We start from the raw sequence: 65209 nt of genomic DNA on the forward strand, positions 1-65209 counted from the left end.
CGAGGAGCAGGTGTGGAGATGTTAGAGGGTAGCAGAGCCCTGCAGAGGGACCTGGCCAGGCTGGATGGGTGGGCAGAGGCCAATGGGATGAGACTGAACAAGGCCAAGAGCAGGGTTCTGCACTTGGGCCACAACAACCCCAAGCAGCACTACACAAGCTGGGGCCAGAGTGGCTGAGAGCAGCCAGGCAGAGAGGGCCCTGGGGGTGCTGGCAGAGAGGAGCTGGAGATGAGGCAGCAGTGCCCAGGTGGGCAGCAGAGCCACTGGCATCCTGGGCTGGCTCAGGAGCAGTGTGGCCAGCAGGACAAGGAAGGTTCTTGTGCCCCTGTGCTCAGCACTGCTCAGGACACCCCTGCAGTGCTGTGTCCAGTTCTGGGCTCCTGCATTGCAGAGAGATGTTGAGGTGCTGGAAGGTGTTTGGAGAAGGGCAGCAAGGCTGGGGAGGGGCCTGGAGCAGAGCCCTGTGAGGAGAGGCTGAGGGAGCTGGGGGTGTGCAGCCTGCAGCAGAGGAGGCTCAGGGCATTGTGTGGTTTCAATAAATAGTAAGGCAGATGCTTGTTAGTTCAGGCCTTTGCAGCAGTAACACCTCTCATCACTTCTATCAATGTTTTAATACCTCTGGGTTTTTCTTTCTTTTAAATCACATGGTACAACCTTCATCATCATAATAATGCTTAATAACCTTCTGAGAAAGATATGAAGCTTAATTAAAGGCTGATTATCAGTAACTCAGAGCATCTGCAGAGCTTTTTAGCTATAACTTTTCTGTTGTTAAGCTTTTCTGCAGATCAAGCCTGGGCTGCACAAGAAGTGCTATGAATCATCTGTATCAAAAGAAATATGGCTCATTCAAGGTAGAGCCACCCAAGACCACAAATGAGGCATTATTTTGGTAAAGAGAGGTTTATGAAGGAGACACAAGGAGAAGGATCTCCTGGTTCTTTTAACCTAGCCCCTCTTCCAGGCCCCTATACAATCTCCTTTAAAATGCACATAACCTTTGCTTGAGCATCTTGACTGAGAAGGAAGGACTAGCCAGCAATTCGTAGACAATATGAAGCAGATGAGCCTCAGCCATTTTTTACACCTAAACTCAAACCAGACTTCATCAAGGTCCTCTAATGTTATTTTACTGCTGGTTGCAAGCTGGGACTGGAAGTGGAAATGCCAAAGCTGCCCAAAGACAGGCAGTGTTTGCGATGGGATGAGAAGCAGATGTCGAAGAAAGCTCTGAAGAGGAGAGCTTCCCACGGAAGTATCAGACCTTCCTGTGCACAATTCAGGTCCAGCACTTCAACAAACAGGTGTCTGCAGCCTCCATTCCAAAACAAGCTCTATTTATCATCTCTCTTGTGTCACATCCAGCAGCTCCATACTCATTTGAGTGATCCAGGAGCATCTCAAATAGATTGGGAACAATACATAGAATCATAGAATCAGCCAGGCTGGAGGAGACCTCCCAGCTCAGCCAGTCCAACCTAGCACCCAACCCTGGCCAATCAACCAGACCATGGCACTAAGTGCCTCAGCCAGCCTCCACCACCTCCCTGGGCAGCCCATTCCAGACTCCACCACCTCCCTGGGCAGGAGGAGTTCATCTCACCTGGGTGTGTTTAAAGTCTTGATGATCACACTAATGCACTTGAAGACACAGAGATCACCTGCAGTAATAACTGTGAGTTCCCTGAGAGTAAAATAAGCCCTTCCAGAGGGTCATTCATCTCTGTTATTCTGATTTGTGGTCCATTTATCTCAGGAATTAGCTGCCTTCACTGATGCATACAAAAGGAATCCAGACCAATCTCTTTAGTTACAGACTTCCAACTTGTAGACACCTAAATTCCAGCCCCCCCCCCAAAAAAAAGCACTGAGGGATAATTTAACATTTCAGCCAGAAAGCTGGCTGCAAGCATCTGCTGGCACAATATATGTACAGTAAGAGTTTTGTTCATTAAAAACTACTCTTTTTTTCAAGAAGAAAAAAAATGAAGACTGAGTGAGTTCCATTTTATACTTCATGGGTCTACCAGGAGCTAGCAGAAAGTAATAGTTTGACTAAAGAGGTTTTTTTTTAAAGGGCAATCAAACCAAATGGATATTAAATGAGGATACTAGAAAGATGTTCATAAAATATTCTTTCTTTCTACATGTGCACTGTGTTTATTGTTGCCATATACCTGAATATTAACATTTTTGCCTCTAACTCTTACGGAATCTCAGACTGCTTTATCGTGATTAATTAATTATAGCTCAAAACCATTCTCTTGGATAGAAAACTACCTGATGGGTCCCCTAAGGCACAGAGTCCCTTATGGTTAGAGAACAAGTGGGTGGAAAAAATTAAACCTTTTTGCTGCCTGCTTTTTTGTTGGGTTCCCCCCCCCCCAAGAAGACACTTAGAATCTTAGAATCACAGAATCATAAAATCATAGAAGAGACCTCCAAGCTCAGCCAGTCCAATCTAGCACCCAGCCCTCAACAATCAACCAGACCATGGCACTAAGTGCCTCAGCCAGGCTTGGCTTCAACACCTCCAGCCACGATGACTCCACGACCTCCCTGGGCAGCCTTCTCTTCTCCAGGCTGCAGAGCCCCAACTCTCTCAGCCTGTCCTCATAGCAGAGCTGCTGCAGCCCTCTGAGCATCTTGGTGGCCTCCTCTGGAGTGGTTCCAGCAGTTCCATGTTCTTCTTGTGTTGGTGGCTCCAGAACTGCACACAGTACTCTAGCTGGGGTCTCAGGAGAGCAGAGCAAAGGGGAGAATCACCTCCCTTGCCCTGCTGGCAATGCTTCTCTTGCTGCATCCCAGCACACAGTTGGCTGCCTGGGCTACACTCACACTGCCAGCTTGTGTTGAGCTTTTCATCAACATGCTGGATGTTGGAAAACGTTTCTTCACCAAAAGAGTTGTCAAGGCCTGGAGGAGGCTCTGCGTGGAAAGGGTAGTGTCACCATTCATGGAGGTACCCAAAACACACACAAACGTAGTGCAGAGGACCATGGCTCAGCAGTGACCTGGCAGTGCTGGTTTAGCAGCTGGACTTGATGATCTTAAAGTTCTGTTCCAGCCAGAATGGTTCTACACAATTTCACAGTAAATTTGACCTGTTTGCATTTCTGAGGCTCATTTCTCTAACACCTATTAATGGAGGAACTAACCACACTTAAATCTGCGTTAGGCACCTGGACCAAGGCAGCCATCCAGCTTCTGTGTGTGGAGTCAGTGCAACAGAGGTAGGAACCTCCAGACAGGCATTCATTCAGTTCCAAACCACGTTGCTAGTTGATTAACTAGGACTAGGTGTCTACTCTATAGACAGCCAACATGAAGTGAGCTTAATCTCTTCATAAACAGCCAACTACTGCTATAATCTAGGTCTTACCCAAATTAAATCAGCCTCTTTCAGTCAACCAGACCACTTGTCCCAAGCCCAAATAAACATCTCCAGTAACAACCAAAACCAAATGTGAGAATTACCAACATAAACACTCCTTTTGATGAAAAAGTAAATCCCTGGTTTGGAAGGCTCTTTGGCTCAGATCAAACACCCAGCTAACCTCTGACCCAGCACTGGGAAGTTTCCACTCCAATGAGAGCTTTAGGAGCACGTGCCAACAACCTACACTCTATCCCCAGTTGGCAGGAGGTTGGCAGGGGTACAAGAAAACCATGTTAACAAAGATGCTTTTTTTCTCTATATACAGTAAACCTTATGTGTATCAACACAGTTGTTTAAACAGCTTTTGGAAGCTGGCTCACAATCTTCATGAATGCATAAAAAGTTCCAGATGTTAAAAAGTCCCAGGATGTGCATTTTAACCAACTTTGTTCTGCCTGCCTAGCCTGACATGCAAAGAGGGCATATTGATTAGAATTACTGGCACAGTTAGTGCCTCAGCTTTCCTGCTCCCCACTGAGTGGTATTTGCCATGTCTTTCACTAGTCTTTTTCTCGTTCCTAGCACAATGCCCTTGGGATCCTGGATGCTTTGGAAACTCTTTTTCATTAGTAGCAGGAGAGTTATAGAGTCGTAGAATCAGTCGGTTTAGTTGGAAGAGGTCTTTAAGAGCGTTAAGTTGAACTGTTAACCCAGCACTGCCAGACCACCACACCTATGTCTGCCAAATCCCATCAGGGACAGTGACTCAGCTGTTTCCCTGCTTAGCCTGTTCCAAGACTTCACAACACTTTCAGAGAAGATTTTTTTATCTAATATTCAGCCTAACACCTGCCCTGCTGCAAACTGGGGTTGTTTCCTCTCCTCCTTTTATTTGTTATCGGTGACAAGACATCAGCCTCCACCTTTCATAGAATCAGAGAATCAGTAGGTTGGAAGAGAGCTCCAAGCTCAGCCAGCCCAATCTAGCACCCAGGCCTAGCCAATCAACCAGACCATGGCACTAAGTGCCCCAGCCAGGCTTGGCTTCAACTCCTCCAGGCACAGATACTCCACCACCTCCCTGGGCAGCCCATTCCAATGCCAATCACTCTCTCTGACAACAACTTCCTCCTAACAGCCAGCCTAGACCTCCCCTGGCACAGCTTGACACTCTGTGTCCCCTTCTTCTGTTGCTGGGTGCCTGGCAGCAGAGCCCAACCCCACCTGGCTACAGCCTCCCTGCAGGCAGCTGCAGGCAGCAATGAGCTCTGCCCTGAGCCTCCTCTGCTGCAGGCTGCACACCCCCAGCTCCCTCAGCCTCTCCTCACAGGGCTCTGCTCCAGGCCCCTCCCCAGCCTTGCTGCCCTGCTCTGGACACCTTCCAGCACCTCAACAGCTCTCTGCAATGGAGGAGCCCAGAACTGGACACAGCACTCCAGGGGTGTCCTGAGCAGTGCTGAGCACAGGGGCACAAGAACCTCCCTTGTCCTGCTGCCCACACTGCTCCTGAGCCAGCCCAGGATGCCAGTGGCTCTGCTGCCCACCTGGGCACACTGCTGCCTCATCTTCAGCTATTCTTTACCAGTACCCGCAGGTCCCTTTCTGCCTGGCTGCTCTCCAGGTGCTCTGTCCCCTTTCTACAATAGCCTTCCAAATAGCTGTTGGGAGTGAGAAAGTCTCCCTTGGGTTCCTCTTTTCCAGGCTAAACAATCTCAGTTCCCTCATCTGCACCTCATAGGACTTGTGCTCTAGCCCTTTCACCACCTTCATTACCCTTCTTTGGGCACACTCCAGCACCTCAAATGTTGAAAAAGCGAGAAAGAAAAATGGGTGAAAAAAGCAGTATGGGACTTCACATGTGCAGCCTTTAGAGGAGAGGTTGAGGGGAGGAAGAGAAGAGGATGAGAAAGAAAGTGTGTTTTCCCTCCTCTGTAGTCCCAGGCACTGGCCAGGTAATGCACAGGTCTGCATCCAGCTGCAGTTTGGCACCGGCATGGCCATTGCCAAGCGCCTCGTGCCAGTGCAAAGCTGCTGTTTACTTTAACTCGTACCCGTTATTAAATGTAAGGCTCAGAATCCCCTGTAGCCATTTGCTTTTATTAACAGTGAGCATGTGTGCACCACCAGAAAATCCAAGGCCTGGGAGAGATGGACTGCAGTGTGTTACAGCTTCCCAAGCCTGGTATCCTGGATGACTTGCATGGGAATTATCACAAAGGTTTAGTGGAGCTTTAGACAAAAGAGGTTCCCTGATTGTTCCTGACCTTGCTTGCACTGATGTCATGCTGATTTCAGTACAGCTGCTTCTGAATATGAATGAATGAAGTTCAGGTACCAGGGTTCCCTGCAATGTTCTCATTATTTCGCTTTCTGAAATGCTAAAGCACTTAGATCTGGGTCCATAAAGGTCTCTGTACTTAGCTTCAGATCTGAGAACTCTTCCCAGATCATTTATTACACACACCCAAAACAGGCATCACAAAAAGCAGCAGGTACTTCCTTGACAGGGTAATCAAATGATGACATTTCAGCTACCTGACAAGTCAGCAGGCCCCATCAGGACTGATAAAGAGCTCTCCAGGGACTATGTACATGCGTTACCCTATGACTTTTCAGTGCACATTGCATACATGATGACATGAGCAGCAGTCTTCCATTCCAGTGCACAAACCATCTGCAAAGCTTTTTTCCCTCTTGTTCGCCTGATCTCACAGAATGTTGCATTTCTCCCTGAAGAACAGCCTATGCCTGATGGTGGGAATGGAGGATAAGTCTCTATTCCCTTTGTTTTCCTCCTTTGCGTGGAATTTTGGGGTACAGAATAGCAATTTACCTGGAAGATGCCTTCTGGGCCCAGGAATCAATATCTTCTTCAGGGCCATGATATTTCAGATGAACTCACACTGGCAGAGTTAGGAACAGTCTGTGCCAGTCTAACTTTCAGGGGTCTGACATCATGAATCAGGCACAAAGACAGTTGGCACCTCCTTCTCTCAGGTGGCCAGCACCAGAACAAGAGGACACAGCCTCAAGCTACACCAGGGGAAATTTAGGCTCCAGGTGAGGAGAAAGTTCTTCACTGAGAGAGTCATTGGACACTGGAATGGGCTGCCCGGGGAGGTGGTGGAGTCACCGTCCCTGGAGCTGTTCAAGGCAGGATTGGACGTGGCACTTGGTGCCATGGTCTAGCCTTGAGCTCTGTGGTGAAGGGTTGGACTTGATGATCTATGAGGTCTCTTCCAACCATGGTGATACTGTGATACTGTGATACTGTGATATTGTGATACTGTGATACTGTGATACTGTGATATCTTTTAGAGGTAAACGGAGGTGGGCGGTGAGTGGGTAGTAGGAGCTACATAAACTTGGCTACAACTTTGAGTGCACAGCATTTTTAGGGTTAAGGGAGGGACAAAATAACCTACATTTGGCCTCTCAACCCAAGCTTCTGAGATGTTAAATTAAAATTAAATGTGTCAGCTGGTACTCTCTTTGTACTCCACTGACAGTGTTGACTACTTCCCATAGGAGGACATCTAATACTTGGAAAACCCCCAGGCACCCACATGTGAAAACACCTAAGTGCCCTAACCTCTAACCACATCCCAGCCTCTCTTCACCTCTGAATGATGCTTTCTGTGTCTGTGTACTTGATTTCCTCTTACACTGCTTTGTAGACAGTGATTATATATAAGTACAGGATTTAGGTGTTATGCAGGTGGTGGCAGTGTGGGTGCTAGGTTGGACCAGATGATCTAGGAGGTCACTTCCAACCTGGTTGATTCTATGCTCCTATAACTTTAGCTAAGGGTGGCAGGGAAAGGGCAGAAGAAGGACAGCTGATGGAGAACACTGTGGCAATAAAACTAATGCTTGAAGACTCGAGGTATGGAGAAGCTTGAGTAGCTCAAAGCTTTTGTCTTTCTGATATTTAGATTAGCAATCTAACCTAATGCATCTCAAACACCAAAGCAATTTGTTTGGATTGGAGATGTTAACCTGGAAGCATAGGAAGAGTGAATTCACCTCACCTAACTTTAGCCATCAGATAGTTAGACATCTGTCTACACTGTTTAATCAGTTCCTCTTACAGCAAGTGAAGGAAGGTGCAAAGCTCTAGAAGTGGCCTAATCCACCCCAGTACAAGTGAGACAAAGTGCTCTCTGGAGAACTCTGTCTGCTTCCATTGACTATTGAGAGATGATCAACAGCTTAGACAACTGGCTTAGATCAAGTACCTACCGTCTAGACATTTAACATTACATGAGACTAATCTACCCCCCAGATATTCAGCTTCTCTTTGGAAACCTCAGGAGTGCTGTTGCAGTAACAAACACTGCTTTTTCATATTATGCTTCCCAGGAGCAAGTTTTGATTAGCTGGAGAATCGTTCTTCAGCAACGACTCATTGTCATTCCTCTTTCCCCCTGTTTAAACACACACCCATGTATATGTGCATATGTGGAGAGAGAGAGATGAGCATGAACTAATAGTAGCTGCATATGTAGAGCAGCACATGTGTATTTTATGCCATTTGGCTTTGTTTGCTTTCTTATGAACAGTAGGACAAGGGAAGTTCTTCTGTCCCTTGACTCAGCACTGCTCAGGCCACACCTTGAGTGCTGTGTCCAGTTCTGGGCTCCTGCATTGCACAGGGATGTTGAGATGCTGGAAGGTGTTGAGAGAAGGGCAGCAAGGCTGGGGAGGGGCCTGGAGCACAGCCCTGTGAGGAGAGGCTGAGGGAGCTGGGGGTGTGCAGCCTGCAGCAGAGGAGGCTCAGGGCAGAGCTCATTGCTGTCTGCAGCTGCCTGCAGGGAGGCTGTAGCCAGGTGAGGTTGGGCTCTGCTGCCAGGCAGCCAGCACCAGAAGGGGACAGAGTGTCAAGTTGTGCCAGGGGAGGTCTAGGCTTGATGTTAGGAGGAAATTGTTGTCAGAGAGAATGATTGGCATTGGAATGGGCTGCCCAGGGAGGTGGTGGAGTCTGTGTGGCTGGAGGTGTTGAAGCCAAGCCTGGCTGGGGCACTTAGTGCCATGGTCTGGTTGATTGGCCAGGGCTGGGTGCTAGGTTGGGCTGGCTGAGCTTGGAGCTCTCTTCCAACCTGCTTGATTCTGTGATTTTAGAAAACTGGTAAATTCTACAAAGTCTTCAAGTTCCTACATCTGAATTCTAGGCAAGGCACTAACTATTGACTGTGGGAAACCTCTGGAACTGAAGGACCTTTCTCAGTTATCATTCATTTCATACACTTAGGGGTTATTCTAAAACCAGTCTCCTGGGTGCCACAGTCATCTTGTCCTGGTCTACTGAACTTACACCAACCTTTCAACCTCCCTCCTCTTTTCCTCCATATTGGTTCAGCTTTTTTCACCTTGACACTTAAGACTGATCTCTTTTCTGTTGGATCTTATAAATGTCCTCCTCTGCAGCTCGTGATTCTGACACGCAGAGGCAGCAACCGTCAGCTGCACAGCTGAAGTAGTCACCTTTTTTTTCACCACTTCAAAAGAGAACTGGAAAAAGAAACCCAACAACCAACCACACAAACACCAGCCAAAAAAAAAAGGCAGACAAAACACACAGAGCCTATTTGCACCCTAAGAATATCAGATGGACTTTTTGGCAGGAAAATAAGCGAGCAGATAAACAGCTTGCTTGGGTACTAAACAGATCAGCCCTTTGTGTCATCTAAAAGGAGAAAACTACTTTGCAACAGCAAAATGATTTTTTTCTACCTCCTATCTCACCTGCTGCATTTCTCTCCCATCCCATTGACAATTCCAGCATGCCTTTTTTCTTTGCTTTTTTATGAACAGCAATTCCAGACCCCATTATTGTTCCAAGCTCTGGCATTCACATAGGAAATTAAAACCTGCCCTAACCTTCCCTCCTGCTTGTGAAGTCCTGCAAGAGGTGGATAAGACCAGAGAATCTTTAGACTTAGGGTGCAATTTTTTCTACATTTACATAAATGCCTCCCCCCCCCCTCCAGGGGCAAGCAGGAAGAGACAATATTCCCAACCCAATCCCAAGTGTGTTTCATTTGGAGCAGTTATCTCATAATTACAGAGCTGCTGCCAATTAGCAAAAGGAGAGGAACCTGTAGCATAATTCTGTGCTGTCAGACGTGGAGGAAGGGATGGGGCTGAGGGGCTGCAACTGTGCATTTCACTGGAGGTAGATACAGAGTCCTGCACTCACAGAGCGAGTGGCCAGTGACTCCTCTGCCTGCAGAGGTGAGTGGCCATAGAATCAGTCAGGGTTGGAAGGGACCACAAGGAGCAGACAGTGCCAACCCCCCTGCCATGCCCAGGGACACCCTACCCTAGAGCAGGCTGCACACAGCCTCAGCCAGCCTGGCCTCAAACACTTCCAGCCATGGGGCCTCAACCACCTCCCTGGGCAACCCATTCCAGCCTCTCACCACTCTCCTGCTCAACAACTTCCTCCTCACCTCCAGCCTCACTCTCCCCACCCCCAGCTTTGCTCCATTCCCCCCAGTCCTGGCTCTCCCTGACAGCCTCAAAAGTCCCTCCCCAGCTTTTTTGTAGCCCCCTTCAGATTTTGGAAGTCCACAAGAAGGTCCCCTGGGAGCCTCCTCTGCTCCAGCCTGCACAGCCCCAACTCTTTCAGTCTGTGCTCACAGCAGAGCTGCTGCAGCCTCTGAGCATCCTTGGGGCCCTACAAAGAAGGTCATTTACACATGACAGCAATGAAATGGCATCCTGGCACGAGATCCCATGGCACTGGTTCTGCTCCATCCCAAGTAACAAGGGTGACTCCTCTGTGATGAAAAGCTTGTAGACCAAGCTGTGCTGCTTTAAGATGGCAGCAGTGGGAATCAATTACTTTCCAGTGGACAGCACTGAAGAAATCAAGGCCAGGGCTTGCTCCTACTGACATCAATCAGGATTCTGCTGCTGACTGAAGTGAAAGCTGAATCAGGCTTCATAGCTCCTTGTCCGAGCACTGTACCAGCCAACCCTGTGTTTTTATACTGTCTGTGTTTAGGTGGTTTGTTCCTTTAACAACATCCTCTCTCCTCCACTTATGGTACACATAAACAGAGGGCATTGATCTGGTGCCTGAAAAAAGGAACGAGGGGAGGGGGGGAGGGGGAACTAAATATTTGCTACATTAACAGCTCAAAACTAGGATTCACCTCTGGCCCTGCGTTTGTTAAGGATAAATTGGATGCAGTAACTTTTACTGCACTCACTATAAACCAGACCACACAGTGGCTCCTCTCAGAAATGGTTCATCAGGGCTGCAGAGCCATTTGCATGGCTCCTAGGAGCTGTAGCACCTCCATGTGTGCAGAGGTTGTCTTCTGAAGAGGCTCCCACAGGTTCCCTGCTGCTACAGGCACCAAGAGGTTGGCACCAGAGACTTTGTCTGCTGCTGGCCTGACAGCAGAGGGTGTGATATCGTCTGCCTGTGCAGCAGAGCCACCCAAATGAAGGCTAATCTGCCCCAGATGGATACTGATATGACTACATTGTGCCAGCCAGGCCTGGTGCCAAGTAAGTGGGGTCTGATAGCTCCAAGCTGTCTGCTGCAGAGGATGGACTTGTAACTCCTTATGGCAGAAATACCATTTGAGTTTCCTACCCTTCAGTGCATTTTGGGGGATTTTCTGATGTCCAGAAAGGTCCATCAGGACAGGCACAACCTGGCATGATTTGGGTTCTTTTTACCTTTCTTGTGAAGTTTCTCCACTGATTTTTCCACGTCTCCAAGGAAAAAGGACAGTTGGCTGAATGCCATCCTGCTGCTGTTGTTGTTGTTAGAGCACAGTACAAAAGCAAAGAAAAAATAAATGGAGAGGTTTAAAACAAACAGAAAGAAGGAAGAGCAATGAAAATGATATAATTCAAATATAGATTAATAAAATGAGCAAACAAGGAGAAGATTAGGGAATGATTAGCATGACCTGATGAATGGAAAGCTGCATATGAGCTGGTAATGGGCAGTGCTGTGTCCAGTTCTGGGCTCCTCAATTCAAGAGAGATGTTGAGGTGCTGGAAGGTGTCCAGAGCAGGGCAGCAAGGCTGGGGAGGAGCCTGGAGCACAGCCCTGTGAGGAGAGGCTGAGGGAGCTGGGGGTGTGCAGCCTGCAGCAGAGGAGGCTCAGGGCAGAGCTCATTGCTGCCTGCAGCTGCCTGCAGGGAGGCTGTAGCCAGGTGGGGTTGGGCTCTGCTGCCAGGCAAGCAGCAATAGAAGAAGGGGACACAGCCTCAAGCTGTGCCAGGGCAGGTCTAGGCTGGATGTGAGGAGGAAGTTGTTGTCAGAGAGAGTGACTGGCATTGGAATGGGCTGCCCAGGGAGGTGGTGGAGTGGCTGTGCCTGGAGGTGTTGAAGCCAAGCCTGGCTGGGGCACTTAGTGCCATGGTCTGGTTGACTGTTGAGGGCTGGGTGCTAGGTTGGAACTCTCTTCCAGCCTGGTTGCTACTCTGACTCCACCAAAGCAGGCTCTGTAAATGCTACATGTGGCTTCCAATCGTGGGTCATGACTCGTCTGCAGAAAACTCCTGTTTCAGCTTGCTGGTTAATCAGGGAGATTTGGGGGAAGAATGGAATCCTGTCCTTGTTTCTAGCACAGTGCCAACGCTTCTGCTACAGTTTACACCTTCAGGAACTCTGGGGGAAAAGAACACCTCACAAGTGTTCAGCTGGTGAGTGCATCAGGAAGGCCTCTCCCTGTCTCGCTGCCACCATTCACACCCTGAGTTATGGAGCCTCATAACCTTTCACACGGCCTGAGAGGGGCCTGGCCAGTTCCTCTGTTTTCCTCATAACAAGAAAGAGTAGAAGAAACCTTGCAGTTTATGGACACAATAATCTCATTACAGCTTCAGCATGGCTTCCAGAAGTTTTAATAAACCAGCTGGTTAGTCACAACAGCATCCCTCCCCCTTCACTTTGGGGAAAGATCCTGCGGTCAGGAAACATAAAACTCTCAACACGTTGACCACAGCGAGGATTACAGCCTCATGCAGTGACACTTCTCCAACTGCAGCTCTTGTGTGCTGCACAAACCTCCAACAACCTCATAAAGGAGTTTGCAGCAGACCCAACGCCAGGCTTGCCAAGGAGAACATCAAGAGTAATTCTGTTAATGAGGTCTGGCTGGAGCTGAAACACCTCTCCTAAGTGTGTTATTTTTAATCAAGTCATTTCCAGTAGGAACCTTTATGGAAGTGTGCACTGATTCATTCCTTAAAATTTACACCTGAAGGTTCCAGTCTTGGGCCACTGATGTCACTGAAAGCTTTAGAATGGGTGCATAGGTGGTGAGTCAGCCCTGAGGAGAGGGACTTGGGGGTGCTGCTGGAGGAGAAGCTCAGCAGGAGCCAGCAGTGTGCACTTGCAGCCCAGAAAGCCAAGCAGAGCCTGGGCTGCAGCAGCAGAAGTGTGGCCAGCAGGGCCAGGGAGAGGATTCTCCTCCTCTGCTCTGCTCTGCTGAGACCCCACCTGGAGTCCTGCATCCAGCTCTGGAGCCCCTGGGACAAGAGGGCTGTGGAGATGCTGGAGTGTGTCCAGAGCAGGGCCAGGAGGATGCTCAGAGGCTGCAGCAGCTCTGCTGTGAGCACAGACTGAAAGAGTTGGGGCTGTGCAGGCTGGAGCAGAGGAGGCTCCCAGGGGACCTTCTTGTGGCCTTCCAGCATCTGAAGGGGGCTACAAAAAAGCTGGGGAGGGACTTTTGAGGCTGTGAGGGAGTGGCAGGAGTGGGGGGAATGGAGCAAAGCTGGAGGTGGGGAGAGTGAGAGTGGAGGTGAGGAGGAAGTTGTTGAGCAGGAGAGTGGTGAGAGGCTGGAATGGGTTGCCCAGGGAGGTGGTTGAGGCCCCATGGCTGGAGGTGTTTGAGGCCAGGCTGGCTGAGGCTGTGTGCAGCCTGGTCTAGGGTAGGGTGTCCCTGGGCATGGCAGGGGGGTTGGCACTGGCTGCTCCTTGTGGTCCCTTCCAACCCTGCCTGATTCTATGATTCTATGATTCTAACTAGTTTGGAGAGGAAAAGAAAGACTAAATTGATTTGACTACTTTTTATGCTCACAGATGGTCTTTGAGGTTACAATTCACATTCCAAATCAGTTCTTTGAGGCACCTTTGTCTCAAGCCTATGAGCTGTTCATCGAGTTTGTTTGCTGTGAGAAAATCAAGCTGGGTAATTAGTTTTGATTGGATGCATAGTTTTTGAGATGTTAAGCTCTTTTCCTTGGTTAGATTAATTTAGTTCTTGGTAGCCCATGCTGTAAACCTCTCTGCCACAAGCACCTTCTAACAGCCATTGGGAAATTCCTGCTTTGTACAGAATTCCCTGCAGTAAACTTACAGTCTATACTCCATGTAAAACCAGAAAACTGCCTGAACTGGGAGCATGAACACAACAGCAACAAATAAAAATTATAGTGTTTTATTTGAGCAAGTAGTCAATATTTTGTAGACTAATCCAGTACTGTTCATTATTGGGTTCATTAATTGCATCCACTAATTTTGTAGTCCTTGTTCCCAGTAGTGAGCACTTATTCATGCATGCTCAGCTAAAGTCAAGTCAATGAGATTGCTGTGACTGAGCACAGCAGCAGAAGGGCTGTCCCAGCCAGCACTGCAGTTTAGAAAACCCAGGCAGCACTTTGCTTGCAACCCCTGTGCTCACCCCTTCCACCCCTGGCTCCAGAAACACAGACTGACTCCAGAAACACCGGCTCCCAGCTGAGCTCTTGCAGCCCTACTGCTGTCACTCTCGTTTCTGAGAGCCCTCTGATCACCCACTGGCTCCATCACAGCCACACTCAGCCACACTCACCTTCAGCTTCAATCATGCCCTCTGCCCTCCACTAACATGTACTCACTCAGACACTTTCACCTTTGGTTACATAGCCAGCTCCTGGCACTCACATTCCGTTATTCTCAGAGCGCTGCACCCACACTTAATTACAGTCACACCCTCACACTCCCCATTCAGTTACACCACCAGTGATGCCCACCTCCCCCCCACACTCAATTGTAATCACATGTGATTAAACCTGCACCTACGACATAATCCTTCCCTGGCACTCGCATCCACTTACGCTCCATGCCCTCGCTGGGCTGCGCCTGCTCGCCACCTCCCTGCGCGCAGGCAAGCACCAGAGCCCTCCTTTCATCCTGACAGCAGAGTGGCTTTCTTTTCAGACACCCACTTCCTACCAAGGAGTAGGAAGATTTGCTGTTCCCATAGAATGTTGCCTTCCCAGCAAATCACCTTGAATCCTTGTTGTATACCTCCTGAGGAATGCCTGCTCTCTTTGGCTTTATTCTTAGTAGCCAGTGGGAAGGAAAACCGTGTCTGCCAAAGTGCTGGGCACCTGAGCAAAAGGCAGGCCTTTCCCTAGAGAGGAGACAGTGCTGGAGTTTCTTTTGGAGGGGTATGAAGGGCCCCTACTCAATCTTCTACTGCACCTGTGAAGATGCTTTGAAAGCAAAACACTGATCATAGAATCAGCCAGGTTGGAAGAGACCTCCAAGCTCATCCAGTCCAACCTTCCTAGTCGAATTATTCTGCAGTTGTGTAAGTCTATGACTCTATGTGCCAGTGAAATCCTTCTTCTCCTACAATCAGACAAAGGTCATTTTGTGACCATATGCCTATGGTCTTCATGATGACAGGACCCACATCACAGCTATGTAAAACCCACACAAATATGGGATGGGGAAATGTGGACTGCTGTGGGACTGTTGTCACCAGATCACAGGCTCACAGGATGTCAGAGGTTGGAAGGGACCCAAAGAAACCATTGACTTCAATCCCCCTGCCAGAGCAGGACCACACAATCTAGCTCAGGTCACACAGGAACACATCCAGACAGGCCTGCAAAGGCTCCAGAGAAGGAGACTCCACAACCTCTCTGGGCAGCCTGTGCCTGCACAGTAAAGAAGTTCCCCTTTGTGTTGAAGTAGAACCTCTGTGCTGCAGCTTCCATCCATTGCTCCCAGGGAGCAGTGAGCAGAGCCTGTCCCCCCCTCCTGACCCCCAGCCCTCAAATAGTTATAAACATTGATCAAATCCCCTCTCAGTCTTCTCTTCTCCAGACTAAGCAGCCCCAGGTCCCTCAGCCTCTCCTCATCAAGCAGTGCTCCAGAACCTTATCTTTGTAGCCCTTTGCTGGACCCTCTCCAGCAGAGCCCTGTCCCTTTTAAACTGGGGAGCCCTAAACTGACTGCAATACTCAAGATGAGGTCTCACCAGGGCAGAGTGGAGGGGGAGCAGAACCTCCCTGGATCTGCTGGACACACTCTTCTATACACCCCAGGATCCCATTGGTCCTCTTGGCCACAAGGGCACATTGCTGTGCCAATGCATCAAACAAAGTGCAATACAATACATCCAGATACATCCAGTTCCAGTAACACTAACTATAGTTGTGAATATTAATGAATGGTCAAAAGGAAAGAGGGTAAAAAAGATGCCATTCAGACACACTAAAGGCATAAACAGAGCAAGCATCATCTGCATCAAACCATGTGCACCCACATGTACAGACAGCTCTTTCTTTCCAGCATTTAAAACCCACAGCCAGGCTGAACCAGACTTAAGAGGAAGCTCTGATAATCTGAAGTGATTCCTAAGGCAGGTTTTGATTTGAAAAGCTGAGGTGAAGCTCTCAGGAAGCCACATTTCCTGACAGGGGCTTGGACTGGGGGGCTATTAATCAAAATAGAAAATCCCAATGAAATTCACACCAGTTCTGGAAGCAATGGCAGGGGAGAGAGGGGAATGGAAGGGGAGAGAAAGAAGAAAAAAAAAGGAAAAGAAAAGAATAAAAATAAATCCCAAACCAATCAAACCCAAAAAGAATCCTGCAAGATGAGACAGGGCCATGGATAAGTGCCTGCTGCCACAATAGGATACACATGGCCTGTTCAAAGATGCCTTTGCAGGGAGCCAGACCACAAATAAAACAAGACATGTGGGGTGGGGTTGAAGTGGCTACTTTTCTTATTAAATAAACAATTGATGCAAATCAAGCAACTCTAAATCATTTAGGAGGTCTTTGCTGATTCTAACCAGAACTAATATGTGCAGATAGCTTTCACTCAGGCTTGCAGTGATCATTCCCTGCATGGCTAGCAACTATCAGAAATCCCACTTGGGTGTATCTTGAGGAGGCAGGAGGAAGAATGAGAGAGAAAACAGGAAAGGACACAAATAGGAGGAGGAGCAATCACTTTTCATCATCCCAGCATCTTAAGTAGTGTCTGAGTCTGAACAGATACAGATGATAAATGGAAAAGACTAGTCCCAGTGCTATGGGGGTGGCACCCCCTATTCTGTTCCTACCACCATGTGTTGTGCCAGTGTTGCATGCAGGGAGGACTAAAGTATTCTAGACTCGTAGAATCAGTCAGGATTGGAAGAGACCACAAGGATCATCTAATTCCAAACACACACACCCCCCCCCCCATGAGCAGGGACACCTCACACTAGATCAAGCTGTCCACAGTTTCGTCCAGCCTTGCCTTAAACACCTCTAGGGATGGGGCTTTGATCACCTTTCTGGGTAATCCATCCCAGGCTCTCAGCACCCTCATGGGGAAGAACTTGTTCCTAACCTCCACTCTGAATCTCCCCATTTCCAGCTTCGTTCCATTCCCCCCAGTCCTATCGCTACCTAACAGCCTAAAAAGTCCTTCCCCAGCTTTCTTGTAGGCCCCTTTCAGATACTGAAAGGCCACAATGAGGTCACCTCAGAGCCTTCTTCTCTCCGGAAGGACTGCTACTGCCATAACTTTTGGCAAAGCCAAGAGAATAGGGTTAGAGAAGTAAGAAGAGCAAAATACATCCTGTCCTTTGATCATGGGAAGACTAAAAGGCTGACCTTTGCTGCAAAGAGAGCTGGAAGCCATTCCACCTCAGTGTCATGGAGGGGAGCAAAACCTCCCTAGCAGGTGCCCATGTTGTGCGTGTTAGTGCATGTTGTCATAACCAACAAAGATCAAAAGGGCAACTGAGAAAAAATATTTCTCCCCAAAAATCTTGCAAAACTCAGCTTCAAACCCGAGCATCTTACAAATTCAGCTTGAAGAGGGTGAGATTCGAGCTAGGCTACTGTGAATACTCCAGGATCACTAACACGGTTACTGTGGCTGGAGGTGACTTATTTCCCTCCACTATGCTTGGATGACTTCTGCAAATCAGAGCTTTTGCTCAGGATTTTTCAAGGCTGCTGATGGCTGCTTGCTCCTCACTATTTTTCTGGACCTCATATTTTAGCTGTGCCAGAGAAGAAAACCTTCTTTTAAAAGACCTGGTAAATGTCATCACTTTTCTGAGCCCTCCAGTGTCTGAAGGGGGCTGCAGGAGGGCTGGGGAGGGACTACTGACAAGGTCTGGTAATGACAGGATGAGGAGGAATGGGTTTGAACTGGCAGAGAGGAGATTGAAACTGGATGTTAGGGAGAAGTTGTTTGCAGTGAGGGTGGTGAGACACTGGCACAGGTTGCCCAGGGAGGTGTTCAAGGCCAGGCTGGATGAGGCCTTGAGCGACCTGTTCTAGTGGGAGGTGTCCCTACCTATGCTGGGGGGTTGGAACTGCCTGAGCTTTGAGGTCTCCTTCAATCTAAACCATTCTATGATTCTATGCTGAGCAGGACAGCCTTCTGCATCCTAACAAATGGGAGCACTTCAGAAAATGCAGTTTGATTCTGGCATACCTGAGATGACTCCTGTGATGTCATATGTAAGGGGGCTAAAAAGCAAAGATCCAGGTTTGGAGGAGTAAAAGACATGATCTCTATTAGAACCTTGGCAACCAAGATGGTTTATTTTCTAATGATGTCACTGTCCAGGAGGGGCATTCTTCACAGAATCACAGGATTAATCAGGTTGCAGAAGACCTTCAAGATCATTGAGTCCAATCTATCACCTATCACTTTCCTAATCACCTAAACCATGGCACTAAATGCCTCATCCAGACTCTTTTTAAAGACCTCCAGGGATGGCAACTCCACCACGTCCCCGGGGAGCCCATTCCAATGCCAATCACTCTTTCTGTGAAGAACTTCTTCCTAACATCCAGCCTAAACCCACCTTGGTGCAGCTTGAGGCTGTGTCCTCTTGTTCTCCTTTTCAGCTGGTGATCAGACAGTGCCTGGAGATGAAGGTGGTGTCAAAATGTGACAGTAGTTATCTGGAGGTTTGATCCCGATGAACTAGTCCCAGCCCTGAAGTTCTTTCAGGATCTGGGCAGAGTTTCTGTGTCCCAGTGCTTAGCTTTCTCTTGTGAATGTTTTTGTGGATCTACATCCAAAGTGGTCCAGATCTTATGATTGTAGTCGGCTCATTACTTATGGAGTAAAGGAAGGGAGATAAAGCAGACGGCACAATCTGTGAGGTTATTGAAACCAAAATTACAATCGAGATAGAGCAGAGAGAAACTTTGCAATAAAAAAGAAGACACCGTTTGAGATTTTGGAGTCACACCTCTCAAGTGGCTTGTGGGGAAATGGTAATAAGAGCTACAATAAACACGGGAGCAACTAAAATGTGGGATCCCAATGCCTGTGCCCACAGTGAGAATAAAAAATGCAAAGCCTGGGCCACCTCGCCTTTAATTTCCTAACTGCTGTTTTGTAAGGCTGTGTCATGCTTCTCAGTTCAAACACGCTTTGGCTCTTTATTATTCATGGGCCTTTTTCTCAGTCAGTGGTGTTGAATAATAAAACAGCCCAGGATCAAATGGGCCAATTCTCCACGCCTGACACCAACTGCTACTGTTCGCTGGGCTCTGCCAAGCGTTGCCTCTGATAATGAGTGGGATTTGGTTAAACAGTAAATTAATGAATAATGAAATATCCAGGTTGATCAGTTAGAGAGCACGCTTGCCTTGCCCCCGGCCAAACGCTCGGGGCAGAAATTACTCTCAAACGGCACTTGCCTGCGTGCTGGGCTGGATAACTATTTTACAGCCTATTGCTTGACAGGATGTTAGGAAGGGGGCAAGGGGAAAGGCGGGGGGGGGGAGGTCGGGAAAGTAAAGCAGGCAGGGCAATCTCCTTATCACCCCGCACCGAGGGAAGAAGGGGCCCTGCAGACCCCATGATGAAGGAGGAGAGGACTGCAGAGCTCTAAGGAGATGGGTATAAAGTTGCAGGAAGAACGAGCTCTTCCGAAGAGATCTTCATCTTTGTTGTCCGAACTTGAGCAGAGTGTTACCTGGACCCTAGCTGTCATTGAGGTTAACCCAAATTTTCTTCTCCCTTCCTCGCATCAGCTGTCAATTCTCGATTTGCATCAACCTTAGCCGAGCGTGTTTCTGAGCGGGGACCATCCCTCCCGGCAGGGCTTATAGCCCAGAGTGCAGCAAGAGCCTCCCGGAGCCGTGTGTCAGGTGGCAAATAAAAGAGTCTGTGAGAGGCTGCCTGCACGGGCTGGGGCAACCACACACACAGAGATGGAGAACGCAGCACAGCAAAGAGAAAAAACAATCCTGTAGCCTTCATTTTCTGCAGCGGGAGAGATAAGTAGCTGCAAAATATTTCCCGCAGGTCAGTAACACAAGTACATAGACGTACACAAACACGAACGCACTTCCACAGCTGGAGGAGGGGGGAAAAACCCTTCTCACACTCATTCCCCAGAACTGCACAGCGCCCCAGCCCAGGGCGTGTTTTTTGGATGGGGGGTGGGGGTATTGGCGAGAAAACCGCTATAATTACCACCTCTTATCCAGAAAGGGAAGCCCTCTGCAACCAGCTCGCCCACTTCGGGTCGTTTAGCCTTTCCGAACTTTCCAAACAAACCCCAACTTCCCAAGACAGAGCAAAGTGGGGGGGGGGGGGAATAAAACAAAATTAAAAAGGGAGGGGAAGGAAATCCCTCAGATTCCAAAATGCGAGTTTACAGGTCTGAGCTGAATTACTTTAGCTCCTCTCATGTCACCTCTAAGTTAAAGTTTAAAGAAACCTTTGAAGCGTAAGAGAGAAGCAGGTCCCTGCTGCTCCTCGGCCATCGTTCCCCTTCTCCTCCGGCAGCTGCCATGTGCGTGAAAAAGCTGCAGGCTCCGACGGCTATGGCAAAGCCCCAGAAAAGGAAGACGGGAAAGGTTTTAACCAGAGTGTCCTTCACTTTCACAGTCTTCTTCAGCCGTCTGCTTTGCGCTGTGCGTTGTGAGTCTGAGGAGGAGCAGCGGATGACCAGCGGCTCCATGGGGCAGGTTAAAGGCGATATTTATTGTGCTCCTCAGACAAAGCCATCTCCCACATTCGCCACCAAATGTTCACATCAGAATCCAGAACTTTTCGTTTTAACATCTTACCTCATTCTTTCCTGCTCGCGCTGTGCCTACTTGAGATCGAGTCTTGAACCCCAGCCCATCTCTGTGAAAACTCTTTACTCAAAAATGCTTCCTAGCCCCATTTTCACTTCTCCCACCCCCCCTGTTTCCCATTGCTAACTGGTACTGTACTGTGACTTTCTGCACGGAGCTGGAAACAGGCTCTGTTTATGGAGCTGGAAACAGGCTCGCCAAAACAGGCACTACCCCGCACTGAAATAAAACAGTGTGAGTGAGATCGGGATTTACGCTCGTCCCGATCGTTGCTCGCAGCGTTTGAGAAAGACTCCTCATGCAGTTTTGGGGGGTTTATTTCTCGCTTTGCAGGCAACAGCCATTAACTGCCTGGGAATTTTGTAGGAGCGAAGACTGCGCACCAAGGGCGAGACTAACCATCGTTAGTGCTGGCTTCGCAATACGAGAGACCCTTCCCTGGAACTTTGATGGATTTCCATTCACAAGGCGGGGAAATGTCCACTACACATTCCACTCACCCTGTCGTTTTACGTGAGCGAAACTACAGGTATCATTGCAACTGCACCCAACGCTCTTTGCAAACCTCAACACGCGCTTATTTTTTTCCACCTGGAAATAGAACCAAACGTTTCTGGGTTGAAGGAAATGTTCCCGTGGATTTAAGCAAAGCATCCTTCTCGCGTGTTGTTAGAAGGCGAAGGCTACTCCGCCCACGTCACTGTTTTTTTAAGAGCACTAATAATCGCTGGCACGGCACCTCCCCACGCTGGGGAACTGGCTAGGGCACGCTGCAGCGGGAGGAACTAAGCCTAGCCCTTATCTTGGCTTTTAAAAGACACCTTGTCACACCTTGTCAAGTGTTAAACTTCTTTTACTTTCTTTTTTTGGGGGGAGGTGGGTGGAGAAGTGTTTGAAATGGGAGGCTGCTTTTTCGTCTTGTTTTTTTTCTTCGTTTGGTTTGGGGTGGTGGTGTTGTTGGAGGGATTTATTCATTGGCCCCATCCAGGGCATATCCAAAGGTTAAAAGTATTGTCTTTGGATACTCAGGTGAGAAATACGCAGGCAAATCAACACACATTCCTTTCATTTCAGCAGCGCTTCGAGGAATCGCCAAAGCAATTGCGGTGATTTTGTAGTTGCTTGAGACCCTGTTGTTTGGAGTTTGGGGGTTTTCTTCTTGATTTGGGGTTACTTGGGGTGTTCTGGTTGTTTGGGGGTTTTTTTGTTTGGTTGTTTGAGGGGGTTACTGGTTGGAGGGTTTGGGGTTTGGTTTGTTTTTTGTTTGGGTTTTTTGGGGGGGGGGTTGGGTTTGGGTTTTTTGTTTGATTGGTTGGGTTTTTTATTCACATGAGCAGAAGATGTAGAGACACTCTTAACTCGTAAATCCCCATATTTTTGATCCACCACCATCTCCCCACGCCCCACCCTCGCCACCGCCTCCTAAGAAAGTATTCCCAGGAAGAGGGAAGCCTGGCTGGAAGGCAGCCCAGGAGAACCCTTCCTCCGCTGCCTCAGGGTACCGGATCAGGCCTTCGGCTTGAAGCTTCGGGGTCTGCGGGATGTGGGGACAGAGAACTGGGGTGGGGGCGGAGCGAGATGCGCCAGGAAGGACCGGCCCTTTGCACCGGCTGGAGTCTACTGCAAGGGCGGAATTGCGAAGGCAAAAAATGAGAACCTTTTCGCTTGGTTGTTCTATTTGGTTTTAATTAAATTCTCTCAACTCCTAGAAGTCGGCAGCGGTGTGCGAATAGGAGAATAGGAGCGACCCTGCACGACGCAGGGGAGCCACGCACAGTAGTGACACTGCTTGTAACGCAACGTCCTGGCACAGCTGTGCACGCACACAGACACACAGTCAGCTACGGGGACAAAACCTGTGTGGACGCCTGTTTGCTACAGACAGACAGAAAACAAAGGAATTCAGCGAATGTATCGGTACTGGGGATTATTTAAGACATTTGACTAGTTCCATCATAGGGACACCAGACGTTATTTATGAGCTCTCTTATAAATGTAGGCTATACCATGCAGGTGGGGAGGGAAAAGGAAGGGGAGGAAGCAAAAGGTAGAAAGAAAAACATGGAGTTCACCCCAAAGGGATGAAGACAAAAATGCCGTTTATGACTATATAAATCAAGGTGAAGTTTTGTAATGGAAACTTTGAACTACCTAGAGTTTAAAAATGAGACTGGGGCAAGGTGGAGGGAAGGTCCCTGCAGGTCATTAGTGGGAAAGCAGATAGTAACATCAGAGACCGATGGAGAGGGGAAGTCTTGATGATCTGGCTGGGTTACTGCTGCTGTTCATTTATTTTTAACCTTGTCTGGTGGAGAAGCCAGAAAAGGAGAAAGACCAGGAGATTAGACGAGAGAGAGATGCAAGAAGAGAGACAAGAACGAGAGAAAGAGAGAAAGAATGAGAGGAAGAGAGAAAGGGAGAAAGAGAGGAAGAAAGAAAGAAAAAGAGAGGAAGAAAGAAAGAGAAAGAAAGGAAGAAAGAAAGAGAAAGAAACAGAGAGAGGAAGGGATAAATGAAGAAAGGAAGAAAAAGGAAAAGAAAAGAAAAGAAAAGAAAAGAAAAGAAAAGAAAAGAAAAGAAAAGAAAAGAAAAGAAAAGAAAAGAAAAGAAAAGAAAAGAAAAGAAAAGAAAAGAAAAGAAAAGAAAAGAGAAAAGGAAAGAAAAGAAAAGAAAAGAAAAGAAAAGAAAAGAAAAGAAAAGAAAAGAAAAGAAAAGAAAAGAAAAGAAAAGAAAAGAAAAGAAAAGAAAAGAAAAGAAAAGATGAAAAGAAAAGATAAAAGAGAAAAGAAAAGGAAAGAAAAGGAAAGAAAAAAGGAAAGAAAAGAAAAGAAAAGAAAAGAAAAGAAAAGAAAAGAAAAGAAAAGAAAAGAAAAGAAAGAAAGAAGAAAAGAAAAGAAAAGAAAAGAAAAGAAAAGAAAAGAAAAGAAAAGAAAAGAAAAGAAAAGAAAAGAAAAGAAAAGAAAAGAAAAGAAAAGAAAAGAAAAGAAAAGAAAAGAAAAGAAAAGAAAAGAAAAGAAAAGGGGGGGAAGAAGAAAAAGGGGGGGAGAAAGAGGGAAAGAGAAAAGGCAATAAAGAGAGAGAGGAAAGAGAAGAAAGCTGATCTTGGCTTGTTGAAGATCTTTGGGAAAATGCAATGAAGCAGAGATCAGCAGATCAGCAGGAATATTTCTTCCTTCCTGACCCCGTTTCCAGAGCCCACCCCAAGGAGCACTGGCCACAAGCCGGGGGAAGAGGGAGGAGACCTTGGCCCTGGGGGAGCACACCGGCACACCGGCAGCCTTCCGGAGCAGCCAGCTGTGCACTTTGCTATAAATATATACATATAGATGTGCTTTGAATTTGCAACCTTGGCACTGTCGCCGGGAGCCTGGGAAACTCGGAGTGAGCTCTTCCTCGTCTTGCCGGGCCGCATTTAAAGGCAGCCCTTCTGCTTCCACATGCGGGTGCTTTTGCTGAGTTATGGAAGAGCTTCTCCTGGTGCCTTTTTTTTTTCCCTAATCCGTTTTTTACATAGCTGTTGCGCGGTGGTTGAACAACAGAGAAACTCCTTAATTGCCCCCTCGTCCCCCAAACAACCCTCTCAGACTCCGCCGGGAACTGCGAGAGCTGTTTCGCAAGGCTTCATGCAAAACATGTGCTCCACTAAAAATAATACCGGTGCGAGTAAAACAAAAGAAAACAAAACCAACGAAAAAAGCATGGCGAGCAGCCTGCCGTTTGGAAATGAGCTCCAGGGTCGCTGGTCTTCCCATCACTCCCTGCCCGCGGGCATCCTTCACCCCATACTTGGGTCAAAAGGGCTGGAAGGGGGGGGGGGATGGCGTCGTTGACGGATCCCCACTCCTCTCTCTGTAAAGCCCCGGTAAAAATAAGGAGAAGGGGTGTGGGTGGGATTCCCTGTTCTCTTTTTCTCGTAGCTCTGCTGCTCCCTCCACCTCGTTTTCCCTCTACTCGGACCCTGAGCACTGCTGTTCCAGTCCCCGTCGTCCCCTCCCCCTCTCTGCCACCCACCCTTTCTCTCCATCTCTGGCCCCCCGAACTTGCTCCGGGCGTTTTTGCCATCACACCACGGAAAGAAAGTAGGTCACGGCTGAGTCCAAGCCTGGCTGAAGCCGAAGCAGCCGAGCCTCGCAAGCTTCTCCATAAAACAGACTTCGGGGGCTTCGTTTGCAAGTTTTGGGATTGTTTTGGATTTTTTAACTGTTGGTTTGGGTTTGGGTTTTTTTTTCTTCTGATGCTGATAATGATTTATTCTGGACACCTTGGGTGATCAGCTGAGTCAGCTTCTGTAGTCCAAGCTGGAAGGAGAGGCAAAAGGGAGGCTATTTGGGAGATGGAGATGGGGATGGATTTATTTATTTGCTATTCCCCCACCTCTCTCCTAGAGACATAGTAAGGTGGAGGGGGGAGAATTAAACAACAAAAAACCAAAACAAACCAAAAAGTAAATTCCATCCACCGTTTACAACCCAACAGATAAAGCCCAATGCAGACAAGTCTTTAGAGCGGGTGCTTCTCTGAAAAAGTTCACGGCAGTAAAAGCGACGCTTTGAACCGGTTCCCCCCACCAGGGCTCCCTGCTACAGCACACGCGTGTGTTTGTTTTCAGGGTGACTGTGCAGGCGGTTGCACTGACAGCCTCTCGTTTACAGGCAAAACGCGGTGGCTTTCTACATTCACAGTGGCAAAATAACAGTAATAATAATGACAGCAGCAATAATCCTGAGGCCCTTTTCTGTCCTCTGTCGCTTGTCCTTCTTCTAACCGCAGGGTAAACTCCCGAATAGCTCCGGGTTAACCACAGAGGATCTCGATCCCCCTGAGCGTCGGTTCCAAACTGAAATAAAGTCTATTTGGGAGCGGATGGGGAAGGGGAGGGGGAAAATTATTTAGATTGAACAGTTCCCTTTGTTAATTACTGGTTCTACAACTGGAGGCATAGAGGAAGAAGAGAATCGCGTTGTGAATATGGACATCACTCTCCATCTGAATAGAAGAGTGTATATGTGTATATATATATATATATATATATACGTACACGTATATATATACACACACTCGCATCCATCTATACGTAAGTGAAATGGATAGTAAAAAGTTTCCTGCTCTTGAAGGCTTACATAACCTTTCCCTTTAGTAATAATAGTACTTGGAAAAGAAAAAGATTTCATTCTAATTCAGCTGCTCAGAGCAAAATGAAACAAAAGCTCACATTAACATGACATGAGGTTTATAATAGGTCTGCTTAGAACGAAAAGGTAAGAGTGGTAAAAAAATGGATGCTTTTGAGTCAGACAAGAAATAAAATACCAACATTTCTGAGAAGCGAATATTTATTGTGGTTTTTTTTCCTTTTTTTTTTTCTTTTTTCTTTTTTCTTTTTTTTTTTTTTTTTTTTTCCTTAAATGTGGAGACATATCCTGAATTTTCCCAAAGCCTAGCTTGGGAAAACAAAGACTTCTTGGCGTTACAAGTAAATCCATCTGCAGAACCAAAGCAGCACCAACAATTCAAAAAAGAGAACAAAAGCCCAAAAACCAAACAAAAAAAAAAAAGGGGGGGGGGGGGGGGAAAGAGGAAAACACAACAAAACACAACCATCTATTTTTTTTTTCCTTTTTTTTATTCTTATTCTTATTTATGTAAATCAGATCATCACTGGACAAGAAACCAATTTCTACCCATTACCATAACAGCTTGTCTATAAAGAACAGAAAAGATTCAGGTACTATCTAGTCAAGCGGGAATTTTTTTGTCAGTTTTGTGGGGTTTTTCTCTTTTTTTTTTTTCCGTTTTTTTTTATTTGTTTGGGGTTTGTGTCTGTGTGTGGTTTGTTTGGGTGTTTTTTTTTTCCTTTTTTTTTTTTTTTTGCTTGTAAATTCCCCCACCCATTCACAGAGGTATAGAGTCACAGATAAATAACCCAAAAACTACTTGCTCGCCGTATTTACACATTCCCGTTAAATTAAGCATAAATAAATATGTACAAACTCAATACTCGAATGCCTCTCCGCGTTGCTTTCTTCTCAGGAAGAGTTGATAAACTGATCTTTCTCACTGCATGGACAGATTGGTTTTCAAGAAGAGGAGGTGAAAGGTATCGTTTGGGGCATAAAAGGAGATTTTTCTTTTTCTTTTCTTTTTCTTTTTTTTTTTTTTTTCCTCTTTTCCTGTAACCTTTCCAGTTTCTCATTTGCTATTTCAGAGCTTTCCATTTATTCGGGTTTGGGGCTTTTGTTTTCCTTTATTTCTTTCTGGCACACGACGTTTTCGTCTCTCTCGGCACGTTCAGACGTTTGCCAGGTACTTGAGGGTATTTTCTTTTCCTTTTTTTTCCCCCCTTTTGTATAGGAAAATATACTATTTGTAAAAAGCCTACGGTCTCTCTCCCACAGGAAAGCCGGAGGGGAGGGGGAGTTTGGCCGGATCGATCTGGCAATGCTTACAGCAGCTGAAACGAGCACCAAATTTTCTGAGGAACGTATTAACACAGAGCCGCGCAGGTCTGCGTGATAAACCGCTAAGAAAGAGATGAGCAGGGGAAGGGAATAAGCCCTCTGGGCACATCTAAAGGTCTTAAAACCATCCTCCACCCCTCACTCCCAGCCCCAAATGCAAATTTGGGGATTTTTGGATGAGGTCGGTCTGGGATGCAAAGGGACTTGAAACAGCTTCTCACAGAGAATTTCTATTAGGTGGGACAAGACACGACCCGATTTTAAAGAAATCGCTGGGTTGTAAATGGATTCCCATAAAATTGGCTTCTTGTTTCCTTCACACCTTGTGTGAATAGCAACCAGGAACAACAACTACAACAGCAACAGCAAAAAAACAAAGGCAAAAAGGGGGAAAAAAAAAGCCAGGTAGCATATGAAAACAAACATCTTTCCAATGGAAAATAGAGAATTGCTATTAAAAAAGAGAGAGAGAGAGACTAAGAATGGGAGAAAATGCACAGCAACCCACCTGTTTGATTTGAAAACAAACTTTTTTCACGGTCTCTCATCAAAATTTTCCCTTGAGTTAGAAAGGAAAGCTGCCGTGTTAATCCTCCTGTTTATTGATTTATGATCCCGAGGAAACCAAATCTTTTAATAACTCAATTATCAGATAAACGTCTGAGGTGCCCTGCCAGCACAAGTAGTCAGGCTGGGAAAGTGTAGGAAAGCAGGAAAATGCCTTCCAGAGGGAGGCTGAGTTTAATTTTTGTGGGGGGTTGAGCCCAGTCCTCAACTCTGATAGGAGCCACCAAGCAATGGGTATTTCCCTCTGGAACCAGCACTGAGCTAAGGGGAAGAACAGAGACAAATCTGTTCCTGAGCCATGTTTTCTCCCTGCTTGCATTTAAATCGGGAGCTGTGTGGATTTTGTTTCCCTTCTTTGGGGAGCAGATGGGGACATCCCACTGAAATCAGGGGGAGTTTTACATTTGGCTCTCTCTCCTGGGCGAAGCACAGCCTGGCATGTGCGCTCTGTCTCTTCTGGGTAGAAGGCACAAGGGGCAGATCCAAAGTTGCCAGGAGTCACCTGAAACTCTTCCCTCAACCTTCTCAAGGTTTAGGTCCTGATCCAGGTGACCAAACCTATGCCTAGGGGAGATTTCAGCAGCAGGATCAGGCCCTCACACGTGCATAAACATAAGCACATGTGTGTGCAGGTCTTTCCCCAGGAAGTTGAAAGTGATTCCCTCTCCTCATTAGCTAGTAGTGGTGGTGGGATACTGCCTTCTACAGTTAGAAAAAGCACCCCCAGGATCCCCCACAAAACACAAGGAAGGACCAGCACCAATATCTCCCCAAAGCCTTCACCTGGAAGGTGCAGGGTGCAGAGAACAGGTCCCCGTAAGCCTGTATGCACAGCTAGAAGGGTGAAAAATGGAGAGCTAACTTAGAGTCTCTCCACACCCAGAAGCCCCACTTGAAACCTGGGCCCATGGGCTCCTCGCCACGGGCAGGCAAAGCAGCGTTTGACACTTCGTGCTCTGCGTCTATCTTCTTGTGGTGCCAATCGTTCCTCACCAGATACACACATCTGTAGCCATTCCCCTTCCCACACATCACTGCTGGGGCTTACCCTGCACTGGAGTCTGGGCTGCCCACCCTCAGGGACCTGCTAATATTTGGGTGATTGACAACGGGTGGGATTTGGAGGATCAAGGGCTGCCTGAGGGCTGCTTTTCAGTCTGAGGATCCCTGACCTACAGATGGGAGATCCATGAGATCTACATCTCTGAGAGATCCACACCTCTGCAGAGCCCTGCCAGTTACCAAACCTCCTGACAGGAACCTTCCAGGGTTGAAGGCTACCTCCAACTCACCCCAGCAGCCTATGGAAAAGGTTATCTGCCAGGTTATCTGCCTGTTTCCCTCTTTTCCTCACATGAGATTCCCACAGGACTGTGCCCCAGAAGAACCAAAGATATGTGACTGAGGAGCAGCACCAGAGGAGGCAGTGGTCCTTGGGCCTGCATCCTTCCCAGGGTTCTGTTGCCACACGTGTCCAGCTCACAGGGAGAGGGCAAGAGTTGAGACCTTCACTTGCTATGCAGAGATGCAAGAAGCAGAGCAGCCCCTCAGCTGTGACCGTGTCTCAGACAGCTAAAGACACCAAGCTGACAGTCAAGAGCCTGGTTTGCACTTTTGTTCATTTGTTTAAGAAAATTTGGTTGGAGGATGTGGAGCCTATTGCTGCATTATTCCTCTCCCACCATCCACTCTGGGAGGTGTCTAGAAACTAGAACAAGACAAAGGCTCCTCTTTTGTCTCTCTTTCTCCCTTGTTTTGAGTTCAGGTGTGCCAATTTGGATGGGTGGGATTGAGTCCTAGATCTGTAAGAAGGATCCTGCAGGAGGCACAACCCCACTGGTGCTCTGCTATTCACCCACACCCAGTGACTGTTCTGACACAAGCGAAAAGATGTGTTAGTGCAGGAGCCCTGCCCCGCTGAGAAACACGTGCAAGGACCCCGTACAGCAGAGCCCAAACAGAAATTCATCCCCTTACAAGTCAGCATTATTTTTTTTTTACCATAGAAGACAAAGAAATTTATGTTGAAAGAAAAAAAAGGGAAAAAAAATCAGCCTTCCCCTCCACCCTGCCCCCCAAATCATATGCACAAGACATCCTGTCACACACCAAACCACCGAGAAAAACACTGAAGTTGAGGAGGTCTCTCCCCTCACTGTGACTTGTTCTAAAGCAAGAGTCACAAGACAGTTTTGTTTTTAAAAAGGCTTTCCAAGAGGAACAGATTTCCTCAGTCTGAGCTCAGAAATCAGGATATTCCCTGGCAAGCCCTCCCCACTCCCACCACGAGGAGCCAGCTCACATGGCAACCCTTTCCTCCCTGGGCACAAACCCCTAGCGCCGAGCAAAGCACGGCAACATTCAACACAGCTCTTATTTTCCTTGCACTATTTACACCTTGATTTAGGCTTAGGATTTTTTTAATCTCCTTCAAATGATCCCCTTTGAGCTTCTTTAAAGAAGTGCACCTACAGAATTGGGAAACAACTGGCTTGGATTGGAATAAGAAAAAAAAAAAAAGGAAATAAATAGAAAAGTATCAGAATATCAGAATGGTGGATTTTTTTTCTCTGTACCTGATATATTGTGTAGGGATCTCTAGTCCTCTTTGAAGAAGCTCATAAGCCAAGCGGGCAAAGCTTTAGGAAACAGAAGAAAATAAAATAGTGCATACTCCTGAGAAAGAATCACGTACTCATATCACTCATTTTTCTGTTGCTGTTGCTCTTAACAGTTCTCTAAAAATGGGGGGGGGGGGGGAGGTATCTCTCACACACACGACTCAGAGAAATTAAGAGCTGACACATTGGCATAGTTAGGAATATAAAACTCCCTACAGAACAACAAAAAAAGACATCTCAAAAGCCTCAGAACTCAGGCAGTGCTGACATTTCACCGGGCCTCTACTTTTCCAGGTTTGCAACCCACTTCAGGCAAGGTGCTTCACCAGCAAGGCAAGTACTAAATCATCAAGGTATGCTTGCATGCATGAATAGATGTGGCTATGCACAGGTACTTGATATGGATATGGACACATCCATATCCATCTAAACACAGAGAGGAGACACGCAGCCCCTGATGGAGTCATGCACAGGTATGGACACACATCGGCAGACGCGCCCATACACACCTGTAAACGCTGAATCTAAGCAGGGACTCTGTCTAGACCAGGAAAAACAACAATGCGGTTAAAACCCAGAGCTGCCTGAGCTGCCTGAGCTCTGATGGCTTGAAGCACAGAACGTTAAAAACGCTGCCATGGCCGCAGCTGGAGCCAGCAGGGGGTGATGGCTCTGTGAGAGGTCTGTTCTGTTCTCTCACCTCCTCTGCTTTCCTAGTCTAGACAGAGGCAGGGTGGTGAGATGAGGTGGGAATAGTTGCGGGATGGGGCACGGAATGAGGCGATGGGGTTGCTCGGAAGGAACTCTCTGGAAGATGACTTTGGCTAGGGTGGATACAGGACATCATTTAGAGAAAAAAAAAAAAAGTAAAAGAAGGACAAAGGAAAAAAAACCAACAGCAAATCCAAACCAACCATAAACCAAAACTAACAGCAAGACAGACCGTGCAGCTCTCGAGAAATTAAAGCACTGACACCAAAAACGTTTCTCCGATTTCTTCCAATAAGTTATTCATTTCTTTCTTTTATTATTATTATTTATTATTATTATATTCCCTTCCCTCTCTCCTCCCTCCCCCCCCCTCCCCTCCCCCCCAAAATCATTATTTTAAAAATGTGAAAGAACAGAACTTGGGGGGAGGGGAGGGGGAAAAAAAAATATCCTGGTGGTTGTCTTCACATGTTCCTGGCAAGAGACTCTGGACCACTGGTCTTGCGCCATTGTGCTCCTCTGATCTTAAATTATTGTCTGTTATCATCATCATCATCATTATTATTATTGTAGTTATTCTTATTATTATTATTTTGTCCTACCTAATAGAATTCATCCAAAGCCCAATCCAATGTTTTTAAAGCTAGAATTAAAAGCGTTTTGCTTTCAAAGATTATCTCTCTCTCTTTCTTTTCTCCTTTTATCTTTCTTTTTTTCCTTTTTCTTTCTTTTGTTTGTTTGTTTGTTTGTTTGTTTTCCTCTCTCTCTCTCTCTCTTTCTCTCTCATTTTCTGTGTTTCTCTTCCTTGTCTCCAGTTTTACTACCTGGTCCTTCGCCAGATGTGTGCCTGTTAGCAGTGTTGTTGTTCAAGAACATCTTGTCCATGCCTTTGAGAGCTTCAGTCAGGTAGTTTTGAAGGGCTGTGAGGGCAGCGCAGATAGCAGGGGCCCCAAAGCCGTGAGTGATGAGGCTGAAGTGAGTCAAGCAGCTCTGAATGCCCGGTTCCAAAATAGGGGTGGGCCTGCTGTTTCCAATGGGCGTCCTGTCCTGGGCCAAGAGATCTGTAAATTCTTTACAAAGTTGCCTGCACCAGAGAGAGAAAAGCAAAGAGAGGGAGACAGAGAAGGGAAAGCATGGTTAGGCTCATCTCACACTTCTTCAAGACAGCCAAGGCTGAAGGAAGGGGCAGCTTCGGGCCAAAGCTGATCCCAGCCTTACAGAATGGGACCTTTTAGTCACCTTCCTTTCCCCTACAGTGCTGAAGTACTGCTCCTGGTGAGCTCCTTTCTCAGGATGTTCCTCAGGAGAGAGGTTTCTGCAGCTGCAGGATAACACCGTGTCTGGAGGCAGAAATCTCTGCCACAGTCAGAAGGGTGCTTGTGGGGGTGTTTAGATTGGATACCAGGGAACATTTCTTCACTGAAAGGGCTGTCAAACATCGGAACAAGCTGCCCAGGGAAATGGTTGAGTCATCATCCCCGGAGACATTTAAAAGGCATAGTAGATGTGGCACTCACAGACATGGTTTAGTGGTGGACTTGGCAGTGCTAAGTTTACGGTTGGACTTGATGGTCTTAAATGGTTCTTTCCAACTTTAATGATTGTGTGATGCTGAATCAGTGCGAAAACTCAGCTGTGCTTGGTGGCTTTAGAAACAAGCAGGCTGAAAGTGAGATGCACCATTAATCTGCCAAACACCCATCCTCCTGCAGGCCTAACGCCTGGTCAAAGCAGCTCCCACCAATGCTCTTCATGGAGGAAAGCAGAACCGTGCCCTGAGAGTTACAAGGTGGCACGGAACATGACGCAGGGAAGGGCACCCTCTGCGGCTGCTTAGGCTGGGCCACCTCGCTAAAAAAGATCAGGACTTTGGAACTCTGTGTCAGCTTAGTCACTGCACAAAGAGCAAAGCCAGCATTTGCTGGTTTATCTTAGGGCAAGGCATCCCAATTAACACATCAGAGTTGACACCTGGCTCCTGTTTGTTTGTCCACACCTTTGAAAAATTCATTTTGATTTTCCCACTGAACTCACACACACTGCTCTGGTCCAAAAGCCCTGAGAGCCAACAGGTGCTCAGGCAATGTGGAAACCCTGAGGGCTGGTGAGATCCCCAAAGAAATGGCTTCTTTGAGACAGATGTCTACCCAGGGACTGGAGGAGAAAAGGACAGAATAAAAGGGGGGATTTTTTTTGTTTGTTTTTTAAACGGAAAGTAAAAAAGTAAACCCTTAAAAAAGAGATGCAGCTCTCATCTCTGAAACTGTCTGAAATCCCCGGCGGGTTAAAGGTTTCAGAGGGTGGGGAAAGATAAAGGTCTACTTATATGTGTATTATCCATTAAGAAAGTGCAAGAGAGGAAACTTTGAATTTGGAGAACAAACAGTAACGAGTCCACCGTTTTACATCTTCAAAGACCAAAGCAGGGTCTGTGAGCAATTAAAGTTCTGGGACATTAATATCTTCTGACCCTGCGGAAAAGGGCAATCAAATTCCAATCACGTCTAAAAAACATCTGGACAAATTTGAGCAAATGATTTTTCAACCCTCCATATATTTCTTTAAATTACACTGTCATCAGAGGCAAGCCACATCCCAGAGCATGAAATAAATGAGGGCTGCTTGGCCTGGTGTGTTTTTTTTTTCTTGGTGGGGTTTTGGTTGGAATTTTTTTTTTCCCTTTTGCTTTTTTTCTTTTTCTTTCATTTTTTTCCTCTTTTTTCTTCTTTTTTTCTTTTTTTTTTCCCTTTTTTTTGTTTTGTTGTTTTTTTTTCTTTGTGGGTTTTTGGTTTGGTTTGGGTTTAATCTAAATAGTGGGGCTGGGTGGAGCCACGCAGCACCCACCACTGCGGATTCGAGCATACTGTGAAGCATCCAGTTAGTAGCCTGGGAGGCACAACCGAGTGTAAATCATCACACATAGCACATCCACTGAGAAAGTCCTGAGGGAGAGATACAGGTTGGGGGGGACCAAACGGAGGTTCATTAGCTGTACATGATGGGGAGAGGGGGTCTCTTTCTGCTTCAGGGGGTTTTACTGACTTGGGTTCTTTCTTTGGCTTTTTTTCCCTTTTTTTTTTTTTTTTTTTTTTTCTTTTTTCCTTTTACTTTTTTTGAGGGGAGGGAGAGGGCAGAAATCAGATTTTTTTTTTTTCCCTTTCCTTCTTTCTCTCTCTTTCTTTCTTTCTTTCTTTCTTTCTTTCTTTCTTTCTTTCTTTCTTTCTTTCTTTCTTTCTTTCTTTCTTTCTTTCTTTCTTTCTTTCTCTTTTTCTCTCTCTCCCCCTTCCTCTCTCTTTCTTTCTCTCTCTCTCCCTTCCTCTTTTTCTCTCTCTCCCCCTTCCTCTTTCTTTCTTTCTTTCTTTCTTTCTTTCTTTCTTTCTTTCTTTCTTTCTTTCTTTCTTTCTTTCTTTCTTTCTTTCTTTCTTTCTTTCTTTCTTTCTTTCTTTCTCCCTTCCTTTCTCCTTTCATTTCTTTCTTTCTTTCTTTCTTTCTTTCTTTCTTTCTTTCTTTCTTTCTTTCTTTCTTTCTTTCTTTCTTTCTTTTTTTCTTTCTTTCTTCCTTTCTTCCTTTCTTCCTTTCTTCCTTTCTCTCTTTCTGGCTCCCATTCTCTCTCTCCAGTCCCCTTTCTCTCTCTCCAGTCCCCTTTCTCTCTCTCCATCTCTCTGTCTCTTTCTTTCTGCCTTCCTCTTTCTTTCTTTCTTTCTTTCTTTCTTTCTTTCTTTCTTTCTTTCTTTCTTTCTTTCTTTCTTTCTTTCTTTCTTTCTTTCTTTCTTTCTTTCTGTCTTTCTTTCTTTCTTTCTTTCTTTCTTTCTTTCTTTCTTTCTTTCTTTCTTTTTTTTTTCTTCCTCTCTTTGTCTCTCTTTCTTTCTCTTTCTTTCTCTCCTTCTATCCTTCTTTCTCCCTTTCTTCCCCCTCCCTTTTTTTTCCCATGTTTTGAACTAAACTATACAGGAAAAAAAATCGCAGGCAGAGAGTTGTGTGTGAGCAGCAGAAGGGGGACAGACAGACAGACATGCCGTGGAGGCAAAGTAAAGACTTTCGGTTTTGTAGGTAAGGGTGGCTTGGAAACAGTGTACACAGGGGACAGTGGCTTACATCCTCTGTGGGGACCGCGTGTGTTGACAGAAACCCCACTGCTGCGGAGGGATGCGGGGCCTCTAGTGTCTGCCCTGCTCATTGGGCGATATGAGCATCTTTGCTTCCCGTGAGGCCGTTGTCATCTAGGAACTTTCAAAACGAGTCCAGGGGAAGGGCACAAAGAGAGGAAGGATTTTCCCGAGGGGGGGGAGGGGGGGGTGTTAGTCACATTCGCACTCACTTTGTAGCAAGCAGCATGTTTTTCCTGGAGTGGAGGTCGCTGGGGTCCGTGTGCTGTCTGTTCAGATACTCAGAAACAGCTTTGGCTGGGAACTCTGTTTCGCAGATGTACCCAAAATCCCGAGCTAAATGAACGGCCTCACCTAAAGGGATGAGAAGGACATTAACACCTCCGGGCACCGGCGGCCGCGGGCTGTGCTGGTCTGAACGCCGAGGGACTCCGGACTACTGCCCAGCGCTCCGCCGGGAGGCACCAACCCTTTTGGGCCGTCTTTACAAACCTTAGACAGTCTCTTGAGCCTTAAGGACAGGCTTCAAGAATGGGTTTACCCTGCAAAAGCCCTGTTTTGGGGCGGGGTAGAAGAAAGTAGTTGGGGCTGACTTTTAGCTGACGAGAATTTGAAATGATGAGATTTGTCTTTGCAAGAGGACACTTGCGGCGGTCCACCCGTGCAGCTGATGGTGAACAGTGGGAGGAGTACACACACGTCTGCATAGACGCACACACCACATCCCCCCCACACACACACAGAGACTTTCACATTTCCTCGGCCAAAAAGAAAAAAGGAAGAGAAAGACCCCCGAAAGACAGAGGACTCTAACTTCTCTGCGGAGCAGAGGATCCGTTCTAGTTTCAGATCACTGCCCGAATTTGTACAAACGTGGCCACAGTGTCAACATGACGTCACTTCTTGTGGGACTTTACCCAGACCTTTGCTTACATACACACAGAGCACTCGTGTCATTATCGCAATTACAGACATTAACGCCACATCTGTACAGTTACGGCCGCCTTTCGTCCGATGGAAGTTATCCATCCACCTCTGACCACCATACAAGAGGGTTTCCTCTCCGACCAGTAAAAAGATAGCAGCCAGTGGCAACTTTGCTTTTCCCCCTTGAAAAATAATGCTTATTCTAATAGTCACTTCTCCTGCCTGCCTGGTTTCAGGTTTCTCGCCTGCAGAGGTTCGTGTCATTCAACTCCTACTGATGTACTTTACGCCACAAGAAGAAGACAGTAGCTACATAAAGGAGGAAAAGAGGAGAGGAGGGAGAAAAGAAGAAAAAAAAAAGACTCTAGGGGGATTCCACCAGATTATAGCTCAGCCCCTCCAGAATAAAGCATTAAACCCTTTAAAGCACTGCCGGAGGGACCAGGGAGATTTCCAGCACGCAAACCAGATATATCTAGTAACTTCAGGACCACATTATTTTTAACGATCAGGAGTTGCTTTCCAACGTCATCTTCTGCTTTCCAAGGCTTCTCGCTAATCACCAAACCGTTAATGAATGCGAAAGGGACCAGACGCAGCTCGGAGAGTCCCCGCCGCTGTCACCCCCCCCCAGGCACAGCTCCGTAAGGCCGGCTAGGGCGGGTCGGAGCGTTTCTGCTGCCGACGGCACTGTGAACGCTAAAGCCTGGCTGGTGGCAGAAGAGAGGATCAGCCTCCAGCAGGTGCAGCTTATTCCAAAAGCAGGGAGCTTTCCCAAGATAAACTGTTGATTTGTGCGGAGGTCGGAGGAGAGGAGGCTGATGTCCGCCTGAGATGTCCACTCCACACACTTAACATAGATCACAGCTGCACAGCCTTCCGAACCTCAACCCAGCTTCGAGCTGATTTGGCTGGAAGTAGGCTGCGCCCGTTCTCACACCCGCAGAGAGGGTGAAGCTTCACTAACCCCGGTGATAGAGGGTAGCTGTCACACCCGAACTGCTTCCCGTCTCTTACAGCACAACCCTATAGCCATAACCTGTGCTATGCTTTCCACACTCGGCATAATCCATGCGCAGGTATCAGGAGGACCTCCCTTCCATCAGCCCTTGTCTTTTTGGGAGTCTGCCTTCAGCTCTACTTGCGGTAAGGTCTTATCACTCCCATGGCCCAATCAAGAGTTGAAAAGTTAGTATCTAGCACAAATGTTTATGCATACTTCTATGCAGATAAGATAAGTGGATTATTTATACCCCTCTCGGTGTGTATGTATAATGCAGATACATTTAATTCATAATTGCATCCGTACTATTCGGTTATGGGTTTTGGGGGAGGGCCAACTTCTCTTGGTGCAAACACACACACACACACACACACACACATCCTAAACATGTTAGTGGCTCTGAATTTTACTTTTCAATGCGGTAACAAGAAATCAAAGGCACCTGACGAGCACCAAAATGACATTAGTTGACTTGAAATTATATGGAATTTCAGTCCCTCTCTCCTTCCTGGGGAGTAACTTGTCTCTGTTCAGTTCTAGGCTCCTTAAGATAAACCACTCTCTGATACTCTTAATTTCTTTAAAGGAATAATATATAGAGCGAGAGAGTACAATTTTTCCTCATTGAGCACCCTATGCTGGCCATAAATAAACTCAGAAGGAGAGAATTATCCAGAGGATGGAGCAGAGGTGGAGTCGGATAGCACAGGCTGGCAACGAGGACCAGAACTGCCCCTCAGAGTCGCACTCAGACACACACATACAAGCGCATACACAGCCAGCAAGAGGTACCCTCCAGTTAGTGACTTCATTTTTGGGATGGGATCTTTTACCGTGACGGAGTTCATCCTAACCCGCCCTAAATTCAACTTTGCAAGCTTTTCCCATCTCATCACGACAGGTGGGGGTCGGAGGGGGTCGGACTGGGGGGAGGGTGTTTGAGGAGGTGAGGCTGGTAAAGCAGGAGACAGGAGTTCAGAGCAGGCAAAGGTGTGAAGAGAGCTGCAGCCCTCGGCTTACCTTCCACCAGGGACGTGAGTAAAGTGACATTTGCGGCCTTACGCCTGCCGGCTGGTAAATTCAAACCGATTTTTTCTAGCCTTTCTCGCAAAGATCTCCCCCCGTTTTTCGATTTGGCTCTAGAATTACAAAGAAATTAACATCGCGATTAACCTCACAGCGTTCCTGGAAGAAACGTTTAGTCTTGTGCAGTTAGTGGTGCCTGGGAGGGTTTTTTCACTCGGCGTTAAGGACTTTGTGGGTGTTGGTTTCTACTCGGGTTGGCTGAGATTTGTTTAATTTCTCCCACGGGTGGGAGTGGGGATGAATCCACTCTTCACTCTATCCAAGGAAATCAAATCATGGCAGATAGCAATAATTAATGGAAAACGTTCTGACGTAGAGAACGAATGGGTTCCTACTCCATGACACTAACTCGTATTAAGATGGACTGAAAAGATGGATAGAAAGGTTGAGAAGGAGAATTAAATCTTCAGGTTATTCCAGGAAGGAGACAGAAGGGGAAGAAGAAGCAGAAGAAAGGGAGGGGGAGAGTCTAAGAGGCTCGAAGGGAGAATATGTGTGCCTGTAGATAAAGGAAAGAGGAGGAAAATATTTATTAAACCATGGCATGCCTGTGTGTGAGTGTGCGAAAAGGCGATGCTGAGAGGAAGAGCTCACCTAAAGGCAGGGTCCCTGAAGGGAGATTTGAATATCTGTCTGGACTACTGATAAGGGCAATAAAAGGGTGAGTGAGCTATAGGTGGGAAACACAGAGGTATTGTTAGAACGCCCATACATATGTAAAGCCCCAGGGATGGATCTTGCCACCTGCGAAATCGGGGAGAGTTTTGGCACCTATGATCAGAGTCTGTCCCAAATATCTCTTAGTTACTACTTACATTTTTTTTTAATAATCAACAGTCGTACTTAGGGAAGGGAAACAAAACAAACAACAACAAAAAAAACAGCAGAGAAGCCAGGCTGGCGTCCCACTATTTTATATCGGAGTAAATGGGGCTGCATGGCAGAACGGCAGCTTTCTGTATTTCACCTGCCTCGAACAAAAAGCTTGTTTAAAATTTAGATGGAAGATAAGAAACTGAAGTCAGCAGCCAGTGATTCTGGCTTGGGCCAGAAATCCACCGAAGTTCAATAATGATGTTTCTTTACCTTGATAATCATATTTTCTTCCTGCTCCATTTGTAGTTGTACAAAACGAGCAGGCAAGTTAGCATCTGTAAGCAAAAAAAATCTCTGCTGCTCTCCCTGGCAAGAATGGCAACTGAACAAAGATTACAGGCATTCACGTGGAGCAGCATCTATTTTAAGTGCCCCTCATTCTCACGTGTATTTTCGGGTGACTGACATCATGTAGCAGGACTTTCCTATTCCACTCCAGACACGGAGCTGAAGCCCCTGACGTTGTCATACATTAAAAGCCAAACCAACACCCCCCCTCCCCCCAACCCCTCTCCCCCCAAAACTCCCCAAAACACAACTTATCCTTAAAGCACCTCAGAATCAGCGTTGCCCAGCTACTATTTCCTCCTCTAAGGACAGGAACTTTTAAATATGATCTGAAATGTAGTCAGGGTGAATTTATACGCATTTGTTCTTGTCTAGAAGCCATGTTTTGTTTTGTTCTGGTTTTCCCCATTCTGGCGTATACCTCGCGTGTAAAATTAAGTCTTATCCTCTCTCAGCTTTCTATTGGTTTGAGTGAGCTGTTACCTCACATCATATCATGACTTCTTCCCTGTTCTGACCAGAGACAGAGCCTTAGCTCACCTTTCTTAGAGATAAATCACACTGACAATGCACAGTTCCTCAGTCTCTGTCAGTGAGATAAAAGTCTTTCTCCCTGGCAGTCGTTCCACTTGCTGACCTCGGAACCTAAATCCTCATTACTGGCACCCGAATTCACCATTTCTCTGTTGATAGGATGATGGCAACCAGGCCTCTTCAGGTTATCCCTTGCTCCTTACTTTCCTCTGTACCAATTATGCTAACTATTTTAAGGTCATTAGTGGGTGATTTGCACGAGGGTTAAACAACAAAGGCCTCAGGATCAGCCATGAGTAATTCCTCTATTAACCGCTCTAGATGAAGCACTAAGTTTCTGACTTTCAAAGCTATCTGCTGATGGCTTTCCTTTAGCCAGGTACTTACCTACCTCACAGGTTGCCTATTAATCTCTTGTTAATTTCAGTGTCTTGTGCGTCAGCATGTTAATCGCCTAACTGTTATTGTCATATAGAGGAGGGGCAGCTAAGAAAGCCCTGGAAATACATTAGGACCTGAAACACTCTCGGTTCCTCCTGCAACATCCCACCCCAGCATGCTCCGAAGAACATTTAATGTTGCCATTCTCTAAGAGGTGACTGCTGGGAGGAGAAGCAGCGATAGTAACGGCCTGTACAAGGCAGAAACTGTCCCTGTCTCAGTTCCTTCACCTGCAGGTTCTTTGAAACCGCACAAGGCCACATCTTCCCCTTGTCCCCATCCATTCACCTCAATGCCCAAGTCCATCATATTTCCACCTTATCCTGAGCTTACACAGGCGTGCTATGGAAATAAAATCCACGGATAATGGCAATCACTCTTACCAGCTACCAAATAGTTCTGGTGCATGCACAGATGCTCACACACTCGCCCCGGCCTCTTACCTTCTAAGTACTCCTCCTAGGAGAGATGCGTTCAGACACTCGGGAGGAGAAAGGCGCCTTTGAACTTCTCCCACAGTTACTTTATACTTTGAAGTTGAACTAAGCAAAGACAAGCGGCCGGGTACAGAGCAAAAAACCTCTCCGGTATTGACTGAAATTCCACCCAGGAAGCCATCTTTATTCATCATCAAAGAAGTAACAGATTTTGGAGGAACCGGAACTGGAGAAAGAAAAGGGGAAGAGGGGAGAGAGAAACCATCATGCCGTGAAGGGGCAGTAGATAACCACAGTCTCTCTGACATGCACAGAACAGCAAAATGAAAGGGGATTTTGAATCTCTGGCTACCTCCAGCAACATAAAGGGTGCTGCTCCCCCAACATCTAGACACCTGCTCCACGAATGATGGATGGAGAGAAGGGTGGTGCAGTACAGCCTCTATGCAGGGTTTGATCATTGGGAAATAAAATACATATTGGCAAGCACCTGGCAGCTTTCGGGGTTGAGCCTGTGTCAGAGCCCCCCGATGCCTTTTGTACAACGGACAGCGCCTTTCTGGAGGGGAAAAAAAAAAGGAACATTTACTTTCGTTTGGCTAATGTCTCCATTACTTCTAAGCTGAGCCAGGAATAAATTCACTACACGAAGGGAGTTGCTGCCTTAAATAAGTATCAAGGCTGGAGGATACAGCAACCAGAAGACAGCTCTGTTATTGCTTTGTGTTTTTATTAAGTCTGGTTTATGAAATAAAATGAGTCTTTTCCTTCAGAAAAAAAAAACCAACTGAACACCAGGAGGAAAAAAAAGAGAGAACGAAATCTGGTCTAAGCATGGCTTTCACCACCTTAATCACATTCTGCTGTCCATGAAGCAGTAGGAACTCTGCTGCCCCTGAATAAAGCTGATCTAGTTACTGTAACATATATTTAAAGGTACTTACGGGGGGGGCAGGAGGGAGAGGGGAGCAGGAAATCAGAACAGGATAATAAAGAGAAACACAACAAAACCAAACCATGTTATTCTGTCTACCATAAAATGAACCTTTTTCTCTCTCTCTCTCTGAGAAAGTAGCGAGGCTATTTTAAGAGCAACCAAGGGGATTATAACGAGAGAATTCCTATAATAGCAACCAGACACGCTCAGAAATAAACAACCCAAACTGCTTGAACTAAAACTGAGAGCAATCCCCCCCCCCCCCCCCCCCCCCCCCCCCCCCCCCCCCCCCCCCCCCCCCCCCCCCCCCCCCCAGTGACATGAATTTTGTTTACAAATGAACTTAAATGGGCCCCTCATAATTGTGTGGGACTGTTATGATTTACAGCAGGTGCTCTAATCAATCAGCCAATCGCTTTAATTTATAGGGAGCCTCGCTGCATTCTCCCAGTTGTTTCATTTCTGCAAGTAATTGATAACAAACCGTACTTAAGGTATGTTTTATGCAGGAGTTAATAAGAGCTGACAGCTGCTACTGCTGCTTCCTCTCAGAATCGTGACAACACGCCTTCCCTGATAGAAAATATACACTGGAACCGAGGTTCTCTTGCTCGTGGTAGAGTCCTGACAGAGCAGTGGGCATGTTTTAGAAGAGCAGACTAATTGATTACACACTCTCCTCGAGCAGATACTACTTCACAATCTCCCATTTCCACTCAATCAATTGCAAAACCAATTCGGCAAATAATGGGGTTCTATTACGCACATATGCCAGCTATTTAGGGAGTTATAATACATGTCAGTTAAGTCATAAAACCTCTGTTTATTTGCAACGTATCTGCAGAATCAAGCCATTAGGGTTGAGGGGATATTTAAGTCGTCTGGAGCTGCTAAACAATAAGATCGGGTATCCTAATATATTACCAAGTGCTAACTACTGGGCAATTGCCAATTTTATAACCTCGGTGCATGGAATAGACACAACCGTGTTTCACTGGTTTTATTACAGATCATTTCCTACTGCCAGACCAGACCCCCACAATAAAAGCTCTATAACAGCTAAAAACCAAAAGGCATGTCGATTTTAGATATACATATTGCTTCATATGCCTTGTATATAGGCTCCAGTATAAACAAATTATTCGGAGTGGCTTTACTTCAGGGAATGGGCGAGCGAAATGGATTCCTATTTCTCTATTATTTTTAGTTAGGCACTTTATGCAGCTCATAAAGGCACTTTCAAATAGTTTGACAACAGCGCAGAACCAGTTATAAAAGAGTTAGAGGCCTGCTTCTGCTTTGCTTGCTGTTAATAGGATTACTTTTCTCATTGATTCTACAGGAAAAGAGTCATTTGAGTTATCAGAGGTAGTATTGGAAGACAAAAAGAAGAGAAAAATCATTCTTCCCCCCATTATACACAGATATATCACTTATCTCATGCACTGTGTTCTGCAACATCATTCAACTGAAGCCATCAAGGAAAAAAAAATAGAAACAAAAATTAAATGAGATTAAAGCTACCAGACAGATTTTCATGACTGGCAATTTTTACTTTGGCTAAACACAGGGGATCAGCGGTTGGAGTACACCTTTATAGTGGCTATATTTAGTGACCAGTTTATCAGGTCACTGTCCAGTGAACTGAGAAATTAAACAAGAGGCAGCAATTCCACAACCATCTGATCTTAGTCCAAACTCACTAAAGAGAGAGGAACCTGGGCAATGCTTAACTGTGCCTCACCCCACTCTCCCTGGCCTTTCGGAGCACTCATTACATTAGTTAACCTTTGAAATATGGATTTTTCACCTGCTCACTGGTGCTCCTTGCCTTTTTTCCCTCCCTTGCAAATTGCTTTTGGAAAGCACACTGGCTCCCTTCCCTGCTATGCTGGGAGCTCCTTAGCTTTTCCTCCTACCGCCGCCTCCCTGAAAAGGGCCATATGAATGTACTCATCAGTTGAAGTCTAATTTAAACCCTAAACCCACGTTAGAAGCTTACCAGGCGGTGTAAGCATATCTATTGCGATTTCATAGCTTCAGAGAGTTGCAGCCTATCTGGACTCTGTATCTTCTGTAAATTACCTAATGCTGCCTTAAAAAGTGTTTGCCATGGAATGAATTATCTCTATCTATATCATATCTGTGTGTTTATCATAGCTATAGCTTTTCAGATAGAGCTCAGACATTGCTAGGGATAATATAACATGGAAGTTTCAGTGGGTGGAGAGACACACACATCCATGTGTGCAGCTGCATATGTCAGATCGTTGCCGTGTATGTAAACAAACTGCAATGCAAAGGATGCTCAGACAAATACAGCTCAGACATTGCTAGGGATAATATAACATGGAAGTTTCAGTGGGTGAAGAGATGCACATGTCCATGTGTGCAGCTGCATATGTCAAATTGTTGCATATATGTGAACAAACTGCAATGCAAAGAATGCTTTTAGCCAATGTCAACTTTCCCAGTTGGTATGGGATTGCCATAATAAGACAGAGCATTGCAGATGTATATAGAGAGTCTCCCTACCACTTCAGCTTTAGCTTTATCCCATTACACACAACATGTGATTTTCTTGCACATCCAAGCTCTGTTTGCTGTGTATATAGCAATCACAAGTACATAATTCCCCCTCCCAAAAATCTTGACTTTCTCCCTTTCTTTCTTTCTCTTTTCCTTCTTTCCTTCCTTTCTTTCTTTCTTTCTTTCTTTCTTTCTTTCTTTCTTTCTTTCTTTCTTTCTTTCTTTCTTTCTTTCTTTCTTTCTTTCTTTCTTTCTTTCTTTCTATCTCTCTTTCTCTCTTTCTCTCTTTCTCTTTCTCTCTTTCTCATTCTTTATTATTTTCTCTATTTCTTTATTCCTCTTTCTTTTCTCTTTATTTCTCTTTCTCTTTATTCCTTTCTTTCCCTCTTTCTCTTTCTCTCTCTTTCTGTCTTTCTTTTTTTTTTTCTCTTTCTCTTTCACTTTCTCTTTATTTCTCTCTTTCGCTCTCTCTTTCTTTCTTCCTTTCTTCTCCTGTGGTTACTTCCAGCCTCATTGCCATTTCTCCCCCTTCCATTTCTCTTCAGCTTATCAATAAACTGGGAGAGCAACAGTAGCCGCTTGATTTGTTAGTAATTATAAGCATACTGTTCCTGCAAACGGGATCTCTAGATGAGTGAGATCGCTTTAAAACGACAGCAGGAAATGGTGGGGAAATGGAGCATGGCGAAACTCAGCATGAAGCTTTCAGTTCTTTACATGTTTACAATTTTCTGTGCATACATTAAGGCTTAGGCTTTTGGGGGGGGGTAGATTTTTTTTGTGTTGGTTTTTTTTTTTTCTTGCTGGGTTTTGGTGGGTTGTATGGTTTGGGGTTTTTTTGGTAGTGGTAGTTCTCTGTGGGGTTGCTCTCCAAAAAATGCGTGGAAATGTTAATCATAGAATCATAGAATCAACCAGGTTGGAAGAGACCTCCAAGATCACAAACTCAGAGGCACAAAAGGAAATTAAAATCAGAGAGCATTTGGGTAACGCTAGAAATGAACAAATAAACGAGCCAGTGTTCTGAAAATAGCTGAGCAACAAGGCTTTAAGCTATGGAGATCACTGCAATAATCCTGAGGAATAACTGGATGCTGAAAAGTCAATCCAACATTCATCAGAATAAATATATCCTATATTTTTTACTAACAAACGTCATGGAGCAATACAGGACCACTCAGCTATTAAACCGCCTTCAGATCTCTCTCTCTCTTTTAATAACCTGCCTACTGAGTCTCAAAGAAGTGCAAAGTTCTTTGTCCATTTTAACAGCAGGACTTTGCTGTAACAGGCGATTCGGACTGATTAGACAGCCAAACCCAGAAAATTCGAGGGCGCTGCCTTACCCACGGACACCGAAAGAGCTGGTTCCTAGTTTCATTTGAATGAATTAATACAGCGAGTGTATATTCATGTCCCTTTCCCTCCCGTCCCTCTCGTCTCCTCCTCTTCCGCCCTCCCTTTCCTCCACCGCAATCTCTTTCCCTTGAAAGCCGGCACTAAATTTCAAAGAAGCGAAGTGTATTCCCTCGAAATTGTTTTGCATCCAATTAAAGGGAACGGCAAGGTTCAATGGGTAATCCAGGGAAAAGCACGAAGCTGAGTGGCAGCGAAGCAGCATCTCCGATTCCCAGATCTATCACCTGAAAAGCTGAGGCCAGGGTGGTTTTCAGTTAATCATTTATCCGGATACTCCAGGAAGGAGCGGGAAGGAATCTCATGCTGTACTACTGAGAGTTAAGATATCTCCTTTCATATGCGTCTTTAAAATTGCGCTATCAATAGTGTGTGTTTGCAAGGGAACAATGAATTAAGGTGTTAGGGTTAAAGTGGCCTTTCGGGCTAAATCAGATGGGAGGGTGCAGGCAGCCGTCAGAAACTGCTGAAAGTAAATAAATACATCAGGATAATTTTAAGGTCACCGACTGTGCCCCAGAGTCAGGAAAAATTAACTCGGGACTCGGGACGAGCGAGGTTTTTTTTTTTTTTTAGGAGGACAACTTCTTTTGCCAGAGACTGTGCCAAGCAAATTTCAGAGGAGCAGATGACAAAAGGGACACGATCTTTCATTCCTGACAGACAGAAAACCTTCCCTTCATTTCAGCAGAAATAGAGGGAAAGGCCTCCAAACATGCGGTCGGTAAGATCTTAAAGCCGAATTAAATCTGGTCTTAATGCTCTCGGTGATTATTATCATCTTGATGATTTATCTAACTGCCTCCCTCCCACTTCCACCACCCAAATCTTAATGGAGCTAGGAGTTACCGATGATTTTTTAATGTCTCGTTGGATTTTTAGGCTGTTAATGTACCGCATCCTTCTCATTATTAGTTTATTGATTGTCCATTGACCAGCCCCCTTCAAATCGTATTAACCACCCTCTGCCAGTTTAGATTAGGAAAGTTTAAAAAGCACCTTTCATTATTTCACCACCTTCACCACCACTGTAGAGTTCAGGCTTGGTAGCTTAATGCTCGCTCTAATGGGGCAGCTAAGAGACGAGGGGCCACGGTCCCTGCCTATTGCATTAATAGCTCAAAGGGGGCTAATACAGAAAATTAGCCTTAAACGAGCTCTGGAGATCTCCAAATGAAAGAGCCATTTATCACGCTGGCTACCTTCACTCCACTCGTTTGCTCTCTCTACTGGGAACAACTCATTTCCTCTTAACTAAATTACTTCAGAAATGTCAAGTAAGCTCAGATAGCAAACATAACAAGAGACTCGGTCTGTGTAATCTATTGTGCGGGATCGATACGTGGGATAAATCAATGGCCGTGTATGAATCCCTATATCATTTCCTTAATACTTTTTGCCATCCTTTTGCATAGATAGATAATTCCCTCAGCAGGCCTCACAGAGTGTGAAGAAGCAGACAGTCGCAGTCTGAATCACAGTTTAGGCTTCTAACCCACATCACACTTTTTTTTCTGCTGCAATGTAATTAAAGCGGTTTAGGCTTCGGTGAAACAGATCCCCTCTGACCCTCGTCTAGCAAATATGCACTACACAAAAATCAGTCAATACCCATCTGCCTATGCCATCAGCCTGTAGAAAGGGCTTGCAGAACTTAGATAACTTATTCCGAGCTAAAAGTACAGCTACAAACTGCAGTGAACAAACTGAAACTGACACTGGACCCTCTCTGCCCTTCTCCTTCTGTCGTCAGGATTAAATATGGTCTGCCACAAATATGACTTCGTATTTATTAGCCGTTTCTCTTCCTTCTCACACAGGAAAATGGCTGTGCAAAAAGAGAGCTCACAACATTCCTTCATACTGGAAAAGTTTCTTAGAGCTCGGTATTACTTCTAAGGAGGCAAGTGACTGCTACAGTGACTTTGAAACAGCTGCAGATGAATCTCGGGATCTTTTTTAGTCACTTAACTTCCAAAGTGCCCAATTATTCTGTTCATTGCAGATAACCCCAGAGTATCTCTTCCTATGGCTGTATGGGATCATGTCTCTTTAGTAGGCAGATGCAATGCCCATGTACAATAACAACACCTAAAGCTGTGCCAAACATAGATTAACTTTCTCGGTTTAGTGCTGGTCGCTATAGAACTGTACCCCGCAACACGCACATTAAATATCTCTGCTGTCCTTGTCACCTGAAGGAGAAGATACTGGGAGGGAGAGAAAGAAAGAAAGAAAGAAAGAAAGAAAGAAAGAAAGAAAGAAAGAAAGAAAGAAAGAAAGAAAGAAAGGAAGGACGGAAGGAAGGAAGGAAGGAAGGAAGGAAGGAAGGAAGGACGGAAGGAAGGAAGGAAGGAAGGAAGGAAGGAAGGAAGGAAGGAAGGAAGGAAGGAAGGAAGGAAGGAAGGAAGGAAGGAAGGAAGGAAGGAAGGAAGGAAGGAAGGAAGGAAGGAAGGAAGGAAGGAAGGAAGGAAGGAAGGAAGGAAGGAAGGAAGGAAGGAAGGAAGGAAGGAAGGAAGGAAGGAGTATTTGAGGCTAGGTGGTTAACAGAAGAGTGTTCTGCGAAGAGAAAATACACAAAAAAACTCAAACCAAAACAAACATTGCAAAAGGAAAATGCGAGCATGGAGCAACGTTAGAAAGGAGCCTCTCGACCACAAATCAAGCACCAATTAATCAAATACACCCAAGAGGAAACATCGTCTATGAGGTGTCAAGTGGGGGCGGGGAGGGGAGGAGAGTGAGGGGGGGGAAATATAAAAGGAAACACAACTAGAAGCCATCAGGTTACAGACCCTGAGCAAGAAAGCTCCTAATCATTCAATCCGAGTTAAAACACGACGACGATTTAAAATCCGACACCCCCTCTACCCCTCCCCCCCCCCCTTTTTTTTTTAAGGTAATTAATTTTCTCTTTCTCCAAACCGCCGTCGACTTTTCAGCCGATGGACATAAATGCTGCTGCTGAATGGTTTTCAACTTTCATCTGTCCTCCCTCAAACAACGACAACTTGATCTTGTGCATGCGAGAGAGAGAGAGAGAGAGACTGTACAAGAGGATTTAAATGGAACAAAAATAAATCCACGGGAGGACCTCATGCTGCCTTGAACACATTTTAAATAAACACCCGCCCTGTTACTTTGCTTTATTATTCTCTATTAAAGTATTTGTGCGCCTTTGACAAACAATAGAGTGCGGGAGATAAATGCTGTTGATAGCAAGCATAAGGGACAGCGTTTCCAAGCCTCATCTCTGGTACTTAAAATTGAATCTGGAAATAGAAACTCCTTAGATAATTAAAGATAGCTTTCCCTACATTCGCAGTGCGTGATCTGTTTAATGTCTATCAGCATAGCACAACACTAATCGCCTAGCATCTTCCAGTGACTGTCAGAGAAACGGAAAAAAATTAAGCAGCTGCAGTACGCCCGAAATGAGTTATTGTAATTACATTTAATTAGTTTAATTAGTTAATTATTTTGCTTACAGCTGTACAAGAGACTGCAAACATTTGTTAATATCACATTCCCTTGAACAGTGTGGGGTGATTCTGCAGTTACACTAAATCATGCGCGCATATGCAGAAAGGTTGAAAAAATGGGCATGGGGAAGGGGGGATCCTTGGAGGAAGGGGGGGAGGAAAGTGGGGGCTGCCTTTCTGAAGGCAGGTTTTCCCCCTCTCCACCTTTGATTCTCCAGGGAAATACATTTAGACCCCAAAGGGAACCAACCCCCTACCTCTACTAAAAGTCAAGGGGTCCCTATCAAGGACCATCGGGGGTAAAAGAGGAGGAGATCCGTGGAAGCTGCGTTTGAGCGTGCTCCATTAGAGAGCATTTGTGTGATTAAATGCCCTGAAGGACCGGGGAGGGAGAGGATACAAACTTTTCCTTTCACATACCCTTCTTTTTTCCCTCCACTCTGTCAGCCGTTCCCATCAATTGTTCACCTCGCTGCCAGGTATTCTTACTTCCCGGAGAAATTAATTGCCCCAAAGTGAAAATACATCATGAAGATATTGCTACATAGTAAAACTTCGTCTAGCTAGTTGGAATAATCCATACCTTTTTTAATGACAGACTGGTCCAATAAGTTCATACCGCTGTTATTGGCATCTTCAACTGACTGTGGATATAAAAACATCACTATTCAAATTGACTGGATATTAAAGAATCGCGTACATAAATCATGTCATTCCAAACTGAAGTTACTGTTATTTCCATTTATATTAATTCACTAGGGGGACGAGATGGGTTGGGTTTTTTTTTTCCCCCTTTCTTTCGTTTTAAAACCGTTATTGTTGTTGTTATTATTCCCCCAAATCGACAAGGAAATGAAACCCTTACAAATTATACAGTCTTTAATAAAAAAATATAAACAAACAAATAAATAAATAAAAAGATATGTGAAGCATATGGGATGCAGTAGTGGTTTTGTTATGTTATAAAACACAGATATCACACAGACTCCTTTGTATTCGACAAAGCTTTATGTATTTCTTCCTTGGAAGGTCTGGCAATTTGGCAACATCTGCAAGATCTATCGCATGACAAATGAACGCGATTAAGGACAACTTAAGTTCTCCCTCGCCTTTCCTCCCCCTCCCTTCTTCTTTCTGTTTTGTTTTGTTTGTGTAACCCTGCTACATCTTAATAATTCAAGCACCATTTACTTTTTATATAGAAGAGTTTACATTATGGACTTTTAATTAAAGCTTGAGCAATTCGGAGCGCAGTGCAACGCCCACATCATATAGGGCACAAGCAGAAAGAGATTTACAGCTCTCGAGGTTGCTTCCATGCCCTATATTAGTGGGGACGGGAAGGGGGGAGTAGGAATACGCATTATCAAAGGTATGAACTATTAAATGGATTGCTTCGAAACTGTCTCCCCAGGGTTTTTTTTCCCCATCCCCTTCCCTCCTCCCTCCCCTCCCCCTGTTTCCCCTTTTCTTTTCAGCCCGTTTTGGAGCACACCTGTTATTCTGGCATCAACTTCTTGATCAGGGAAGAGAACAAAGACAAGTACAGAGGACAGAGGGGTTTCATGTCTCAACACCGAAGTGGGGTATGCAGAAAACAAACAAAAACTAGCGCTGAATCCGCGGGAGGCACAATAAAATCATCTCCCAAAGAGAAGAGGTGTCATAAGAGCGATTTTTTTTTTAAGTGGAATAACTAGGGTCTGTTCTAGGGCAAATTCTGGGCTTCAGAGCAAGGCAGGACCTGTGAGTTTGTTTGCTTTGTTGTCTTAGTTTATGTTACTACAATGTAAGGTTTGAGTTTTCCGACTCATTGCATATATAAGGGGAGGTTTGTTTGTTTGTTCGGTTTTGTTTGGGGGTTTTGTTGTGATTTTTTTTTTCCTTCCCTGATAATGAAAATACAGCAAAACAATGATTCTCTTCCCTATTGTGTGAACTTTATCTTTACTACACCGAGAGGCTGAGCTTCTCCGGAATCAGCCCTTATCTCCATCTCTCTCTCTCTCTCTCTCTGCTCAGCAGGGACGTTCAAGATGGAATATGATTTAGGAGAAAATTACATCTCTCAAAAAATGTGACGGAACAGTGTTTTCAGTGAGATCTTTCCTTTCATTTTCCTTGAATCCCAACTCAAAAGAGAGCTCACACAGAGTGACTCCTGATGCTGTGTATTTGTGCATGGCTGTGCCTCCCCCTCTCTCTCATAATCAATAGGCTACATACCTAAAGGGCACGAAATAAAATTACAAAGTCTTCCCTCCTTTCCCTGAGCAGCTCCTAGAGAGAGGTGATGAACAAATCCAGCAGCCTGCTGGAGTGCAGCGTGGTGCTCCTCGATGGCGCAGAATTAGAGGTAAATATGAAACGCCATCTTCCCTTCTCTTACCACCCCCCACCCCCTTATCTCACCTTATCTCTGGAGCCGAGAGTTGTGCGCACGCTTTTTGCGTGTGCGTGCACTCCGCTCGCTCCATCAGCAACGTGGGTTAGTTGTTGTAGTTAATGAGAAGACTCCTGTCTGATTTTCTATCTAATTACGCCCTCCTGCTGGGTTTTTGTACAGGATATTCGCTCAGCATGCTGGCAGTTAATAGTCACAGAGAGGATCGTAAAGATTTAATTAGGACTGCATGCGGAAACGTGGAAAAACAACTCAGACTTTTAATTACTAGACTTCTTTAGTTAAAAGTGATACCAGGGGTTACTTTATAAGAGACTTGGGTGTTTTGGTGCAACTTAACTTGCCGTGTCTCTAGCTAGCAGAGAGGAGCGGGAACAGCGGTGTGAAGGAAGAGGACTGGAGGTGTGTGCGCAGGGAGGGGAAAGGAGATGAGTTTCCAGATAGAAAATCTATAGAAGAACATTCCCCTCCCTCCCCTTCTCCAACAATTTGCTGGCAGGGAGCTTCCTGCATACCGTCTATAGACAACTTACTGAGCTAGGGACATAGCAGAGGGGAAAAAAGATCTGTAGGCTCATATTTTGTTTTCCATTAAAGATAATCAGTCTGTCTTTTCCCACGCACATATTCGTTATCCTACCTTTTACTGGCAAGGTTATACTTTTGTCTAGCTTGGCAAAACTCAAACCGAACCAAACCCGAAACAACAAACCCAAACAAACACCAACAAAGCAAAACCAGCTGGGACTGCAATGTTTTGTTTTGTTTTTTTCGGAGTCACTTTTAGGTGATGCAAATTTGTTTTTAATAAGTAGGGCTTGGCTTCTCCGTTCCCTGTCTGAGGGTTGTAAATCGCAGATTGAAAATTCCTCTCAAGAAGGGCAGCGATGGCAACACAATACGTCCTGTTTACAATAATAGAGAGCTATCGTGTTACAATCACTTAATTCTACCCCCGGACAATGGCTCACACATGGTCTGGATTTGGTGTTTATAAAATAACCACTGTGTCTCGCTGTCATGCATTCTTCCTGTGCCTCATTCTCGCTTGTCAGCCCAAGCCATTCTTAAAGCACATATTTGATCAGACGTGCTTAAGTTAAAGCAAAGAGACACATCTTTATCCAGCTGTTTACCTAGATACTAGTTCAACCGTTTTTTTACTACTAAAAAAAAACCCAAACCAAACACAACACCAGCACCCCTAAACTGTTTGAAACCCTTGCTGGAGATTCTTGCTAGTGTTTGTGAATAGTAAGGATCACCTGAATAGGAACTCCTGTGGCTAGAACAGATTCCTACAAACTAGAATAAATCCCCACTAAAAACTGGGGTGGAAAAATGCTCAGCTTCCCCTGTCACTAGCTGGGGGACAAGAAGAGAAATTGCTGAACGGCAAGAGTGAGCACTGGACTGTTTTCCCTCCTGCCTGTACTAGCTTGCAGTTGGACACTTCTCCCTTCACGTGCTTCTCCCTGGGACACCCTCCTTCCCTCCTTCCCTCCTTCCCTCCTTCCCTCCTTCCCTCCTTCCCTCCTTCCCCCCTTCCCCCCTTCACCTCCTCCCTCGGCCTGAGCCCAACACTTTTAGAAATGTAAGGCCTGCTTTGCTTTCTGCAGCCTCAGCACCCCGAAACAAGAAGCTCAGCGCCACTGATGCACCCTGTCTGCCCCGGCCCATCGTCATCACATCTCTGGCCGCAGCTCGTCCTCATCCCCAGCCCCAGGCGAGCAGGCGGCAAGTGGCCGCAGGGCTCAGAGTACCTTTCGCGAGTGCTGAAGGGATGTTTCATTGGGAAAGGGAGGGAGAGCTGCATTATTTGAGCTGAGCAGGACTTCCTCATCTTTCGTTTCCTTTCTCTCTCTCCCTTCCTCTTTCTTTCTTATTTTTTTTCTCCTTTCCCTCTCTTTCTTCTTTCTCTTTTTAAAAGCCCTTATCTTTCCTTCCTCTCGTTCGTCTTTTCATTGTCTCTTTATATTACTCCTACCATTTTCCTTCCCTTCTCTCTCTCTTTCTCATAAGAGCACAAAAATCACCGGCTTTTCTTTGGGGAAAGCCTAAATATCAAAGCACGAACAGTACTTAACGGCTATCGGCCGTAGAGAGTAGGGAGAGCGATTCTCTTTCTGAGATCACAGGTAAAGCTCGCCTTAATCTGCACGTCAGTTTGTCTGAGCCAGGAATGCGAGGCGAGTCCTGCGCGTTGCGCCCGTGGGGGCTGGTGGCTTCCCCCACGTCTCAAAATTAGCTTAGAAACCCGCAAAAAAACCCCAGTAACCCGACGGCCGCTAAGCTCGGAGGCAGGAGCAAATCCAGCCAGAGGAAAATGTTGCTATTTCTGAAGGCGCGCACCCCGTTACAGCTCGGAGGTTTCCCCGAGAAGCCCTAAAAGAGAAGCCTCAAACCAATGCAGTACAGCCCCCACTGTTTCTCTGCCACTGATTCCTCTAATGCTCAGTAGGACCCCTTTTCAAGGCTGATTTTCTCACTTTCAGCCTCCCTATAACTTTGAATTCTGCATCTCATCCAGTGATCCATATCTTTATTTATCCCGGGTACGTATGTGTGTGTGTACATATATATGAATCTAGATATATGGGGGTGGGGAACGGAGTGAAACCCTCAAATCCTAACTCGTCAAGCCTAATGCAGGACCTGGCCCTCGGAGGCTTCAGCCTAGGAGGTCCATATCGATTGGCCATGCTCCAGCAAGGTGCAAACCACCCCAGCACCGAAGCTGTTAAAGATCCTTCTGGTTTTATGAAATAACACGTGGTGATGAGTTTTGCGTGGGATGCAGAAGGCTGGAAAAGATTAAATTTTGAACCTGGTGAGACTTCTTTGTTACCAAAACGAGGGAACAAAACTATTACTAAAATCAGTAATGAACTATACTTATAAAGAAGGAGAGGGGGAGCTTGTTCCCGGTCACCGGTTCTCGTTTTCAGTTTGGGTTTTGTTTCTGTTTTCCCTCCCTTCCTGATGAAAAATGCAGCAATTTGACAGTATCCTCAAAATCCCTGAAATGCAGGAAATTGGTCGGTGGGGGGAGGGCAGAGATTGCATGGGAAATTACTGGAATTTGAAAAACCAGTCTTAAACTCCAGCAGCTTTTGAAACACGTGGAATATTTAGAGCAGCGTGTCTGCCTTCCTCCCTGCACTCTGCTGGCTTGCCATACAGGGGAGGGTTTACGAAGCAGGACCTGTGCATGACAGCAGTGAAATTAAAATGTCTTCAAAAGGAGGGGAGGAAGGAAAGGAAAAAAAAAAAAAGGAAAGAAAAAAAAGGTGAGGGAGATGAAGTATCACAATCATAATCCCAGACGGATAAAGGATGTTAACTCACGACAGTATCCCTTTAAAACGTTCACTGATCATTTCTAGCCGAGGGATGGGGACATTAGCCTGGAAGGCATCTGCATTGCCCAGCAGAAAGAAACGCGGTGCCTTACCTGGACCTCCTCCATCCCTGGGTGTCCGATGCCATGCAGAGAAAGGCTGTCCCCCATGCCGGAGTCAAGGCCATGGTGAGCTGAGTGTAGAAGGACATCTGGCCTCCTTACTGAGTGGTAGTCCCGCCTGGGGTCCAGTCCAGAGAGCTGGGGCAGGGCGGCCCGAGGCTGTGGCAGCAGTGACCCGGTTTCTGATCCCACCTCTTGCCTCTGCCTCTGTCCCCAGGGGTGCTGCTGGGGTTGATGCAATGGGTTCAGGGAGTAGGGGTCATTGACATGGGAGTAAGGGTCCTGGCTTTGGTGGTAAGGAAGAGGCTGGTAGGGGGGTGGGAAATAAGGCGGCTGGAAATCCGAGGATGGGGTGTGAGAGAGCGGAGGAGCGCTGGAGTAGGGTCCCTGGGAGACGGATCCCAGCTGGGACAGCCTGGAACTGTGGCTGGGCACTCCATCATGCCGGTCCTACAAACGGAATGAAATAAAAACAACAACAAAAAAAAGAGGACCTTTATGAAAAAAAAAAAAGAAAAGCAAAGAAAAGAAAGAAAGAAAGAAAACGGAGCACAAACCCACCCCCAGATAGCGCGAAATAAAAATGCAAATAGCTGTAAAACAGGGGTCAGGTCTGTCCCCTTCCCCCTCCACGGGTTAGAAATGCTCCAGCATTTCACCCCCAGATTCTATCTATTCCCAGGAAGTAGCAAGAAGGGGGAAGGGAGGGAGTGAGGGAGAAATGTTAAAAGTCGTAATTAAAAATGTAAGACCAGTGCTCCATACGCAAGTATGATCTTGTGACTGATCCAGTAACACGATTCCCCTTCCATCAGCCCCCCAAATAAAACTAAGGTTAAAGAAAAACCCAACTCAAACCAAGCCCTCAAACTACCCACCCTTCATATCAACCCACCCCTCGTCCTGCCTAAAGTTTCCAAACATGATTCCCTCTGATAAATTGCTGACAGCTCCAAATCACGGGCCCATCTTCGCGTGGAAAAGACCAAAACACAAAAAAAGAAAGAAAGTTGCACTTCTCGGAGACCCTCGAGGTGAAAGTTGTGTGGAAAAATACTTTAAAACCCCCAAGAAAACCAAGCAAACGCCAATTAAAAAGCGCGGGGGTTGTGTGCATGGAGTCCGCCCCTTAAAAAGAAGAGGGAAAAAAAGAAGCAAAAAACCCAGCAAAGAAAGTAACGATGAAATATCGGTATTGAACAAATCCAGTTCGTATGGTTTCTGTAGCAACTTCCAGTGTCTTTTGTCTCCTTTCCCAATATTATATTCCGGAGAATGGGGTGGGGGTTAATTGTAATGAAAAGTCTTTGGGGTGTGGGGGGGATGTGATGGGGAAGGTGTGTGTTTGTGCGTGTGTGAGTTTGTGGAGGCTTCAGAGAAAAGGTGGGAGAGGAGTTTTGTCCAACTCCATCGCGCTGAAGCTGCAAGGCTAAAGCAAACAAGAAAAAAAGATCTGTTCCACAAAGCGTATCTCGAACCCCCACAAGCAATGGCACACATGGCTTAGGGAAAAAAAAAAAAAAAAAAAGAAAGAAAGAAAGAAAGAAAAAAAAAAGTTGTTCCCCCCCCCCCAGACTCCCCTAGCTCAAATGGAGAACACACAATGCAGAAAGGGAGAAGCAGCTGCAAGCCTCCTCCAATTATTGTGCTAAATTACCAAGCCAAAGGCGTTTAAAAAGAGAGAGAGAGGGAGAGAGAGACAACAGATCGAGAGAGAGAGAGAACATGCAATTCTAGTACAACATGGATCCAAACTCACCATGGCGGAATAGGTGTGGACTAACATCTGGAAATAAAAAAAGTCTTGTAATAGCTAAAAAAGAAAATAATGGCGAGAATACTAATAATTGGAGGGGGAAAAAATATCAAGGAGATCTGCAAAGGGACGTGTTGGACACAGGAGAACAGCTTGAGAGGTTTCGAAGTCTATCCATCAAAAAAAAAAAAAAAGGAAGAAAAAAAAAAAAAAAGACCAATGTCCCCAAAACCGAGCCTGGAAACCTCTATCTACATATAGGATTTACCCCTCCCTCTCCGGGTTTGGTTGGTTTTGGTTTTGGTTTGTTGTTTGGTTTTTTTTTTTTCCCACCTTTTTTTTTCTTTTCTTTTTTTTCCTTTCTTTTTTTTTTTTCTCTCCCCTTTCAGCTCCCAAATCCAATCCTCTTCAACCCAAAGCTAGGCTCAGACTGCTCCGCTACCCCTTCCTCCCTTTCCTTCCCTACACCGCCTCATAATAATTGATATTCATGACTATTAATATTACACGACTACTTTAAAGGGAGAATGCAGGACCAAATGGAGCGTGAAGCTGGCAGCCAGCTCGAGAGCTCCCCTACTATTGTAAATGACGTTCATTCAGTGGAGAATTACTAGATGTAATCAGACGAGGGGGGCTGGCAGAGGCAGAGTTTGGGGAGAGGAAGGGGGGGGAAAGTTTAGCGAGGAAAGAGGTATAACTTCAATTAACTCAAGCGGAGGAAGATGAGGAAAGTAGACACTGCTAAGCTGGAGCACGGAAGTGAGATGAAACAATGCTAGAGGCGAAGAACAAGGGAAAAAAACCCACCCGTGTTCACTTTTTCCCCCCTTCCATTTCATTATACAGTCCTGATACAAGGAATTGATTGCCTTTGGTGCTTTTGTTCTTGTAGGTTTTGTTTGGGGGGGGGGGAGTGTTCTTGAGGTTTTGTTTTGTTTTTTAATAATGAGAGAAAAGAGGCTTTTCTAAGGCTGTCTCTTTTTCTTTTGCTGAAGACATGGAAGAAGAAATATGCAGTTACTCTAATCTATCTGTACAGCGGAGATCCATCCCTTCCGGTGCACGGTACAGATTTTATTTATCCACAATAGACAAATGCCTGAATTTGCCATAAGTTAGGCTCCACTTGCGGGTTTTTTTTTTCTTCTGAATCCTGCTCCTTCCACTCAACGCGAAGAAAAAATTAAAAAAGAAAAAAAAAGTTCATCTATCTCCCGATTTTCCCCCAAATGTGAAATGTATGAGCGAATTTTAAAGGATAGTAAATGTATAGTTTTGAGGCAAAGCCAGGGGCGATATAAAACCTTTTTGATGTTGCAGGAACCCGTTCAACTGGACTGTCTGCCGTTTCTGTTAAAGTTCAACTTACGTTCCTTCCTAAATAGACTCACACTTCCCAGAGCAGCACCCCCCCCAGCATACCCCCCCCCCCCCCCCCCCCCCCCACCTCCCGCCCGCACACACGCACACACACACTTTTGTTTTGAGACCAGATTCAGTTTAAGTGGCTGAAGCGCCCCTACCACCGTGGTCTTAATTAGAAATAAGAAAGAAGAGAAAGCTTTTTTTCCCCTTCCCCTTTCTTTTATTTTTGAAATGAAAAATCTAGGGGATTTCACCTTTTAAACAGGAAATCTACTTTTTCATTTACTTTATCTACTTTTTCATTTACTTTTTTTTTTGTCAAGGCTTCACGTTACAAAATGTCTTGGAGCGCACTCCCAAGTTAGGGAATACCCTGCCCTCAGCCAATTCCCACCCAACCGCTCCCTCAGCTCCTCTTCTCTCCCACAACAATCTGGAAACACGAGTGTCCGTAAAATGCATAGCGGCTTAAATATCTCTTTCAAAAGAAGGGTGGAAAAAACCACCCTAAACCCCCGACATTCCCAGACCTCGTTGTCCAGGGAGGGGAGATATTTTGTCTCCTGCTGCTGCGGGCAGAGACAATGGCCGAGCTGTGCCTGGGGATGGGGAGGGAAAAGCAGAGAGGGCTCAGCGGGCTGGGGATCGCCGGCGGGATATACACGCAGAGGCACACAGGCACACACACGCTCACTCTGCCTGCGCTGGGCTTTGCCGGTTGATAATTAGCCTGACGGCAGCTTTGGGGAGCGGAGACCTTTCTCCTGTGCGGCCGGCAGATGCCCTCTCCGCTTTCCTCCATCCCATCCCTTCTCCGGCCGTGAAAAACCAGAGCTCTGACCTCCCTCTGCCTGTTTCTCCGCTTTTTTCAGATCGGGAGTTTCCCCCTGTAAGTGCGACCATGCTCCCGGAGGGAAGGGCTGCGGGCGGCGCGACGGGGATGGGACCGACGCGGCCCGGACGGCGCTTCCTCGGGGTGTGCTCCCGAGAGCCCCTGCCCGGTACCCGGCCCATGTCCGGCACTCAACTAGGTACTCAGCCTTTGTCTGGCTCCTGCCCGGCCCCTGCCCTCAATCTTGCCTAGTACCCGTCCCTTTGCCCAGTACGCAGCCTCTGCCTTGTCCCTGCTCGTTGCTCAGCCCCTGGCCAGTACCCAGCTCCTGTCTGGTGCCCAGCCCGATAGCATGCGTTTGCCCAGCCCCTGCCCAGTATCCAGTTCCCACTCAGCCCCTACCCGGTATCCAGCCCCTACCTGGCCCCTGCCTAGTACCCAGCTGGTGCTCAGCCCCTGCCCGGCCGCTTCCTGGTTCTCAGCCTGGTCCTCGGTCTCTATCCAGTCCCCTGCCCGATCCCCGTCCCCTGGCCGGTCCGCAGCCCGGTCCCAAACCCTCTCCCGGCAGTCTCCTCAGAGCTTAGTGTCCGCGTTGGAGCTGGGGGATTGCGCTCTTCTGATAATCTCTCCTCCCCACGATCGCCGTGCAAATATCTTGCCCAAATTAAAAACCCGAAGTAACAAGCAGGCAAATAAACAAAAAATAACCCAAAAATTTGCAGCGAGTCTTTCCTTGCACACTTTCCCCCCGTTTCGGAGCAAACCCAGCACGTTGCTTAACTTACAAGAAATGCATTCAGGGAGCCCGTTTGTGAAAGATCCGGCTCAGGAAACCGAGAAGAATTAAGAAAGATTTCACGGTGCTTGCACTGTGTTTTAATTTATTTTTTTCCCTCCCGCCTTGATCTGCTTTTTTGACCTTGGAAATATCGAAGAGGTCTGAATAAAGCACGAAACTTTTTGTGCCTGCGGACTACGCGGAGCTGCCTTTGAGGGTATCAGCTCGGGTGTGTGCGATCACATACGTGCAAGAATGTAGGTGCCGCTTAATTAATGCGAGTACACATGCATATCTTATCTGTTGGTATAAAAAAGTCGTTAAAAAATGTATCCGATAGCGAAAACAGGAAAAAGAAGGGAAAAAAATATCCAAATTCAGATTGAGCTTAGTTTGGAATTGCAAAATTTAAAAAAAAAAAAAAAAAAAAAAAAAAAAAAGAGGAAGGAGAAAAAAAGAAGAAAAGGAAGAACTGGATCCAGTCCCTGAATACCAAGCTCTATTTCTTTCCTATTTTGTTTTTCTTCTCTCGATATTTGTCCGTATTTAATCGAATTACACTTAATTCGAGGGCTAAACAATCAAACTCTTGCCTTTAAGTTGCCTCATTCCAACCCCCAGATCATTTCTTTGATGTTTTAAATCGCATCAAACAGCGTTTCCATGAAAAAAAAAAAGTTTAGGACTTGGCATGCTGAATACAAATATGCAAATAAATAAGCATTTAAGCATTTACTTTTGATTTCCCATCTCTGTGCTCGTACGTGTTGATGTATGCACCTCTCTATCTGCCTATATGTAGAGCTATATATGTATTATACAGTCGTGCCTGCTTCTATATACTAGATATATGTTTAAATATACGTATACACTCTTACTCATATGCATAGTATATACTCACCTCATAGATATCTTCATACTTGACATTTTCAACCAGTTTCCAGAGCATGATGGCAGGCTGTTCTCTAGGAGGTGAGTGCATTCATGTGAAGAGCAGATGTCTGGATTCTCAGTACTTCTCTGTCTGTAATGATCCATCTATAATTGGAAATGGGGGACAGACACCAAATCCGACGTTCCTCTTCCATCGCAACTTATATCTGTTGTCTGAAACAATAGGCTGCAGAAGTCTACCTCAGTCGGCTAGTAAAAAACATTATCTGTTACATAGTTACATATATCTCCAGACATATATGTGACTATATATATATATATATACACACAGAAATGCACATATATAGACTTAGACTTATATGCAGGCATATAAAGATATATACACATATGCAGCTGCACATACACAACGTATATATACATACATTTATACACACACGACTTTCCTCATCTACAGACATACATAAATTGGCACATTTCTATATGTAAATTACCTATATTCTTGGGTATGTAGGCACATGTATGCAGCACGTTACATGTGAATGCTTGCATATAAACCTGGTCAGTTTATATAGGAGTGTAGAGAAGTGTTTATTTGTGTATATATTTACATGTCTGTACATAGCTATGCAGATATACATTGACCAAATAGTATATAGTGCACATATCTGCTATTTTAGTAGATGGGTAGATGGATGGAGAGATAGATAGATAGATAGATAGATAGATAGATAGATAGATAGATAGACAGATAGAGATAGATAGATAGATAGATAGATAGATAGATAGATAGATAGACAGATAGATAGATAGATAGAATAAGGAAGCAATGAATATTTTTGATCACATTTGTATTGAGATAAAGAAGAAGTTGCCTCTGCACTAGTGACTCATCCTTCACAAGAAGATATTTTGCTTTTTCCCTACATGCAGTATGATTTTATTTACATGTCCAGAGATTATCCTCTCACAAGGCAGTAAAACCACCAAACCAGCCCAGAACATTCAAGCAAATCTAAAAGGAGGAAATTTAGATCAACGCTTTTAATTGGAAAGCCTTAATATTTCAGACTTGGATTGTGCATTTTATAACTTGGAAACACATTTTCTTCGGGGGAAAAAAATTAGAGAGGAAACCAAAAAGGAACAAAAGGAGTTCATTGAGCCCTTCTCTACACACATTTGACTAGCCAGTACTTTCTGAAAACCATTAAACCAGAGTTGGATTTGTGTGCGTCCCCAGTAGTCCTCGGTTTGGAAGAGGAGAGGAGGAGTTGGACCATTTTAAACCTTTTTTTTTTCCCCTATCTCCCCCCACTCCTCGCCCCCCCTTCCCCCCCCCCCCCCCCAGCAAATCTTCCTTCTCATTGTCCTTTTTTTATTTTGACACGTTGTACCGCAGAGAGCCGACCAGTTCTGCAGGCGAGCAGAGCCCATCTCTGCGTTTGAAAGGGAACAATTGAGCTTTGCAGTAGGCTGGTGCGCCAGGAGGGGGTGGGAGGGGAAGGAAAAAAAGAGAGACATAGAAGCAGAGAGACAGCGAGGCAGAGGTGTTTCTAAATTGGAGGTTCTTTCTTTGGAAATGGCAAGCTCTGTCTATAAGGTTCCTACAGACCTCTGTTCGCCTGCATGGGATCCTGCGGGAAAGTGCACAGTGTCATCGCACTTTCAAAGGTCCCGCAGGTAGAGACACTTTTATGCATATAATCTCCAAAATGGAGAGAATTCAATCAGGAGACTCTTCTGGTGGTGTTTGATTGGCTCCTAGGAAAGGTGAGCTTCCTTTTTTTTTTTTTTTTTTTTTTTTTCTGTTTGCTTTAGCCTCAAATTAAAGCAGAAGGCAAAAATTTATCCCCTTTCCTCTCAGCCTCTACACGAAGCCTCCCTTCCCCGTTTCCAAGTGTACATCTTCCACCAAAATCTCAGCCCTCAAAGGGCAGGACACGAGTATCAGACAAATAAGGCAAGAGGACAGGGACAATGATCTCGTGGAAGTTTTTAAAGCAGATGTGAGTGTTTTTCTCAGCACAGCCGCCACTGCGCAGAGGAGGAGGAGGAGAAAAGGGTGCATCTTCCCGTGGGTTGGACAGATCATTTTAACCAAAGCAATCGTGTCCAAAATGCCGAAAAAAGGAGGCAGGGAGTGTGCTGTTTGCATGTGGGTGTGCAGAGATAGCCACGCAGCCACAATCCATGAGGTGCCCTCACGCACCTAGGGCTCTCAATGGCACTCTTAGGAAAATGCCAAGCTCATAAAGGGATGGTTTGCTATCACTGCTGTTAAAGTCTTTGAGTCATGTCCTGTAAGGCTGGCATAGGGCAGGGTGAATGTGTGTCGTGACAGCTAATTCTCTGGAACCCTGAATTAAATATGCTCTGTGTGATGGGGGGAGGGCGGGAAGAAAGAAGCTAAAACCAACCTGACAACCACTGTCTCTTTGCTAGCAGAATGGTACAGAGAGTAAATTGGGATTTTCAAGTCCCACTATCATTGTATTTCACTTGCACTTGCAAAACATAACAATCACGTGTCAAGTGATCACTTAGAAAATTAATTGTTTTGGTGCTTGTTTCACACACAGCCCCCTCGCCCTCCCCCCCACCTTCTTTAAGTCTGATGTAACAACTTCTAACAAGAAGACTCGCACCAATTCAACCCCGAAATGTGCCATTCAACGCAAGAGACGTGCTCAGAGCTGACCATTATAAGCTGTATATTCAAATCGTGAAAAAAATAAAGGGGGGAGGAGGAAGAAAAAGGAAAAAAAAAAGAAAAGGAAAAAGAAGAAGAAGAAGAAAAGAAGGGGGGTAGCAGTCGCTTTTCAGCAGTTTTGGGGCACGTTTTCACAGCCTCTGCTTTCTCAGCTGTGAACTGGGTAGGGGCACTGCAGCTTGGCAGCCTCAAGTGCAAAGGAACAATTTATCCTTTTTGGAGCGATTTTTAGTAAAGAAAGAGATTACCTTTCCGTATAGCCCCATTTATGCCGGAGGAAGCCCTCCCCGCTGTTGCAGCGGCAATGGTGCCGGCAGTGCCCCGCAGCCGCGGGGAGTCGGACGCGCTGGAGCCGCGTTGAGCGGGGCAGCGGCGCCCTCTGATGGGGGCTCCTTTCCCAAAGCTGCTGCTGCCTTCCCAGAGCTTCTCCTTCCCAGTGCTGCTGCCTTCCTAAAGCTGCTGCCCTCCTTCCTCCCCCTCTCCCCGCCGCCAGCCCCCTCGGTCCCGGTGATACTCATAGCTGGAAGCCACAAGCTGCCAAACGTTTCCTCTGCTGGGAACGATGCTGATAGCAGTCTGTCCTCCCTGAGGATAAAGCTGCAAGTTCTTATTACACTGGTTTTGTCTTAATATCACAGAGTGTTTGGGGTTGGAAGGAACCTTTAAAGGTCATCCAGTCCCCTCCTGCAGTGAGAAGGGACATCTTCAGCTAGATCAGGTTGCTCAGAGCCCTGTCCAACTTGATCTGGAATGTTTCCAGGGATGGGGCACCTCTGGGCAATCTGCATCAACATTTCAGCACCCTCATTATAGCAAGTTGTCTCTTATATCTAGTCTAAATGTGTCATTTAGTTTAAAACCACCACCCCTTGTCCTGCCACAACAGAGCCTATTAAAAAGATTTCCCCCAATCTTCCTTACAGACCTTTAAGTACTGGAAAACCACAAGAAGGTCTTCCCGGAGCCTTCTCTTCCCCAGGCTAAACAATCCCAACTCTCTCAGCCTTTTCCCATAGTAGAGGTGTTCCAGCCCTCTGATCACTTCTAATTTTTTTGGCCCTTCTTTGGACCCACTCCAACAGATCTTTAATGTGAGGAGGACCCCCGAGCTGGGCACAGGCAGACTCCTCTCCTTCACCCACTGGTCACAGCAGGTCTGCTCAGTTGAATGCTGTGTATATCTTAGACCAAATAACCAAATCACCTCAACGAGGTAGCTTTCAAAAGCCTTGGCACGGGTGGGAAACGATCTGCAACAGCAATGGCCACTTTGGTGAGAGCTTGGCGGGGGCAGGAGTCTTAATTCAACAAGTCATGGTCCTCTCATCTGATACCTAGTTAAATTGCTGTTTCAGAAACCAACTTGCAGCCCTATCCTGCCCTTTAAATGCAGCGCGGGTGCCTTTAGTACAGCGCACGCCTGTCTATGAGCAGCCCACAGCACGTCCCTGCTGTTGACCGAGTTTAGAGCAAATCCATTTGTCTCAGCGCCCTCTGCTGCTGGCTGCAGGCTGACAGGCAGAGAGAGGTTTCTGACGCTGCGAACTGCACGCTCAGGCTTTTGGAACGGGTGTGGAATCTTTTCTTGGAAACCAGCTCTTTTTTTTCCCTCATATATTCTCACATAGATTTGAAAAGTCATTGTAGTTTAAATCATGGGGGGGTGGGAGGGAGAGGGACATAACATTGCAGGTATTGAAATGCAGCTTAAGACTACTCCCTGCTTACCCATTTACACAAATTCCCTGCTTTGGTGTGCACTGTGTACCTTTCCGTGGTGAATTGTGCCGAGGCTAACGTCTTATAATAAATCTAACTCTCTGCAGAGCAGCCAGGAAGAAAGAGACCTGAAGGCACTGGTAGAGAGGAGCTGAAGATGAAGGAGCAGTGCCCAGGTGGG

The 65209-nt window shown here is 46.0% G+C and overlaps 1 protein-coding gene across 4 annotated transcripts; it reads right to left on the reverse strand.

Moving 5' to 3' along the window:
- Positions 1–31451: 31451 nt before the first annotated feature.
- Positions 31452–60730, reverse strand: TFAP2B (transcription factor AP-2 beta). Of its 4 annotated transcripts, none has more exons than XM_064146704.1 (8): positions 60607–60730; positions 54963–55421; positions 49688–49748; positions 41231–41299; positions 40747–40966; positions 38099–38217; positions 35361–35502; positions 31452–32126 (listed from the first exon to the last, which is right to left on the reverse strand). In XM_064146704.1, exons 1-8 carry the CDS (start codon positions 60685–60687, stop codon positions 31826–31828), a joined length of 1452 nt encoding a protein of 483 aa, XP_064002774.1. In that variant the 5' UTR covers positions 60688–60730; the 3' UTR covers positions 31452–31825. The 4 variants fall into 4 exon arrangements, with proteins under 4 accessions (XP_064002774.1, XP_064002777.1, XP_064002775.1 ...); XM_064146707.1 differs by lacking the exon at positions 41231–41299 and adding an exon at positions 56731–56757; XM_064146705.1 differs by lacking the exon at positions 60607–60730 and adding an exon at positions 56731–56865.
- Positions 60731–65209: the final 4479 nt, after the last annotated feature.

This window comes from Pogoniulus pusillus, chromosome 7, assembly GCF_015220805.1.
Source record: "Pogoniulus pusillus isolate bPogPus1 chromosome 7, bPogPus1.pri, whole genome shotgun sequence".
NCBI lineage: Eukaryota > Metazoa > Chordata > Aves > Piciformes > Lybiidae > Pogoniulus > Pogoniulus pusillus.

Bases quoted from the DNA above. Each gene is read 5' to 3' on its own strand.
- TFAP2B (XM_064146704.1), bottom strand. From the start codon at position 60,687: ATGCACTCACCTCCTAGAGAACAGCCTGCCATCATGCTCTGGAAACTG. The intron at 49,749-54,962 runs GTAAGGCACCGC...TTATATCCACAG, and splicing joins CAGGGATGGAGGAGGTCCAG to TCAGTTGAAGATGCCAATAA. The intron at 40,967-41,230 runs GTGCTTGCCAAT...TTCTTTCTCCAG, and splicing joins TCAACCCCGAAAGCTGCCAG to TTCCGGTTCCTCCAAAATCT.